Source organism: Coregonus lavaretus (genome assembly GCF_964263955.1).
Source record: "Coregonus lavaretus genome assembly, chromosome: 8".
In the NCBI taxonomy this organism is placed as follows: Eukaryota; Metazoa; Chordata; class Actinopteri; order Salmoniformes; family Salmonidae; genus Coregonus; species Coregonus lavaretus.
Genome location: NC_139995.1, coordinates 6,988,381 through 7,056,798, shown reverse-complemented (window position 1 = coordinate 7,056,798; position 68,418 = coordinate 6,988,381). Strand labels below are relative to the sequence as shown.

The following is a 68,418-nucleotide window of genomic DNA, read 5'->3' as shown; positions in this document are numbered from 1 at the left end:
CTAGGCCATTCCAAAACTTCCAATTTGTTGCTTTTTAGCAATTTTCATGTAGACTTGATTGTGTGTTTTGGATCATTGTCTTGCTGCATGACCCAGCTGCGCTTCAGCTTAATCTCACAGACGGATGGTCTGACATTCTCCTGTAGAATTCTCTGATACAGAGTAGAATTCATGGTTCCTTCTATTAAGGCAAGTCGTCCAGGTCCTGAGGCAGCAAAGCATCCCCAAACCATCACACCACCACCACCATGATTGACCTTTGGTATAATGTTCCTACTGTGGAATGCAGTGTTTGGTTTTCGCCAGGCATAATGGGACCCATCTCGTCCAAAAAGTTGACTCAAGTTTGCCAAAAAGCACCTGGATGATCATCAAGACTCTTGGAAGAACGTTCTATGGACAGATGATTCAAAAGTATAACTTTTTGGATGACATGGTTCCAGTAATGCCTGGCGAAAACCAAACTCTGCATTCCACAGTAAGAACATCATACCAACGGTCAAGCATGGTGGTGGTGGTGTGATGGTTTGGGGATGCTTTGCTGCCTCAGGACATGGACGACTTGCCTTAATAGAAGGAACCATGAATTCTGCTCTGTATCAGAGAATTCTACAGGAGAATGTCAGACCATCCGTCTGTGAGATTAAGCTGAAGCGCAGCTGGGTCATGCAGCAAGACAATGATCCAAAACACACAATCAAGTCTACATGAAAATTGCTAAAAAGCAACAAATTGGAAGTTTTGGAATGGCCTAGTCAAAGTCCAGACCTAATCCCAATTGAGATGTTGTGGGAGGACTTGAAACGAGCAGTTCATGCTTGAAAACCCACACGTCACTGAGTTAAAGCAGTTCTGCATGGAAGAGTGGGCCAAAATTCCTCCACAGCGACGTGAGAGACTGATCAACAACTACAGGAAGCATTTGGTTGGAGTCATTGCAGCTAAAGGTGGCACAACCAGTTATTGAGTGTAAGGGGGCAATTACTTTTTCACACAGGGGAATTGGGTGTTGCATAACTTTGTTTATGAAATAAATATGTAATTGTTGTGTTATTTGTTCACTTATGTTCCCTTTATCTAATATTAGGTTTTGGTTGAAGATCTGATAACATTCAGTATCACAAATATGCAAAAGTAAAGAAAATTACAAAGGGGGCAAATACTTTTTCATAGCACTGTATGTGTGCAATTCGGTAACACTTTATAATAACTCCACGTAATAAAACATTTATATTTTATTAATAAATTGTTAATTCATCATTTATGAATCATTAATTGTAAATGTTAGTAACCTTATTCACACATTTACAGTATAAACAACTTTTAAAGTATTTAATAATGATTCAAAAGTTCATTCATAAGATGTTTAAAATAGGTCCTTATAAAAAATGTCTAATCATTAGTCAATCATTAGTCAAGTAATTGTGTGTAGCCTCATCTAAAGTGTGGGCTATTTATACTAAATACTTTATAAATGTTTTAAGTGACCAGTGTAATTTCTCACAAAAAGATGGACATGCCATTGGTAAACATTCCAGCAGTACCTGATGCTCCTAGAACATAACAATGGTTAAACAATAAGCACACAATACAGAGGATGTTTAAGAAAATATATTGAACATTTTATTCCAAAACAGTCACACTGTTGTAATAGTGTGATGTGTAACTTCAGACATATGCTGAGTAAAATAGCGATTTTAGTCCGAAAACGCTAACATAAACACTCCTTAGAGCAGTGTAATCTCGGTTAACCCAGAACCAAAATATTGCTTAATTTGGTCAGCTACGTGATTAAGTTCAGGGTCCATAAGTGAAATCATAGTTTACCAAATATATATATATATATATATATATATATATATATATATATATATATATATATATATATATATATATATATATATATATATATATATATTTTGGTAATTTAGCAGACGCTCTTATCCAGAGCGACTTACAGTTAGTGAGTTACTTCACACTAGAAGAAGATAAGCTAAACTAAAGCTACCCTTAAGGAAAATATAGTTTACTTAACTGAAGCTACTTTTTATTACACTACATCCTAGCTACTTCGGGAAAAATTCAGTGGAGGTTTCTAAGGGGACGGCTCATAATAATGACTGGAACGGAGTGAACGGAATGGCATCAAACACATGGAATTTTTTGCAAAAAAAAAGTAGTGTGTAGGTCCAGTAGTTAGTGACCCCGCTGCATGGCAAAAAAGGAATTAACTACTGAAAACACTACCTTGATTTGAATTTGGTTAAACTACCACCAAGCTTCTGCAAAATGTAGTTTAATTGCTAGTTGAACAACATGTAGTTCTCTATTTCCCAACACTGGTTGGGAGTTGGCGTCTCCACCTTCGCAAAAGGAAACTCTGTCAAATTGTAGTATCCCGTCCTCCCAGGCTGTTGGCCTGGTGTAGGATCAGAAAGGGTCAAAGTAGTGAAATGGGGTGGTGGGTTTTATTTATTTTATTTTATTTAATAAGTGAAGGGTTAGTTGGCAGGGTAATTGTTTTTTCTTTTCTTTATTTATTTGTTGCTTTTCTATCACAAAGTGTAATAGATTTACACTCCAGTCCAGTTGGTGGCGGTAATGCATTTTTTAAAAACACAGTAGAAGAAGAATAACTTCTATAATAATAATAATATGCCATTTAGCAGACGCTTTTATCCAAAGCGACTTACAGTCATGCGTGCATACATGTTTTTGTGTATGGGTGGTCCCAGGATCGAACCCACTACCCTGCCGTTGCAAGCGCCGTGCTCTACCAGCTGAGCTACAGAGGACCACTACTACTACTCCTCCTCCTCCAGACCAGCCATTATTCTGTTTATGCACAGAATCAGTCCACAAGACATTAATAGCAGTCCATAAACTGCTTACCAGGTAAGGAAACTATCCCATTATGTTTAAAGTTAATACCTTTAAAGGCCCATTAAAGGTGCTGCCAAACAAAGCCATGTGTGAAAATAGTCTGCGGTTAAAAGACTGAAGCACTGGAAGCATTTACATTTTATACATGTAAACATTTCTACCAGCTGTTGTGTGTAGGCTACATCTTCCTGTTTCATGATTAGTTCGCATTCGCGAGGTTCACAACATTACCATGACTATTTTGAGACATTAAGGAGCATAAGGTACGGCTGGATTGTCTACAAATGGCACGTCCATCTTTTTGTGGGAAATTACACTGGTCACTCAAAGCATTTATGAAGTATAAATAGCCCACACTTTAGATGAGGCCATGCAACAAGACTTAATGATTAGTAAATTGTTTATAAGGACCTATATTAAACATGTTATGAATGGAGTAATGATCAATAAATGATGAATAAACGATTTACTATTTACATTATAAATACTTTATTACATCGAGTTATTATAAAGTGCTACGTGCAATTCTCATATCCATAAAACCATACGACCATATCCGTAAAATATCACATTTTGGAGAGAATAGAAAATTCTGGGCATGCGCAGACCCTGTGCATAAAGAAAATACACATAATTGTGATCTATCTGTAGTGCATTCAATATTACATCAATAATGCATTCAGTATTCTACAATTCTGTAATATTTCACCAAAGACCAAACAACAGAAGTTATATCGTCTTCAAGCCTACTCACCTTTATGAGAGTAAGCCAAGCACTGTAGACAGGTTCATGTTTCTCCTCTCACACCCCAGACATAACACCTGAATAACCTCCACCACCTTTTATATTGTAACCATACCTCCTCCCCCCCTCCCCCCCTCCCCCCCTCTTGTTAGTGCTATTGTCTACCAGTGTCCTATTCATCAGGGCATACCGTAGCAAAATGTTTTGCAACGATAAACAAACATTTTTGTTTCCTATTAGACAAGTGCAGGTAGTTCCTCCCTGTTTCAGTCTGTTTTCTTCCGTTTGGTGCCTAATGAAAATGCCCCTGGGTCTGAGATGGTTATGTGACAGGCACAAAACTGAGACTGACCTAGTACATCACAAAGACAGCCATATTCTCTTTTATTATCCCTCCCTGTCCTTCTTAGGGACTATTTGTGATTATTTGTGTTCTGGCATTCATTGTCTGCTGTTAGTGAGGAGGAAAATAGATTCTTTAGGGAGGTGGAACTAAATACGTCTTCTGGGGACAGAAGAGTCTCCAGGCTTGTTGGTTATTGTGTTGTTTGGTTGGATGTATGAGTGTCAGTGAGAGAGAGGAGGGGAAAAGGACAGTGGCATTATTGGATTAATTAATTGGTGTTCTTTATCACGTTTGCACACCCCTAATTTTGATCCAAGATGGAGGTTGAGTTGTCACAAATCTGAAAGAGGTGGAGAGTGACCACAAGAACTATTTGTATTGCCTTCTCAATCTTCCACATCCTGTCTTTTAGTCCCTCCTTCGCTCAATCCATTCCACCCTCTGTATTTTCTTCCTTCTTTTCATCCTTTCTTAGATTGCCTATGATCTGAAAGGTAATGGTCAGGCCCCCTTAGTTGGAATATTGTGCCCCCTCAGTTTTGTATCCCTATTCTGTCCCACAATCTGCCCCCCCCGTCATGCCCAACCGATTTGTTGTGTATGCTTCATTCATGCAACTCCCTTGCACGCATCATACGTACGTCATACACATTTTACCGTTTAGGTTTACTTTCAAAGTTACGTACTATGAACATCCGCGCAGCTGGATGGAATTTAGCTAATGTTAACAGTTAGGTAGGTAGCTGATAGTATGATGGATATTAGAAAGTGGCTTCGCCAGGGCACAACGGCAGCATCGGATCAAAGCGGCGGGGAGGGGGAGAAGCCTGCCATAGAGGCCAAGGCTGCTGGGCCGACGCTAATCACCGAGGCCAAGGCCACCGAGTCCAGCAGCAAATGCACCTGCGTAACCGTCTTGCGGCCTGGTGACATAGGAGGTAACCAACCCAAGGAGGGACCTGCAGCCGCCAAGACCGAACCTAGCAGCAGCACCACCAGTATATTACAAGCGCCGACGCCTCCGTTAGTGTTTGGCGACCTCGGTGATGAGGAGCCAGCGTAGGTTTGTCTGGGGAAATACCCAACCCGCCTGTACTGTGGGAGGAAACTGGCATTTTGTAGCGCGTGGTTCAAAGGCAGAGAGTGACTGGAATATTCCTGCCAGGCAGATGCAGTTTGACGAGTTATAGGAGAAATTCAAGCAAACGGCAAAGAGTAGTGAGTAGTAATCTGAAAGAATATGTGCAAAATTGTCACGCCCTGGCTCTGGGGACACTGTTATGTTGAGCCAGGGTGTGTAGATTCTATGTGTTTGTGTTCTGTGTTGTAGTTCTAGTTGTTTCATTTCTATGTTGGCCAGTGTGGTTCTCAATCAGAGGCAACGAGTGTCAGCTGTTGCTGGTTGTCTCTGATTGGGAACCACATTTAAACAGGCTGTTTTCCCACAGTAGTTGTGGGATCTTGTTCCGTGTTCCTAGTAGGCTGTGTTTGAGCTAAGGACGTCACGTTATCGTTTTGTTGGTGTTATCTTTCAGATTAAATAAATATGTTTGCATTCAACGCTGCGCATTGGTCCTCTGTTCCCGACGATCGTGACAAAAATACAGTTTTTCAGCACTCTGGATGCTGTACTGGGAGAAATGTCAGCAAGATTTAACGAACGAAACAGCCAACTTGTTGAGGCCCTGTGTGCCTTGCACCCAGAGAATGAAACTGAGTTTACTGTCGCACGCCAGTTTCTACAGACTGAAATCGCCCGATCTGAAGAAGAAAAATTGACAACGCAGAGCATTTTGGATAGATACTCTGGGCCTCTAACAGCAGTGTCTACTTTGATGATGGCATTGAAGCTGGGATTAACATTTGGAGCATCCACAGCAATTAGTAAGAACTATTTTTCAACATTGAAAAACGTATTCAGTGAGCACAGACGGCGCATGTTGTACAGGAGGAAAGCGCAGCTGATTCAACTGGCATTTGAGAGGGATTTTACAAGCAAATTCGGTGGGGAGTGGAACTAGAGACTGCTGAGGAGGTTCAACACAGCATCAAGGCGGCTGCAACTCTTTTGAATCTTGGTAAGAACAGGCAGCCTGGCTGGGCTTGTATTATTTTGTTATTTGCTAGCTTTTGGAAATGTGTGGCAAATGTCGGAAATAGGAGTAGACGTGATTTTCTTTATTGGCGTTGCTGCCAGGTCTACTGCTTGATTTCTGTGATTGGATTGGAAATGTTTGGTTTATATTATAATCGGATTGTTTTTAATGTTTTCTATGGTAAAAGAGGTGCTTTGCATTACATTGATGTGGGTGGGCAGACCTTGACAAATGGTTGAGTAACGATGTCGCTATAGTGTTGCCATAAACAACTCGTTGCTATGGAATACTAATTTCTCTGTTATCGTACGCAGCGTAGTACCGCACTCTTGTGGGAAGAGAGCTTGCGTCCAAGCTGCATTATACCGATAAGTCGTGGTAGTGCATTGTACATTATTGTTTGCTTTCCGCAATTGGAAATGCATTGTATTGGCATGGGGAAGTGTTATTACGGTAATTAGCAACTGTTTTGCATTGGATTGATGGGTATTGTGCATGTAGCTGTGTAGCGTTGTCATAACTTGCAATTTCTCGAGCCGGTTATGAATTGTCCATGTTTGTAAAGCGGTGCAGTACAGTAGCCTGTATTCTTGCGGCAAGACAGCCGTGGGTGGCTGCAAATACATTGTGTGTAATTGTACTATCGATTATTATCACATTTACATTTTAGTCATTTAGCAGACGCTCTTATCCAGACCGACTTACAGTTAGTGAATACATATTTTTATTTATTTTTATACTGGCCCCCCGTGGGAATCGAACCCACAACCCTGGCGTTGCAAGCACCATGCTCTATCAACTGAGCTACATCCCTGCCGGCCATTCCCTCCCCTACCCTGGACGACGCTGGGCCAATTGTGCGCCGCCCATGAGTCTCCCGGTCGCGGCCGGCTGCGACAGAGCCTGGATTCGAACCAGGATCTCTAGTGGCACAGTTTGCACTGCGATGCGGCGCCTTAGACCACTGTGCCACTCAGGAGTACATCCATCCTGTGTTATCAGCAAGCGAAAATAGTTGTGCCCCCTTAGTCATTTCTGATGCCCCTTTGCCAAGTTAATCGTAATAGTGTTATGGTTGAAATTGTATACGAACACCACACAAGACACTTAGTCCAGGCAAATATGTGACATTATTTCTCAATTTTCTTTCAAATAAAAGCGTTAAACATTTCTTTCTTTCTTTTATTTTAGGGGGTAGATCAGCTTTAATTTTACAGATAGATTGTAAATTCCATCAATGTAATTGTTTGCATCACTTCCAATCCCCCATATGTTTTTTTTCTCTCACAAATGTATATACAGTGGGGAGAACAAGTATTTGATACACTGCCGACTCTACAAAGCATGTAGAGGTCTGTAATATTTATCATAGGTACACTTCAACTGTGAGAGACGGAATCTAAAACAAAAATCCAGAAAATCACATTGTATGATTTTTAGTGACCTGAAGAGAGCTGGGACCACAGTCTCAAAGAAAACCATTAGTAACACACTACGCCGTCATGGATTAAAATCCTGCAGCGCACGCAAGGTCCCCCTGCTCAAGCCAGCGCATATCCAGGCCCGTCTGAAGTTTGCCAATGACCATCTGGGTGATCCAAATGAGGAATGGGAGAAGGTAATGTGGTCTGATGAGACAAAAATAGAGCTTTTTGGTCTAAACTCCACTCGCCGTGTTTGGAGGAAGAAGAAGGATGAGTACAACCCCAAGAACACCATCCCAACCGTGAAGCATGGAGGTGGAAACATCATTCTTTGGGGATGCTTTTCTGCAAAGGGGACAGGACGACTGCACCGTATTGAGGGGAGGATGGATGGGGCCATGTATCGCGAGATCTTGGCCAACAACCTCCTTCCCTCAGTAAGAGCATTGAAGATGGGTCGTGGCTGGGTCTTCCAGCATGACAATGACCCGAAACACACAGCCAGGGCAACTAAGGAGTGGCTCCGTAAGAAGCATCTCAAGGTCCTAGAGTGGCCTAGCCAGTCTCCAGACCTGAACCCAATAGAAAATCTTTGGAGGGAGCTGAAAGTCCGTATTGCCCAGCGACAGCCCCGAAACCTGAAGGATCTGGAGAAGGTCTGTATGGAGGAGTGGGCCAAAATCCCTGCTGCAGTGTGTGCAAACCTGGTCAAGACCTACAGGAAACGTATGATCTCTGTAATTGCAAACAAAGGTTTCTGTACCAAATATTAAGTTCTGCTTTTCTGATGTATCAAATACTTATGTCATGCAATAAAATGCAAATTAATTACTTAAAAATCATACAATGTGTTTTTCTGGATTTTTGTTTTAGATTCTGTCTCTCACAGTTGAAGTGTACCTATGATAAAAATTACAGATCTCTACATGCGTTGTAAAATCGGCAGTGTATCAAATACTTGTTCTCCCCACTGTGTATATAGCTATTAAAAATATCTATTCAAATATCTTGCATATCTTAAATTTATCATTAGCAATTAATATGCGTAATAATGTCGGCAGTTCATGCGAAGCATTGTTACCTATAACCCGGATTGCTATTGTATTACATTACATTTTTGTCAAGCAATTATTCTTTTAGCAAACAATTATTGTGGTTCATCCTATATTCTCCCTAACATCCTTACCCCTTTGCAACAGATGTGGGATACATACACACACACACACACACACACACACACACACACACATACACACATACTCTTACACACTCAACCCCTTTCCTCCACAATCAACCATAAGCTCAGATGCTCAACGGTTGTTACATCCCAGAGCCCAACTCAAGAAATGACCTGATTTATGAATGCATATACAGTTAAAGCTGTTTGAGAAAGCATGCAAAATTGAGAAAATAGTGACAAACATTTGAGATTTGATTAACCTATGTCAAATCCTAGGTGATGGAGATCAGATCCATCCTCTTCCCCTGAAACACAAACACTCTGGTCCCCCGTTGTAACCATTTTCCAAAGCATCTCTGTGCAGTCAGGCCTTTGATTATTTTGTGCCACCAGGGCCACAATAATATGCCCCCTCTCTGATTGTCAGAGTGTGACCCCCTCCCGATGGGTTACTGCAGCCAGTGTTGCCAGCACTGCCACTACCAGGGGGGGGTACCCCACCGGAATCCCCACCGGCTAGGTACAAGGTCGTCAAGGTTCTCATTAGCAGCTTTGAGAAATTCCTTGTATATTATGCTCTCCCATCAGGGGGCTCTGGCTTTGTAGGACCAACCCTGCCAGGCATGCTCAGAATCTTGAGGGGGCGGTGCTGCTCTAGTAGGACTCTGACCGCATTTATCTTTCTGTTTTGGCTGCATATAGGCAACTTACAGCAGGGCCATAAAACAGATGGGGACTCTTTGGTGTATGGGTCACTCAGGTGGGTGTCTAGGATACAGTGGCCTGCGAAAGTATTTACCCCCCTTAGCATTTTTCCTATTTTGTTGCCTTACAACCTGGAATTAAAACTGTTTTTGGGGGAGTTTGTATCATTTGATTTACACAACATGCCTACCACTGTCACGATCGTTTAACGATGAGACGGACCAAGGCGCAGCGTGATAAGCGTACATTTTATTGAAGTACACAACACACGAACAAAACAACAAAACGAACGATACGTGAAGTCCTGAGGTTACAACAACACAAACCTTTACGGAACAAGATCCCACAACCTAACTGTTGCCAACAGGCTGCCTAAGTATGGTCCACAATCAGAGACAACGAGCTACAGCTGTCTCTGATTGGGAACCACCCTGGCCAACAAAGATCAACACGATCTAGAACAAAAACATAGAAAACTAAACATAGAAAATCCACACCCTGGCTCAACATTTAAGAGTCCCCAGAGCCAGGGCGTGACAGTACCCCCCCCCCCCCCAAAGGCGCGGACTGCGACCGCGCCACACAAACACAACAGGGTAGGGGCCGGGTGGGCATTCTGCCTCGGAGGCGGATCCGGCTCCGGGCGTGACCACCACCTTTTCTCCACCTCCCCGTTGCGCCCCTGGTCTGGTCCCGCTGACTGGAGCTGGACCCGACGACGGTGGACCAAACCTTACCGGCTCCGGACTGGAGCCGCTGGCCGGAGCTGGACTGGACACCGGTGGAGCGGATTGCTCTGGCTCCGGAGTGGATCCGCTGACTGGAGTTGGACCAGACCCCGGTGGAGCGGATTGCTCTGACTCCGGAGTGGAGCAGCTGACCGGTGCCGGACCAGGCGGACCGGGCTGGCGACGCACACCACTGGCTTGGTGCGGGGAGCAGGAACGGGCCGGACCGGGCTGACGCCGCGCACCACTGGCTTGGTGCGGGGAGCAGGAACGGGCCGGACCGGGCTGACGACGCGCACCACTGGCTTGGTGCGGGGAGCAGGAACGGGCCAGACCGGGCTGATGACGCGCACCACTGGCTTGGTGCGGGGGGCAGGAACAGGCCGGACCGGGCTGGCGACGCACACCACTGGCTTGGTGCGAGGGGCAGGAACAGACCGGACCGGGCTGGCGACGCGCACCACAGGCTTGGTGCGAGGGACAGGAACAGGCCGGACCGGGCTGGCGACGCGCACCACTGGCTTGGTGCGAGGGTCAGGAACAGGCCGGACCGGGCTGGCGACGCGCACCACTGGCTTGGTGCGAGGGACAGGAACAGGCCGGGCTGGACTGGGAACACGCACCACTGGCTTGGTGCGGGGAGCAGGAACGGGCCGGGCTGGACTGGGAACACGCACCACTGGCTTGGTGCGGGGAGCCGGAACGGGCCGGGCTGGACTGTGGAGGCGGACTGGAGGTCTGGAGCGGAGAGCTGACACAACCCGTCCTGGCTGAATGCCTATTTCCACACAATATGTGTGAGGCATCAGTACAGGACGTATGGGGCTGTGCACTCGTACTGGCGCTACAGCACGTGGCACTGGCGCAGGATATACGGGACCGAGGAGGCGTACTGGAGGCCACGAGCATTGAGCCGGCACACCCCGTCCTGGCTGCATGCCCATCTTTGCATGACACGTGCGTGGTGCTAGCACAGGACGTACAGGACTGTGCCGGAACACTCGCGGCACAGTACGTGGCTCCGCATAACACGGAGCCTGCCCAGTCACATGCTTCATAGCCTGAGTACGGGGAGTTGGCTCTGCTCTAACTCTAGGCTCCGCCAACCACCCTTTTAGCACCCCCCCAACATTTTCTTGGGGCTGTCTCTCGGGCTTCCTCCTCGGCCGGTACCCTCTGCGTTGCCGCTGCTCCTCTCTGTAGCGCGCCTCCACAGTCTCCTCCCAAGGACGGTGATCCATTCCGGCCTGAATCTCTTCCCAAGTCCAGGATCCCTTCCCGTCCAGGATCTCCTCCCAAGTCCAGGCTGTCTGTTCCTGGACACGCTGCTTAGTCCTCTTTTGGTGGGATCTTCTGTCACGATCGTTTAACGATGAGACGGACCAAGGCGCAGCGTGATAAGCGTACATTTTATTGAAGTACACAACACACGAACAAAACAACAAAACGAACGATACGTGAAGTCCTGAGGTTACAACAACACAAACCTTTACGGAACAAGATCCCACAACCTAACTGGTGCCAACAGGCTGCCTAAGTATGGTCCCCAATCAGAGACAACGAGCTACAGCTGTCTCTGATTGGGAACCACCCTGGCCAACATAGATCAACATGATCTAGAACAAAAACATAGAAAACTAAACATAGAAATTCCACACCCTGGCTCAACATTTAAGAGTCCCCAGAGCCAGGGCGTGACAACCACTTTGAAGATGCAAAATATTTTTTTAGGCCATTCCAATATATTTAAATGTTTCCCCTTAAACCACTCAAGTGTTGCTTTAGCAGTATGCTTAGGGTCATTGACCTGCTGGAAGTTGAACCTCCGTCCCAGTCTCAAATCTCTGGAAGACTGAAACAGGTTTCCTGCAAGAATTTCCTTGAATTTAGCGTCATCCATCATTTCTTCAATTCTGACCAGTTTCCCAGTCCCTGCTGATGAAAAACATCCCCACAGCATGATGCTGCCACCACCATGCTTCACTGTGAGGATGGTGTTCTCGGGGTGATGAGAGGTGTTGGGTTTGCGCCAGACATAGCGTTTTCCTTGATGGCCAAAAAGCTCAATTTTAGTCTCCTCTGACCAGAGCACCTTCTTCCATATGTATGGGGAGTCTCCCACATGGCTTTTGGTGAACACCAAATGTGTTTGCTTATTTTCTTCTTTAAGCAATGGCTTTTTTCTGGCCACTCCTCCATAAAGCCCAGCTCTGTGGAGTGTACGGCTTAAAGTCGTCCTATGGACAGATACTCCAATCTCCGATGTGGAGCTTTGCAGCTCCTTCAGGGTTATCTTTGGTCTCTTTGTTGCCTCTCTGATTAATGCCCTCCTTGCCTGGTCCGTGAGCTTTGGTGGTCGGCCCTCTCTTGGCATGTTTGATGTGGTGCCATATTCTTTCCATTTTTTAATAATGGATTTTATGGTGCTCCGTGGGATGTTCAAAGTTTCTGATATTTTCTTATAACCCAACCCTGATCTGTACTTCTCCACAACTTTGTCCCTGACCTGTTTGGAGAGCTCCTTGGTCTTCATGGTGCCGCCTGCTTGGTTGTGCCCCTTGCTTAGTGGTGTTGCAGACTCTGGGGCCTTTCAGAACAGGTGTATATATACTGAGATCATGTGACACAGATTGCACACAGGTGGACTTTATTTAACTAATTATGTGACTTCTGAAGGTAACTGGTTACACCAGATCTTATTTTGGGGCTTCATAGCAAAGGGGGTGAATACATATGCATGCACAACTTTTCTATTATAATTTTTTTTGAATTTTTTGAAACAAGTAATTTTTTTCATTTCACTTAACCATTTTTGAGTATTTTGTGTATGTCCATTAAATGAAATCCAAATAAAAATCCATTTAAATACAGGTTTAATGCAACAAAATAGGAAAAACACCAAGCGGGATGAATACTTTTGCAAGGCAATCTACTGGTTATTTGACACTTTCCCGGTCTATTTTGGCTATAATCTCATCCAAATCTGTATACCTGGACTTTGATTTAGCTTTTCCAGTATTAGTGAACATATTGTACTTTCAAAATTTGCAGACTACTTTGTGCGTAACGCGATGCGCCACTTTCTTGTTTAGATTTCCAATGGACACTAAACTGCATTGCGCGTGTGCTGAATACACAGGCTTTTCCTCAGACAAAGGACCATAGCATACTCATGTAAAGCCCGGCTCATTGGCTATCTAGCCAGCTATGTTTCAAAACGATAGGTGGTCATTGGACCAAGATACAGTCAATCAAGTGAACACCGCCCTTCTCATCAGCACGTAATGATGTCGTGTCTTCGTGGCAAAAAATGTTTTTGTATCGGATATACCTAATGCAGAATGATGAAGGAAAGGCTGGTTAACCTTCTGGAGTGTCTGAGGAATAAATAGGAACCTACAGTGAGGAAAAAAAGTATTTGATCCCCAGCTGATTTTGTACATTTGCCCACTGACAAAGAAATGATCAGTCTATAATTTTAATGGTAGGTTTATTTGAACAGTGAGAGACAGAATAACAACAACAAAATCCAGAAAATTGCATGTCAAAAATTTTATAAATTGATTTTTACATTTTAATGAGGGAAATAGGTATTTGACCCCCTCTCAATCAGAAAGATTTCTGGCTCCCAGGTGTCTTTTATACAGGTAACGAGGAGCACACTCTTAAAGGGAGTGCTCCTAATCTCAGCTTGTTACCTGTATAAAAGACACCTGTCCACAGAAGCAATCAATCAATCAGATTCCAAACTCTCCACCATGGCCAAGACCAAAGAGCTCTCCAAGGATGTCAGGGACAAGATTGTAGACCTATACAAGGCTGGAATGGGCTACAAGACCATCGCCAAGCAGCTTGGTGAGAAGGTGACAACAGTTGGTGCGATTATTCGCAAATGGAAGAAACACAAAATAACTGTCAATCTCCCTCGGCCTGGGGCTCCATGCAAGATCTCACCTCGTGGAGTTGCAATGATCATGAGAACGGTGAAGAATCCCAGAAGTACATGGGAGGATCTTGTCAATGATCTCAAAGCAGCTGGGACCATAGTCACCAAGAAAACAATGGGTAACACACTACGCCGTGAAGGACTGAAATCCTGCAGCGCCCGCAAGGTCCCCCTGCTCAAGAAAGCACATATACAGGGCCGTCTGAAGTTTGCCAATGAACATCTGAATGATTCAGAGGAGAACTGGGTGAAAGTGTTGTGGTCAGATGAGACCAAAATGGAGCTCTTTGGCATCAACTCAACTCGCCGTGTTTGGAGGAGGAGGAATGCTGCCTATGACCCCAAGAACACCATCCCCACCGTCAAACATGGAGGTGGAAACATTATGCTTTGGGGGTGTTTTTTTGCTAAGGGGACAGGACAACTTCACCGCATCAAAGGGACAATGGACGGGGCCATGTACCGTCAAATCTTGGGTGAGAACCTCCTTCCCTCAGCCAGGGCATTGAAAATGGGTTGTGGATGGGTATTCCAGCATGACAATGACCCAAAACACACGGCCAAGGCAACAAAGGTGTGGCTCAAGAAGAAGCACATTGAGGTCCTGGAGTGGCCTAGCCAGTCTCCAGACCTTAATCCCGTAGAAAATCTGTGGAGGGAGCTGAAGGTTTGAGTTACCAAACGTCAGGCTCGAAATCTTAATGACTTGGAGAAGATCTGCAAAGAGGAGTGGGACAAAATCCCTCCTGAGATGTGTGCAAACCTAGTGGCCAACTACAAGAAACGTCTGACCTCTGTGATTGCCAACAAGGGTTTTGCCACCAAGTACTTGGTCATGTTTTGCAGAGGGGTCAAATACTTATTTCCCTCATTAAAATGCAAATCAATTTATAACATTTTTGACATGCGTTTGTTTGGATTTTTTTGTTGTTATTCTGTCTCTCACTGTTTAAATAAACCTACCATTAAAATGATAGACTGATCATTTCTTTGTCAGTGGGCAAACGTACAAAATCAGCTGGGGATCAAATACTTTTTTCCCTCCCTGTAACTTGACTGGCTGAAACAAGGTTTAGCTGTCAATTTTCACAGATGTATTTCTTTGCAAGTTTAACGAGTGAAAATAGAACATGGATCGTGCATACAACATGGATCGTGTTAGGATATAAAAATGGATTTTATCAAACAAAAATATGCTATATTTTATCTCTGGGACCCTCAGGATGACAAATCTGAGCAAGATCACCGAATGTAAGTACATTCTTGACCTTCAGATGTGAATGTATCAAACCTGTCGCCTTGATAAGTGTTTTGCACTATCCTCAAACAATAGCATGGTCTTTTTTTGGGGACACTGCAGTTAGATTAACAATAATGTAAGCTTTCTGCCCATATAAGACACGTACAGTGGGGAAAAAAAGTATTTAGTCAGCCACCAATTGTGCAAGTTCTCCCACTTAAAAAGATGAGAGAGGCCTGTAATTTTCATCATAGGTACACATCAACTATGACAGACAAATTGAGAATTTTTTTCTCCAGAAAATCACATTGTAGGATTTTTAATGAATTTATATGCAAATTAGGATGGAAAATAAGTATTTGGTCACCTACAAACAAGCAAGATTTCTGGCTCTCACAGACCTGTAACTTCTTCTTTAAGAGGCTCCTCTGTCCTCCACTCGTTACCTGTATTAATGGCACCTGTTTGAACTTGTGTGGCTGGGTCTTTCAGCATGACAATGATCCCAAACACACCGCCCGGGCAACGAAGGAGTGGCTTCATAAGAAGCATTTCAAGGTCCTGTAGTGGCCTAGCCAGTCTCCAGATCTCAACCCCATAGAAAATCTTTGGAGGGAGTTGAAAGTCTGTGTTGCCCAGCGACTTCCCCAAAACATCACTGCTCTAGAGGAGATCTGCATGGAGGAATGGGCCAAAATACCAGAAACGGTGTGTGAAAACCTTGTGAAGACTTACAGAAAACGTTTGACCTGTGTCATTGCCAACAAAGAGTATATAACAAAGTATTGAGAAACTTTTGTTATACCAAATACTTATTTTCCACCATAATTTGCAAATAAATTCATAAAAAATCCTACTATGTGATTTTCTGGATTTTTTTTCTTCTCATTTTGTCTGTCATAGTTGACGTGTACCTATGATGAAAATTACAGGCCTCTCTCATATTTTTAAGTGGGAGAACTTGCACAATTGGTGGCTGACTAAATACTTTTTTCCCCCACTGTATATGTCCCGGAAAATTGGCTGTTGTTTACAACGTTGTTGTAGTCACATTATGCATATTGAGCAACAACTGTCCCGTTCACGGGACACCCATCCAGTAGTAGTTAACGTTCTCTGAACAATTTGAGAACATTACTTTAAATAGAACCATGAGGAAACCTGTAGGATACTTTATGCTGAAGTACTGAAATTCCCACCTAAGAAACTATGGTTCTCAGAATGTTATGTGCTAGCTGGGTATCCTGCACCATTCCCAGAATGTTGTGGGAAGGTTGTATGCAAAATAACCATAGGACAACCACGCTCTCACCAAGCTCTAAGAAACATATGGTTCTCTGAAAGTTATGTGCTAGTTGGGTGTGATGCCAGTCGGACTACAGTTCTGAAGGTAAAGAATGTACTTACATTCAGTGATCTTGCTCTGATTTGTCATCTTGAGAGTCCCAGAGGTAACATATAGCATAGGTACACTACTTGGCCACTGGCCACACTATCCCCTCTTATTCGTATAACAGGAATGAGGACATCTCATCGGACAGAGACTGTCCTCAGGTTTCTAAAGGTTTTGATTTCAGTCACCATGGCCACACTGTCCAGATACAATATAGGATTGAGAGAGACAGAGGGAGAGAGAGAGAGAAGAGAGGCTCTTATATTACCCTGTCTCCACAGCAACACACTGTACTCATCTCAAAGGTCAAATAGGGGGTGCTTATATTTGTTCTGTTTCACTGCATTTAGAAGTGGGTACCCTGTACGAGTGTGAGGTGTGAAATGGAAATGTGTTTTTTGCATATCCCAACTCCCCCTTAGACACCCTCAGAGAGTGGGGTCACTAACATCTATATCTCATGTCCCGTGTCATCAGTGGTATGGACGTTGTCATTAGACCACTGTGTCAGTGGAGGCTGCTGAGGGGAGGACGGCTCATCATAATGGCCGGAGTGGCGTAAATGGAAACCATGTGTTTAATGTATTTGATACCAGTCCACATATTCCGCTCCAGTCATTACCACTAGCCTGTCCTCGCTAATTAAGGTGGCACCAACCTCTTGTGCACTGTGTGTATAGAAAACGTGGACTGTATAAGGTGGTTTTGACATGTTCAGAGTGCCACCATGACAGGTCGATAAGAACGCAGATTAAATGAGGAGATGAAGCAGGAATCCAAATAATGGGATTTATTGCACACAAACACTGCAGCACATGGGGAAAGGTTGCAGGATAATGCTGTGGTTTACTAGGTAAATACAAAAGGGAGATACAAACACATGTTAACATACAAGCATAACTGACAAGTGCAAAAGGGATGAATAACTGAGCTGCATCTTACATGCTGGACTGACAGGAAATTGTTCTAAGTAATTTGGCAGCAGCATATAAACTATGCTCAACATATCTTAATATGAATATACATTTATACATATTCTTCAATAATGAAAGGCACTCAACATAGAAAGGAAAACATAAGTTGACTGCCCCATGCATTCACCATGCATTCATAAGAAAGACTGTAGGGAGAAACTGCTGCTTAAATAGTCAAGGGTGCTAATGAGAAAGGTGGAGACAGGTGAGGTGCAGTGGTGTGTATTCATGTATGCCAACGGAAGCCAGGCTTCCCAATTTTTTTTACAAGACCCCCCCCCCCCCAAAATAATAAAAATAAAAATAAAATAATGTATCTTTAGTCTCTCAATGTTTCATAATCTTCCTTCAATTCGCAAGAGGTTGAATGTATCTCACTGGAGAAATCATCAGAGCGAGTGAAACAGCGCCCCTCTGTCTCTCTACGTGTAGCACATGTATCTGATGCTGTCTGGTCAAAAAGAGTACGATATTGTTGCCACCAATAGCATTGAATGCAAGAGAAGCCTGTGAGCATTTGGCCTCCTTGATAAAACAAATATAAAATAATAGCCAATCAGCGTTGAGCTAAACTGAGTGAGCTCAACTGTGAATGGTCCTGGCGCACCAAAAAAAAGTGTCAAGGGAAGCCAGTTTGGATTTGGCTTCACACCAATCACATCACATCAAACGCCAAATGTCATTGACAGAAACAACGTCAATTGTTGCATCTCGTTGTGTTGTTGTTGTCCTCCGGTGGGTAGCTAGCTTGCTAAAATTGGCCCTTTCCTAAACTAGCTGTGGATTTTGACTTTACTTTATTCTCCGTACTGACCAAGGATTATAATGGTGATTCTGATCCAAACCATAAATTCATACATTGTGTCCCTGGCCTGACAGGATGGAAGTTCAATATGTAGCTACATGTAGTAGGCTAATGTTAACTAGCTGGCTCATCATTGCCCATGAAAGGAAGTGAGGGCTAGCGAGCAAGCATTTTAGCCAGGTAGCCTAGGACAACAAAAACTAAAAGCATGTAGCTACTGTATGACAGAGTCATAGACCGTTTGAGCAACATGAAAGAGAGGATGGCATTGGCGTTTCTCTACAAGTAGGGTGAGTCAACATGTTTTTTCTTCTTATGCACGCACACACACACATAAATCAGTACCATGGACAGCCACATCATATTTAGATGACGTTGATTGGACGAAATAGTTTTTGGTATCTTTTAGTGGTCACTGTGTTAGACTAAGCAGAAGTGATTTGATGATGTTGAAATGTTGACGTTGAAGTGGTGCTGGAATAGTGGAGGCAGCTCCTGTTTTCTTTGTGACTTGCAGTAACTCTCCGGTGTTCTGAATCAATAGTTGTTTAGTAGTCCGAAAATGTCCGAAACATGAACATGCTGTAGGTCATGTAACTGTTTGTTACATGCAATATGCTTTGTGGCCACCGGACAGATGTTGCTCTCCGGTTTTGTGATGAAACACAGGTGTGGTTGAATTCTGCCACTGTGTATTTTTTTTGTCTTTGCCTTAGGCCTATACTGTATATCATAGTGGCAAGGCATATGAACTAACAGGGTATAGAGCAAACAACGCAATTATCACAACACATGTTGTAATATGGCTTTTTTTCCTGGCTTGGCTTCCCCAATGCTTTTACCCATGCACCGCTACTGGTGAGGTGAGGGCAAGGAATGGGCGTGGCCAGAATAGAGGGAAAACGTGGCGTGTTCAGTTCACTTGAACGTTTGCTACATTGCGGGACGGTTTGTACTGAACGACACATTTACCCAAAACGTTCTTGTACGTTCTTGAACAGACTTTGAGGTATGTTTGCTCCCGTTTGGTGGGTGTGGCAAGGTGTGGCTTGAAGCAATGAGTGACGTATTTAAAGGGCAGTGGCCATACTGACAGCGTTCCCCAACCCAAAACCCAACCCCTCCCCATCTTTCAACTGGTTGTTCAGTACAGCGCCGTTTCCATTCAATTTAATGTTCCAGAATGTAAAAACATACTGAACGCAGCCCTGGTTTCTGCCATGAGCCTTTGTGTGTGTGTGTGTGTGTGTGTGTGTATCTCACCCAAAATAATATGGTTCCTCTTTACTGCTTCCCACGGTGAGGTATTTCCTGACCAAGGCCTATCCTACCCTACCTTGTCCTACCCTGTTAGTCACTGGCTGATATACGCCTATGAGAATAAAGTCTCACTGAAATGTGTTTGTTTGTTTGTTTGTTGTGAGTGTGGGTTCATTCAAAGCCATACTCTATGTAGAGTAATTCATACACACTATATTCCCTTTGTAGATATGGTCTAGTTTTCACTCACGCTATGTAGCCCTTTACACTCAAACCCATAAACGGGTTGAAAATTGCAGATTTCGACACTGATAAGCTCCTAAATCGGAACGCAGTGGCTGTACAGTAACATGCTATACATGACGTCAGAGCTCAGGGTCTCTGCTTCACAGCTCTGAATGGGTTTTGACTGACAGATGTTCTGAACTTGAGCACCGCGCGTGACAAGAAGTTGCCCCGATCCCTCCTGCTAATTGAGCAACCTTTGCACATTTTTTGTTGTCGGAGTGAGGGAAATGCTGTAAAGTATGAGGACTCGATGTATTTTGAAAGATGAGACGTTGAGGATTATAATGAAATACCGCTTTGATGTCATACAAGCCAAACACCCCTGAGTCCAAATGTGTACTTCACATTTCCATATCATAAAACTCATGTCATATACAGTGTCAACGGTTATGAACAGTATGGTTGATGTACAGTTACAAGATGACATGGCGCTATTCCCTGGATTGTCCTGAACAGAATGAGCCTATGTTTGTTCTATTATGAAGAACATTTGCCGTGGACCACGCATGACTACATTCTATGCGCACCAAAATTACAATCTGCTTCTCTGAATTGCCTTGTGAAAGCCTAACACTGTAAGATTGTATTTTATCATTTATACTGAACAAAAATATAAACGCAACATGTAAAGTGTTGGTCCCATGTTTCATGAGCTGAAATAAAAGATCCCAGAAATGTTCCATACGCACAAAAACCTTATTTCTCTCCAATTCTTTGCACACATTTGTTTACATCCCTGTTAGTGAGCATTTCTCCTTTGCCAAGAGAATCAATCCACCTGACAGGTGTGACATATCAAGAAGCTGATTAAATAGTGCTGGGGACAATAAAAGGCCACTCTAAAATGTGCAGTTTTGTCACACAACACAATGCCACATATGTCTCAAGGTTTGAGGGAGATGCAATTGGCATGCTGCCGAAATGTCCACCAGAGCTGTTGCCAGAGAACTGAATGTTCATTTGTCTACCATAAGCTGCCTCAAACGTTGTTTTAGAGAATTTGGCAGTACGTCCAACCGTCCTCACAACGGAAGACCACGTGTAACAACGGCAGCTCAAGACCTCCACATCCAGCTTCTTTACCTGCGGGACCATCAAAGACCATCCACCCGGACAGCTGATGAAACTGAGGAGTATTTCTGTCTGTAAAAAAGCCCTTTTTGTGGGGAAAAACTCATTCTGATTGACTGGGCCTGGCTCCCCAGTGGGTGGGCCTGGCTCTCAAGTGGGTGGGCCTATGCCCCTGCCCAGTCATGTGAAATCTATAGATTAGGGCCTAATGAATTAATTTCAATTGACTGATTTCCTTATATGAACTGTAACTCAGTAAAATCGTTGAAATTGTTGCATGTTGCATTTATATTTTTGTTCAGTATAGCTAGTTATGTTGGCAATAGAACAAGCTTTCAAATTATGCCCACCAGACCCAGATTGAGATTTATAACGGACCGTTTTTGGATTGCGTAAACAACAGCAGTAATTATGTAGAGGCGGGGATTCAGGGCTGTGTTCTAAACAAAACAACTACAAGTGTGCTTGCTCTAGTTCCACAACGGCACAGCTAAGGAGAGCTAAAAAACCACCCTATTCTTGAAGACTCATCTTTGAGTCATAAAAGTGCATTGACATTACTTAGGAACTGTGCACACTTTAGAGAGGTGTGTGGCCACTTGGAAACAGAAGTCACACTCAAACCCTTGTCATTTTTCTGTCTTATGTTGCACCTACCACAAATGTCCAAGAATATTATCATGTTACTGAATGTATACACAGTATTTTCTGATTTTGTTATCTACAAATGCAGCGAAAAGTACAGTGAATGTAAAATGCACATCAAATCAAGTGTAATGTTTGCATTCAGTCATGTGAACTGTTATGTCCTCACCTTTAGTCTAATAATTTTCCCATTACCCCCAAACTGTTCCCTTTTAATTGCTACCATGGTTATGCATTTCCATATTTCTTCTGTAAGAAACATTTCAATTTAGCCCTATCCATATAGGCCAATTTCCACGAGCGTAAAGTTAAGCACGAATGTGAGAAGCCAGAAATGTGCCTCAGGAACATTGTTATTCTCCATCACAAGCATTGACATGTATAATATATTCACATGTTTATATACATTGATCACGAGTAGGGCTAGACTGAATCTGCTTCAGTATCCGCTTGCTCATGGCAACACAACATGTTTCCCAGCTAGCACATTTGGTACCTTGGAAGTTGTGGGAACGTTCATTTTTGGTTTCCCATTGGTTCTGGGAAAGAAGCCATACATTTCGAGGACCGGTAAAACTGAACATTTTTTATACATTGTGAGAACGGAAGTGATAATTTTGCCTGTTCTGGGAACGTTCATTTTTAGGTTGCAGTTCAAAACAGTTAAACTAACAGCGTTATTGAAAGTCTTATAGAAACATGTTTTCAGAATGTTATTTAATTATCTTCAAATAACGTATAATTTTTGTTCTCAGAAAGTTAATAAAACCTGGCAGGAAAACTTTCAGGGATCCTTAGTAAAATGTTCTCAGAACCTCCCTGCAACCTAAAAATGTAATTTCCCATTACAGGTGAAATGTTCACTTCTCTTCTCAGAACGTTTAAAAAACGTTCTATTTTACCGGTCAGGAAACGTATGGCTTTGTTCTTTAACCCATAAAAATATACAATCTATTAATTTCATGCACACCATGTGGTCTCCTGTCCTTCACCACATGAGGAGCAGAGGCCATTTTGAGCTAAAAAACTAAACCCTGTCACACTCAACCCCGTAACATGCCAATGGTGGAGGCCTTGATCCATGTGGACTTTTCATAGAACTATGTCTGCAAATACACACTGAAGGTCCAAGCTGTTCACCTTGGGGCCTCCCACCAGCAGGCCACTACATACTGGGGTACTGTATGCTGGCCAACAGGAGCCTATATGCTTCACAACGATCTCCCCCTCTAGGCACAAAGGCCCCCTGCTATATGGAAACACCTTGATCCAGTGCTAGACCACCTTCAGGCCACACATCCACAACATTTAAATTTTAGTCATTTAGCAGACGCTCTTATCCAGAGCGACTTAGTTAGTGAGTGCATACATTTTCATTTTCATTTTCACAAGTGTCTGTATTGCACTTTTTTAGTGATGGCTCTTGCACACAGTATAAGCAGAGGCAACTTCCTGCTTTTCACAACAGAATTACACAAACGTGGATTCAAAGCTGGTACATGGAACTTTTTTGAGTCAAGCCATGTAAAAGGGGCTCCTGATGGTGTGGGAGGAACATTGAAGAGAACGGCGGACAGGTTGGTGGCTAAGGGCCGTGATATCAGTGATGCACAGGAGCTTTACAAAGCCCTCCGTGAGACAAACACGTCAGTGAAGCTGTTCTTTGTGAAGAGTGCCGATGTTGAACGTGCGATGGAGATGATGCCAAGCCCGATAGAAGCGGTGCCCTCCACCATGAGAATACACCAGGTCATCACCCTTGCTCCTGGTGAGCTGATGTCTGGTGATGTCAGCTGCCTTTGTTCAACAAAGAAGGACCTAAACTGTACATGCTTTAACACACAGCACTTCAGTTTCAGGCAGAAGGTCCTGGCTCCTCCAGAACAGCCAGCCAATGAGGAAAATCCACAACCTGTGGACGAAATCCAGGTCTTCTTGGGCAGTGGTGTGTAGTGGAATATGATGATGAGCTTTATCCAGGCATCATCCTCGGCACGGATGAAATGAGTGTACAAGTGAAATGTATGTACCGTGTAGGATCAAACAGATTTTTCTGGCCTTCTCGAGACGACATCCACTGGTATCAGTTTGATGAAGTCCTTGAGATGATTCCACCTCCACAGCGTGTGACATCCCGCCACGTAGAGGTTGAGAGAGATGTGTGGGCCAGACTCTCAGGGAGAAAACCATGAATGAATGAATATTGTGCTCCTGAGAAGAAGGATAGTCATGCTGACACTAGTGCTGTACATCTAGTCATTTAGAAGACGGTCTTATCCAGAGCGACTTACAGTTAGTGAGTCCATACAGTGGGGAAAAAAGTATTTAGTCAGCCACCAATTGTGCAAGTTCTCCCACTTAAAAAGATGAGAGAGGCCTGTAATTTTCATCATAGGTACACGTCAACTATGACAGACAAAATGAGAAAAAAATTTCCAGAAAATCACATTGTAGGATTTTTAATGAATTTATTTGCAAATTATGGTGGAAAATAAGTATTTGGTCAATAACAAAAGTTTCTTAATACTTTGTTATATACCCTTTGTTGGCAATGACACAGCTCAAACGTTTTCTGTAAGTCTTCACAAGGTTTTCACACACTGTTGCTGGTATTTTGGCCCATTCCTCCATGCAGATCTCCTCTAGAGCAGTGATGATTTGGGGCTGTCGCTGGGCAACACGGACTTTCAACTCCCTCCAAAGATATTCTATGGGGTTGAGATCTGGAGACTGGCTAGGCCACTCCAGGACCTTGAAATTCTTCTTACGAAGCCACTCCTTCGTTGCCCGGGTGGTGTGTTTGGGATCATTGTCATGCTGAAAGACCCAGCCACGTTTCATCTTCAATGCCCTTGCTGATGGAAGGAGGTTTTCACTCAAAATCTCACGATACATGGCCCCATTCATTCTTTCCTTTACACGGATCAGTCGTCCTGATCCCTATGCAGAAAAACAGCCCCAAAGCATGATGTTTCCACCCCCATGCTTCACAGTAGGTATGGTGTTCTTTGGATGCAACTCAGCATTCTTTGTCTTCCAAACACGACGAGTTGAGTTTTTACCAAAAAGTTCTATTTTGGTTTCATCTGACCATATGACATTCTCCCAATCCTCTTCTGGATCATCCAAATGCACTCTAGCAAACTTCAGACGGGCCTGGACATGTACTGGCTTAAGCAGGGGGACACGTCTTGCACTGCAGGATTTGAGTCCCTGGCGGCGGAGTGTGTTACTGATGGTAGGCTTTGTTACTTTGGTCCCAGCTCTTTGCAGGTCATTCACTAGGTCCCCCCGTGTGGTTCTGGGATTTTTGCTCACCGTTCTTGTGATCATTTTGACCCCACGGGGTGAAATCTTGCGTGGAGCCCCAGATCGAGGGAGATTATCAGTGGTCTTGTATGTCTTCCATTTCCTAATAATTGCTCCCACAGTTGATTTCTTCAAACCAAGCTGCTTACCTATTGCAGATTCAGTCTTCCCAGCCTGGTGCAGGTCTACAATTTTGTTTCTGGTGTCCTTTGACAGCTCTTTGGTCTTGGCCATAGTGGAGTTTGGAGTGTGACTGTTTGAGGTTGTGGACAGGTGTCTTTTATACTGATAACAAGTTCAAACAGGTGCCATTAATACAGGTAACGAGTGGAGGACAGAGGAGCCTCTTAAAGAAGAAGTTACAGGTCTGTGAGAGCCAGAAATCTTGCTTGTTTGTAGGTGACCAAATACTTATTTTCCACCATAATTTGCAAATAAATTCATTAAAAATCCTACAATGTGATTTTCTGGATTTTTTTTTTCTCAATTTGTCTGTCATAGTTGACGTGTACCTATGATGAAAATTACAGGCCTCTCTCATCTTTTTAAGTGGGAGAACTTGCACAATTGGTGGCTGACTAAATACTTTTTTTCCCCACTGTACATTTATAAAAAAAAAAAAATATCATACTGGCCCCCCGTGGGAAACGAACCCACAACCCTGGCGTTGTAAGCGCCATCCTCTACCAACTGAGCTACACAGGGAAGGTGTGGTGTGCGTTTTTGTGTTTGGAAAAGTGTGGCGTTAAGTGAGTGAGAAAGGAAATGGTTGCGTATCCCAGAACCAATGTGTGTCTGTGAGCAGGGGTGTGAGAGAGAGCTTTCAGTTTTGTGCAGATGAGGGATATACATTTTAAAATAAAGTATACATCTAATTTATATGCAAGGGGCACCACCAAACGGCACCATGAAGACCAAGGAGCTCTCCAAACAGGTCAGGGACAAAGTTGTGGAGAAGTGCAGATCAGGGTTGGGTTATAAAAAATTATCCAAAACTTTGAACATCCCACGGAGCACCATTAAATCCATTTTTAAAAATGGAAAGAATATGGCACCACAACAAACCTGCCAAGAGAGGGCCGCCCACCAAAACTCAGGGACCAGGCAAGGAGGGCATTAATCAGAGAGGCAACAAAGAGCCCAAAGATAACCCTGAAGGAGCTGCAAAGCTCCACATCGGAGATTGGAGTATCTGTCCATAGGACCACTTTAAGCCGTACACTCCACAGAGCTGGGCTTTATGGAGGAGTGGCCAGAAAAAAAGCCATTGTTTAAAGAAAAAAATAAGCAAACACGTTTGGTGTTCACCAATAGCCATGTGGGAGACTCCCCAAACATATGGAAAAAGGTGCTCTGGTCAGATGAGACTAAAATTGAGCTTTTTGGCCATCAAGGAAAACGCTATGTCTGGCGCAAACCCAACACCTCTCATCACCCGAGAACACCATACCCACAGTGAAGCATGGTGGTGGCAGCATCATGCTGTGGGGATGTTTTTCATCAGCAGGGACTGGGAAACTGGTCAGAATTGAAGAAATGATGGATGACGCTAAATACAAGGAAATTCTTGCAGGAAACCTGTTTCAGTCTTCCAGAGATTTGAGACTGGGACGGAGGTTCAACTTCCAGCAGGTCAATGACCCTATGCATACTGCTAAAGCAACACTCGAGTGGTTTAAGGGGAAACATTTAAATGTCTTGGAATGGCCTAGTCAAAGCCCGGACCTCAATCCAATTGAGAATCTGTGGTATGACTTAAAGATTGCTGTACACCAGCGGAACCCATCCAACTTGAAGGAGCTGGAGCAGTTTTGCCTTGAAGAATGGGCAAAAATCGCAGTGGCTAGATGAGCCAAGTTTACAGAGACATACCCCAAGAGACTTGCAGCTGTAATTGCTGCAAAAGGTGGCTCTACAATTTGACATTTGATATGATGTGATTGGTGTGAAGCCAAATCCAAACTGGCTTCCCTTGACTCTTTTTTTTTTGGTGCGCCAGGACCATTCACAGTTGAGCTCACTCAGTTTAGCTCAATGCTAATTGGCTATTATTTTATATTTGTTTTATCAAGGAGGCCAAATGCTCACAGGCTTCTCTTGCATTCAATGCTATTGGTGGCAACAATATCGTACTCTTTTTGACCAGACAGCATCAGATAGATGGGCTACACATACAGAAACAGAGGGGCACTGTTTCGCTCGCTCTGATGATTTCTCCAGTGAGATACATTCAGCCTTTTGCGAATTGAAGGGAAATTATGAAACACAGAGACACTAAAGATACATTATTTTATATGTTTTTTTTTTGGGGGGGGGGTGTTCTTGTAAAAAAATTGGGAAGCCTGGCTTCCGTTGGCATCCATGAACACACACCACTGCACCTCACCTGTCTCCACCTTTCTCATTAGCACCCTTGACTATTTAAGCAGCAGTTTCTCCCTACAGTCTTTTTTTATGAATGCATGGTGAATGCATGGGGCAGTCAACTTATGTTTTCCTTTCCATGTTGTTTGTGACTGACAAGTGAGTGCCTTTCATTATTGAAGAATATGTATAAATGTATATTCATATTAAGATATATTTAGTTGCTGTTAGTTTATATGCTGCTGCCAAATTACTTAGAACAATTTCCTGTCAGTCCAGCATGTAAGATGCAGCTCAGTTATTCATCCCTTTTGCACTTGTCAGTCATGCTTGTATGTTGACATGTGTTTGTATCTCCCTTTTTGTATTTACCTAGTATACCACAGCATTATCCTGCAACCTTTCCCCATGTGCTGCAGTGTTTGTGTGCAATAAAATCCCATTATTTGGATTCCTGCTTCATCTCCTCATTTCATCTGCATTCTTATCGACCTGTCATGGTGGCACTCTGAACATGTCAAAACCACCTTATTCAGTCCACGTTTTCTATACACACAGTGCACAAGAGGTTGGTGCCACCTTAATTGGGGAGGACAGGCTCGTGGTAATGGCTGGAGCGGAATATGTGGACTGGTATCAAATACATCAAACACATGGTTTGCATTTAAGCCGCTCCGGCCATTATGATGAGCCGTCCTCCCCTCAGCAGCCTCCACTGACACAGTGGTCTAATGACAACGTCCATACCACTGATGACACGGGACATGAGATATAGATGTTAGTGACCCCACTCTCTGAGGGTGTCTCAGGGGGAGTTGGGATATGCAAAAAACACATTTCCATTTCACACCTCACACTCGTACAGGGTACCCACTTCTACATGCAGTGAAATAGAACAAATATATGCACCCCCTATTTGACCTTTGAGATGAGTACAGTGTGTTGCTGTGGAGACAGCGTAATATAAGGGCCTCTCTTCTCCCTCTCTCTCCCTCTGTCTCTCTCAATCCTATATTGTATCTGGACAGTGTGGCCGTGGTGACTGAAATCAAAACTTTTAGAAACCTGAGGACAGTCTCTGTCCGATGAGATGTCCTCATTCCTGTTATAGGAATCAGAGGGGATAGTGTGGCCAGTGGCCAAGTAGTGTACCTATGCTATATGTTACCTCTGGGACTCTCAAGATGACAAATCAGAGCAAGATCACTGAATGTAAGTACATTCTTTACCTTCAGAACTGTAGTCCGACTTGCATCACACCCAACTAGCACATAACTTTCTGAGAACCATATGTTTCTTAGAGCTTGGTGAGAGCGTGGTTGTCCTATGGTTATTTTGCATACAACCTTCCCACAACATTCTGGGAATGGTGCAGATTACCCAGCTAGCACATAACATTCTGAGAACCATAGTTTCTTAGGTGGGAATTTCAGTGCTTCAGCATAAAGTTTCCTACAGGTTCACATCTGAAGGTCAAGAATGTACTTACATTCGGTGATCTTGCTCTGATTTGTCATCCTGAGGGTCCCAGAGATAAAATATAGCATATATTTGTTTGATAAAATCCATTTTTATATCCTAACACGATCCATGTTGTATGCACGATCCATGTTGTATTTTCACTCGTTAAACTTGCAAAGAAATACATCTGTGAAAATTGAAAGCTAAACCTTGTTTCAGCCAGTCAAGTTAGGTTCCTATTTATTCCTCAGACACTCCAGAAGGTAACCAGCCTTTCCTTCAACATTCTGCATTAGGTATATCCAATACAAAAATGTTTTTTGCCACAAAGACACGACATCATTACGTGCTGATGAGACGGGCGGTGTTCACTTGATTGACTGTATCTTGGTCCAATGACCACCTATCGTTTTGAAACATAGCTGGCTAGATAGCCAATGAGCCGGGCTTTACATGAGTATGCTATGGTCCTTTGTCTGAGGAAAAGCCTGTGTATTCAGCACACGCGCAACGCAGTTTAGTGTCCATTGGAAATCTAAACAAGGAAGTGGCGCATCGCGTTATGCACAGCTCGATTTAGTAAAAAAGTTATCTGCAAATTTTGAAAGTACAATATGGCTACTAATACTGGAAAAGCTAAATCAAAGTCCAGGTATACAGATTTGGACGAGATTATAGCAGAAATAGACCGGGAAAGTGTCACAGAACCAGTAGATGAGGACTTAGTGAATATACAGTGCCTTGCAAAAGTATTCATCCCCCTTGGCGTTTTTCCTATTTTGTTACATTACAACCTGTAATTTAAATTGATTTTATTTGGATTTCATGTAATGGACATACACAAAATACTCAAAAATGGTGACGTGAAATGAAAAAAATTGCTTGTTTAAAATAATTGTAAAAAATTAATAATAGAAAAGTGGTGCGTGCATATGTATTCACCCCCTTTGCTATGAAGCCCCTAAATAAGATCTGGTGTAACCAATTACCTTCAGAAGTCACATAATTAGTTAAATAAAGTCCACCTGTGTGCAATTTCGACTCCAGCCCAAAGGACAATTTTCCACCGGTGTAATGTCCATTGCTCGTGTTTCGTGGCCCAAGTAGGTCTCTTCTTGTTATTGGTGTACTTTAGTTGTGGTTTCTTTGCAGCAATTCGACCATGAAGGCCTGATTCACTCAGTCCCCTCTGAACAGTTGATGTTGAGATGTGTCTGTTACTTGAACTCTGTGAAGCATTTATTTGGGCTGCAATTTCTGAGGCTGGTAACGCTAATTAACTTATCCTCTGCAGCAGAGGTAACTCTGGTTCTTCCATTTCTGTGGGGGTCCTCATGAGAACCAGTTTCATCATTGCGCTTGATGGTTTTTGCGACTGCACTTTAAGAAACTTTCAAAGTTCTTGAAATGTTCCGTATTGACTGACCTTCATGTCTTAAAGTAATGATGGACTGTCATTTCTCTTTGCTTATTTGAGCTGTTCTTGCCATAATATGGACTTGGTCTTTTACCAAATAGGACTATCTTCTGTATACCCCCCTACCATGTCACAACACAACTGATTGGCTCAAACGCATTAAGAAGGAAATACATTCCAGAAATTAACTTTAAGAAGGCACACCTATTAATTGAAATGCATTCCAGGTGACTACCTTATGAATCTGGTTGAGAGAATGCCAAGAGTGTGCAAAGCTGTCATCAAGGCAAAGCGTGGCTATTTGAAGAATGTCAAATCTCAAATATATTTTGATTTGTTTAACACTTTTTTGGTGACTACATGATTCCATATGTGTTATTTCATAGTTTTGATGTCTTCACTATTATTCTACAATGTAAAAAAATAAAGAAAAAGCCTTGAATGAGTAGGTGTGTCCAAACTTTTGACTGGTAGTGTATATTTTTGTGGTGTGTTCACTTATGACATTAGATCAGTGTTGGCTGCTAACTTGGCCCTTATCTTAAATAGTTAACTTCTGTGTTGGGAGGCATTGGAACAGCATTCTTGTTGCATCTCCTGTTAGTACCTTCTATGTAAGGAAGCTAATTATCCATCGTGTATGACATTCCTGGGAGTGTGTAAAGTTTTATTTTTTATTACCATAGCATTTTCGTATGTTCTCTATAGTTATGTACTTGAAAATGTATCAATTTACCAATTCGGCCACTTGGAGGACACTTGGGTACATTTGGGCAAACTCGTGAGGGACACGTGGGTTACTTCAAACTAAGTGTTATGTAACTCCCTCATTCTTGAAGGTATCAGTCTGAAACTTTGCACATACACTGTTGTCCTCTTGTAGACAACATCTAAATGACCTCCAGCTTCCTATCTGAATATATGGCTTTTCTTTTTCATGTCAAATATGATGCAAGCAACAAAAATAAAAATAGAAAACATATGTTTTATGTTTGTTTTATCTTTTACCAGATCTATTGTGTTATGTTCTCCTACAATTCCAGTGGGTCAGAAGTTTACATACATTAAGTTGACTGTGCCTTTAAACAGCTTGGAAAATTCCAGAAAACGATAGCATGGCTTTAGAAGATTCTGATAGGCTGATTGACCTCATTTGAGTCAATTGGAGGTGTACCTGTAGATGTATTTCAAGGCCTACCTTCAAACTCAGTACCTCTTTGCTTGACATCATGTGAAAATCAAAAGAAATCAGCCAAGACCTCAGAATAAAAACTGTAGACCTCCACAAGTCTGGTTCATCCTTGGGAGTAATTTCCAAACGCCTGAAGGTACCACGTTCATCTGTACAAACAATAGTACGCAAGTATAAACACCATGGGACCACGCAGCCGTCATACCGCTCAGGAAGGAGACGCGTTCTGTCTCCTAGAGATGAACGTACTTTAGTGCAAAAAGTGCAAATCAATCCCAGAACAACAGCAAAGGACCTTGTGAAGATGCTGGAGGAAACAGGTACAAAAGTATCTATATCCACAGTAAAACGAGTCCTATATCGATATAACCTGAAAGGCTGCTCAGCAAGGAAGAAGCCACTGCTCCAAAACCGCCATAAAAAAGCCAGACTATGGTTTGCAACTGCACATGGGGACAAAGATTGTACTTTTTAGAGAAATGTCCTCTGGTCTAATGAAACAAAAATATAACTGTTTGGCCATAATGACCATCGTTATGTTTAGAGGAATAAGGGAGTGACTTGCAAGCCGAAGAACACCATCCCAACCCTGAAGCACGGGGGTGGTAGCGTCATGCTGTGGGGGTGCTTTGCTGCAGGAGGGACTGGTGCACTTCACAAAATAGATGGCATCATGAGGAAGGAAAATTATGTGGATATACTGAAGCAACATCTCAAGACATCAGTCAGGAAGTTAAAGCTTGGTCGCAAATGGGTCTTCCAAATGGACAATGACCCCAAGCATACTTCCAAAGTTGTGGCAAAATTGCTTAAGGACAACAAAGTCAAGGTATTGGAGTGGTCATCACAAAGCCCTATAGAACATTTGTGGGCAGAACTGAAAAAGCGTGTGCGAGCAAGGAGGCCTACAAACCTGACTCAGTTACACCAGCTCTGTCAGGAGGAATGGGCCAGAATTCACCCAACTTATTGTGGGAAGCTTGTGGAAGGCTACCTGAAATGTTTGACCCAAGTTAAACAATTTAAAGGCAATGCTACCAAATACTAATTGAGTGTATGTAAACTTCTAACCCACTGGGAATTTGATTAAAGAAATAAAAGCTGAAATAAATCATTCTCTCTATTATTATTCTGATATTTCACATTCTTAAAATAAAGTGGTGAGACTAACTGACCTAAGACAGGGAATTTTGACTAGTATTAAATGTCAGGAATTGTGAAAAACAGAGTTTAAATGTATTTGGCTAAGGTGTATGTAAACTTCCGACTTCAACTGTTTTCAAAAGAAAAGCACATTTTTTGTCCGTTAAAATAACATAAAATTGATCAGAAATACAGTGTAGACATTGTTAATGTTGTAAATGGCTATTGTAGCTGGAAACGGCTGATTTGTAATGGAATACAGTGGGGGGAAAAAGTATTTAGTCAGCCACCAAGTATTTAGTCAGCCACCAATTGTGCAAGTTCTCCCACTTAAAAAGATGAGAGAGGCCTGTAATTTTTATCATAGGTACACGTCAACTATGACAGACAAAATGAGAAAAAAAATCCAGAAAATCACATTGTAGGATTTTTAATGAATTTATTTGCAAATTATGGTGGAAAATAAGTATTTGATCAATAACAAAAGTTTCTCAATACTTTGTTATATACCCTTTGTTGGCAATGACACAGGTCAAACGTTCTTGTGATCATTTTGACCCCACGGGGTGAGATCTTGCGTGGAGCCCCAGATCGAGGGAGATTATAAGTGGTCTTGTATGTCTTCCATTTCCTAATAATTGCTCCCACAGTTGATTTCTTCAAACCAAGCTGCTTACCTATTGCAGATTCAGTCTTCCCAGCCTGGTGCAGGTCTACAATTTTGTTTCTGGTGTCCTTTGACAGCTCTTTGGTCTTGGCCATAGTGGAGTTTGGAGTGTGACTGTTTGAGGTTGTGGACAGGTGTCTTTTATACTGATAACAAGTTCAAACAGGTGCCATTAATACAGGTAACGAGTGGAGGACAGAGGAGCCTCTTAAAGAAGAAGTTACAGGTCTGTGAGAGCCAGAAATCTTGCTTGTTTGTAGGTGACCAAATACTTATTTTCCACCATAATTTGCAAATAAATTCATAAAAAATCCTACAATGTGATTTTCTGGATTTTTTTTCTCAATTTGTCTGTCATAGTTGACGTGTACCTATGATGAAAATTACAGGCCTCTCTCATCTTTTTAAGTGGGAGAACTTGCACAATTGGTGGCTGACTAAATACTTTTTTTCCCCACTGTACATGGAAAGATCATGTCATAAATGTTGAAACAAAGTGCAAGAAGGTGGTGAATCTTATGCGCTCTGTCTCTAGTTATGAAAGGGGTGCTGACAGACAATTGTTGATGGATATTTATAGAGCTCTGATCAGGACGACAATTGATTACGAGTGTATAGTTTATGGAACAGCGGCGAAGACTTGGCTTCAGAAGCTGGACAGAATCCAGTATATAGCTTTAAGGAAATGTATTGGTGCATTTAAATCAAGATCTGTATGTGCCTTACTAGTGGAGGCAGGTGAGATTTTACATTTGAGTCATTTAGCAGACACTCTTATCCAGAGCGACTGAGTGCATTAAAAAAATGTCATACTGGCCCCCTGTGGGAATCGAACCTACAACCCTGGCGTTGCCAGCGCCATGCTCTACCAACTGAGCTACACAGGACCCAACATGAAATGCCTTTGGATATACAGCATAAACAATTGTCATTAGCTTATTGGGTTAGGTTGAGAAGCTGTGCGGTTGAGCATCCCACTGCTACTGTTCTAGATGACTGTTAGCAATATACTAGTAGACAAGGCATTGGTTTTGGCTGGACAGTTGGAAAGCTTGCTGATGAGAGTGGTTTGAGAGAGTTAGAGGTTGGCCCTTCTGTGATGATAGGGGATGTTCCTCCATGGTTACTCCCAGATCTTGTTGTTGATCATATTATATTATATATTATTATTATATTATTATCTAACCTTGGTAGAGAAATTGAAAGATTGGTCAGAAGTCTGTAATATAGGGAAACTGGTTGACAATTACATTGGTAGAAGTTTTTATGCTTTTTTAACGCTTTTCACAGATGGATCCAAGGACCCAGATAGTGGGCGCACAGGAGCAGGTGTTTATGTTCCTGAATTTGATGTGCAGATATGTAGAACACTAACAGATGAACTGTCAGTATACTCAGTTGAACTGTTGGCGATAATAGTTGCCCTCCAGGTGGTGGAGGACGTAAAACCTGTTAGAATTAAAGTATGCTCAGATTCTCTGTCTGTATTGAATAGTTTAACATCTGGTAAATCTAATAGGAGTGACCTACTATTGGAGGTATTAATGTTATGGAGAATTGAAAGAATGGGTGTAGTAGTGACATTCTGCTGGGTCCCAGCACATTCAGGTGTTTAAGGGAATTAAATTGTAGACCAGTTAGCCAAAAGAGCTTTGAAACGAGATATAATTGATATTAATGTTCCACTGGGTAGAGGTGAGGCCAAATGTAAGATCAGAGCCATTTTGATAGATGTGTGGCAGAAGAGATGGGACTCTGAGTACAAGAGCCAGCATCTACAGTGGGGAGAACAAGTATTTGATACACTGCCGATTTTGCAGGTTTTCCTACTTACAAAGCATGTAGAGGTCTGTAATTTTGATCATAGGGACACTTCAACTGTGAGAGATGAAATCTAAAACAAAAATCCAGAAAATCACATTGTATGATTTTTAAGTAATTAATTTGCATTTTATTGCATGACATAAGTATTTGATCACCTACCAACCAGTAAGAATTCCGTCTCTCACAGACCTGTTAGTTTTTCTTTAAGAAGCCCTCCTGTTCTCCACTCATTACCTGTATTAACTGCACCTGTTTGAAGTCGTTACCTACATAAAAGACACCTGTCCACACACTCAATCAAACAAACTCCAACCTCTCCACAATGGCCAAGACCAGAGAGCTGTGTAAGGACATCAGGGATAAAATTGTAGACCTGCAAAAGGCTGGGAAGGGCTACAGGACAATAGGCAAGCAGCTTGGTGAGAAGGCAACAACTGGTCAGATTAGGAAGGAAGAGGTAGTGTTTGCTCGATTGCGCTTAGGACATTGTACATTGAACTCGTCATTACATTTGGTTGGCAAGCATGTGAATGGTTTGTGTCTGGAGTGTATGGTCGATGAAACGGTTGGGCATGTGTTGTTCTATTGTTGTAAGTATGTTGAAGAGAGGGATAGATTGAAGTGTAGGGTCATTGAAGTTGGAAGGGGTTGGGGGGGTTTGGAAGGGATTTGGGGGATGGGGGAGGGTCTATTAGAAGTTAGTAGGGCTCTTTCCTATTTTCTCAGAAGTACTGAGTTAGGTAGGAGGATTTAGAAATGTTGTAAAAACGTGATTGACCACTCACACCAGCACAATAGGTGGCGGCAAGCTCCTTTAACGTTGGTTTGCGGACCGCCATTATATCATAGAAGAAGAAGAAGTTACCCACATGAGCAAGAGAGGTAAAGAAAACCAGAACAATGTACTTGAAGGTAATCGTCTCTTTTATCAGGGTACATCCATTTTTGGGGTGAAAAGGCATGACAGTAGTTTGCTTATCATGTGAAATATAATGGTACATTTCGGACGAACTCCAGACCAGAAAGGTCGGTTGATTGACGAGTGAGTCGGAAATGGCAGCGAGTAGTGCGGACAAAATGGAGGAAATGGAGAAAAAGCTTTGCTGGAATGCGAACGATATGTGTGTCAGTTCTGATAGTATGGAGCGGGAGGATGAGGGTCAAGGACTGGAATGGTCGGTAGTGGAAAGACATAGGAAGAAGAGAGATCATGATACAGAAAGCAGTGGAGCGTCTAGTAAAGAAAGCATAAAGAGGGCCAATGTAGGAAGCAAGAGTAATAATGTGTCATTTACACACTATCCGACTAACTAATGCCGTAGAGAAAGAGTTAGGTGAAGTCAAATTAGCTCGGTTCATTGGAAATGGTAGATTGTTAATATTTTGTAGTAGCCAGGCTCAGAAAGAGAAGATTCTGAAAATGGAAAAACTAAATGGGAAGAAGATTAAAATCCATTGGTGCTTATGCTAGATTGAGGGGAGTCATCACTGGGTTCCCAATATCTATGTCCATAGACGATATTAAAGAAAATGTGAAGGGAGGAAGAGTGATTTGAGGCCAAAAGGTTGATCAGTAGGAAAGAAGGTAAAGAAGTAAAAGCCTATCAGTGCTGCTGAGGTTTGAGAAAGTTATGCCTGGGAAAGTACAGATAGGATTCCTTAGTTTTATGTCCCATTCCCATTGCTGTGTTTTAAATGCCAAAGAATGGTACATGTAGCTGATCAATGTAAAGGAAAGAAAATATTTGCCAAGTGTGGAGGGGAACATGATTACGCTGAATGTGGGAGCAATGTGAAGGTTAAGTGTTGTAATTGTGGGGGGGAACATAGTGCAGCATTTGGTGGATGATGCCAGGTGCAGATACAGGCTAGAGAGGCTCAGAGATATAGAATTAGTCACGATGTATCGTATGCAGAGGCTGTAAGACAGATTGGTGGAACTACAGTGTGGAATGATGGAGCTTCCATGGCTGCTCCTTTACTAAGTGGACCTAATGTTGGGGCTGGTGGTAGAAGTTGGTAGGGATTTATTTGTTTTTATTTTTTATTTTCATGTTAGTACAGAATTGGACAGATCCTGATTGATCATACATTCCAGCACAGTAGGTGGGGGCATGCACTTAAAGGATTGTTTGCTGACCGCCATGATATAGAAGAAGAAGAAGAAGAAGAAGAACTCCTCCTCCTCCTCCTCCTCCAGCCACTGTTATGTTAGTTATCTGGCCTCTGACATTCATCCTAGCTTTATCAGGCAGCTTTAGATACGAAGGGAAAACTAAGACTGTATATTTTCTAGTTAACCCTCATTGATAGTTTACATAAATGCCATTAGCGTTAGCTAGATAGCTAGCTACATTGAAACTGCTGGGGGAAAGGTAGCTAGCTAACTCTCACCATCATCACTTCGCTCTCTCTCTCCCGCCCGCTACTCTCTCCTCTTCCATCCTATCATCTCTTCCCTCTGCTAAATCCTTCTCCCTCCGATCTCCTGATTCTGCCTCCTCAACCCTCCTCTCCTCCCTTTCTGCATCTTTTGACTCTCTATGTCCCCTTTCCTCCCGGCCGGCTCGGTCCTCCCCTCCTTCTCCGTGGCTTGATGACTCATTGCGAGCTCACAGAACAGGGCTCCGGGCAGCCGAGCAGAAATGGAGGAAAACTAGACTCCCTGCGGACCTGTCATCTTTTCACTCCCTCCTCTCTACATTCTCTTCCTCTGTTTCTGCTGCTAAAGCCACTTTCTACCACTCTAAATTTCAAGCATCTGCCTCTAACCCTAGGAAGCTCTTTGCCACCTTCTCCTCCCTGCTGAATCCTCCTCCCCCTCCCCCCCTCCTCCCTCTCTGTAGATGACTTCGTCATCCATTTTGAAAAGAAGGTTGACGACATCCGATGCTCATTTATTAAGTCAAATGACACCGCTGGTCCTGCTCACACTGCCCTACCCTATGCTTTGACTTCTTTCTCCCCTCTCTCTCCAGATGAAATCTTGCGACTTGTGATGGCCGGCCGCCCAACAACCTGCCCACTTGACCCTATCCCCTCCTCTCTTCTCCAGACCATTTCCGGAGACCTTCTCCCTTACCTTACCTCGCTCATCAACTCATCCTTGACCGCTGGCCATGTCCCTTCTGTCTTCAAGAGAGCGAGAGTTGCACCCCTCCTCAAAAAACCTACACTCGATCCCTCCGATGTCAACAACTACAGACCAGTATCCCTTCTTTCTTTTCTCTCCAAAACTCTTGAGCGTGCCGTCTCTAGCCAACTCTCCTGCTATCTCTCTCAGAATGACCTTCTTGATCCAAACCAGTCACGTTTCAAGACTGGTCATTCAACTGAGACTGCTCTTCTCTGTGTCACGGAGGCTCTCTGCACTGCTAAAGCTAACTCTCTCTCTTCTGCTCTTATCCTTCTAGACCTATCTTCTGCCTTTGACACTGTGAACCATCAGATCCTCCTCTCCACCCTCTCCGAGTTGGGCATCTCCGGCGCTGCTCACTCTTGGATTGCATCCTACCTGACAGGTCGCTCCTACCAGGTGGCATGGCGAGAATCTGTCTCCGCACCACGTACTCTCACCACTGGTGTCCCCCAGGGCTCAGTTCTAGGCCCTCTCCTATTCTTTCTATACACCAAGTCTATACACCTCACATGGTCTCTCCTATCATTGCTACACAGACGACACACAATTAATTTTCTCCTTTCCCCCTTCTGATAACCAGGTGGCGAATCGCATCTCTGCATGTCTGGCAGACATATCAGTGTGGATGTCGGATCACCACCTCAAGCTGAACCTCGGCAAGACAGAGCTGCTCTTCCTCCCGGGGAAGGACTGCCCGCTCCATGATCTTGTCATCACGGTTGACAACTCCATTGTGTCCTCCTCCCAGAGTGCAAAGAACCTTGGCGTGACCCTGGACAACACCCTGTCATTCTCCGCTAACATCAAAGTGGTGACCCGATCCTGCAGGTTCATGCTCTACAACATTCGCAGAGTACGACCCTACCTTACACAGAAAGCGCCACAGGTCCTAATCCAGGCACTTGTCATCTCCCGTCTGGATTACTGCAACTCGCTGTTGGCTGGGCTCTCTGCCTGTGCCATTAAACCCCTACAACTTATCCAGAATGCTGCAGCCCGTCTGGTGTTCAACCTTCCCAAGTTCTCTCATGTCATGCCGCTCCTCCGCACACTCCACTGGCTTCCAGTTGAGGCTTGCATCTACTACAAGACCATGGTGCTTGCCTACCGAGCTGTGAGGGGAACGGCACCTCCTTACCTTCAGGCTCTCATCAGACCCTACACCCAAACGAGGGCACTACGTTCATCCACCAATGGTGGAACAAGCTCCCCCACGACGCCAGGAAAGCGGAGTCACTGACCACCTTCCGGAGACACTTGAAACCCTACCTTTTTAAGGAATACCTGGAATAGTATAAAAGTAATCCTTCTACCCCCCACTCCCCCATCACCCCATAAAGAAAAAAGTTGTTGTCCCACTGGCTATCATAAGTTGAATGCACCAAATTGTAAGTCGCTCTGGATAAGAGCGTCTGCTAAATGACGTAAATGTAAAATGTAAATGTAATAAGAGCGTCTGCTAAATGACGTAAATGTAAAATGTAAATCACTGCAGTGTAGCTAATGTTAGCTAGGTTTGCAGAAAATAAAAACTATAGCTATATTTGCTAGGTATATTTGAAAGACTTGTTACTGACCTTTGAACACTTTGTCAAACTACTTCATTCCACTGCCTTTTTATTAATTAATTGGTGACTGAAAAAGTTGGCAAGAAAAATGCCCCTCCCAATTTCACTGCAAATAGACTAGTAGGCTGTATTGGTTGGGTATCATTTGGCTGATGTGCACATTATGTTTAATTAGCCTAGATAGCCACGTTACTGACTAGGCATATTGTTATTCATGTGTTTGTTATTGCATTTCAGGTGGAGGGAGTAAGATAACTAGAAAGCAGCATCCTGCCAGACCACCACACGACCCTAGAGGTATTAGTACATGCTTATGAATTGGATATTGTATGTGAATTGCCCATTTAGATCAATAATACTAACAAAATGGTTGGATTGTTCAGCAACGTGCAGTAAATGCTAACACGGCTTTGGTGACGAAAGGTACATAATGAATTTGTCATCTCCCTATCGGGCCACTGCATGCAGTGACAATGGCGTGGATGGTGACACACGTCTGCTTCAAGCTGCCTGACTGTATATGGGGGCCTTCAGTGGTACCTTCCCCTTTGATTACAGCAAGAGTCTCCTCATCTCTGTCTCGTAGCCATTTAACATGTACCGTATGTAACAACTCAAATTCATACAAACTGCTACGAACACAGGAACTGACTTATATTCACTTGTCCCTGGCTGTGTAGACTGGCAGCCCAACTCTCATATTTTTTCCACTAATTGGTCTTTAGACCAATCACATCAGATTTTATTTTATTTTTACATCAGATCATTTTCAGAGCTGATCTGATTGGTCAAAATATCAATTAGTGAAAAAAAGACTTGGGCTGCCTGTCTAAACGCAGCTTATTTGTCCTATTATTCAGTATTGCGTGGGATATATATTCTAGTTGGCACACAAATGTATTCAAATGTATGGACATGAGACTTTTTTGAATTGTTGTCTTGATGGAGAAAGTATGCATGTTGTCAGATGTTTAAGTTACCAGAGTAGTTAGTAAAAATAAGAACAGGCTGATAGTTTTTTTTTTTATAACCTACAAAAAAAAGATTTATGCCAAACATTATTGCATTTGGTGGTCATCCCCCAAATGTGACAATATAAAGCCTTGATAGTTGAATCCTTCCTCAGGGAACTGTCTGCTGATAGCTGACAACAGGGTGGCAGGTGTTTTGGCATGGTGCTCTAGAGCTCCATGGTCCGGCAGACTCACCTGGGAATAGGGGGATGACGCGTTAGTTTTTATAAAAGTCTGGGAGACTTAGGGGGAGGAGAGTGCATGAGTTTGAGTGAGGACAGTAAATCTAATCCAACCAGTGGCCCTGGATAATTAAGTAATAATGCCCGAGGGGGTGTGGTATATGGCCAATAAACCATTTATACTAATACATAGAAAGAGACTTTGTTTAACAAGTAATACAAACAAATCTAAAAAGAAAGGGGTCAAAATTATTGGATTCCCTGTTTTCAATACTCCAGCAACCTCCCCTTACGAGGATAGAGTCACTGAGTCTTTTTCTAAAATGTTTTATAAATTGAACACATTGGGAGGGATCTTAGACCATTCCTCCATACAAAATCCTTCCAGACCAGATCCTTGATAGCCTTCATCTGCGCTTATGGACTGCCCTTTTCAATGGGGTTCAAGACCGGAGACTGAGATGGCCATTGCAAAATGTTTATTCTGTGGTCAATTAACCATTTCTTTGTGAATTGCTATGTGTGCTTGGGGTGATTGTGTTGTGAAAGATTCACTTGTGGCCGAGTTTCAGCCTCCTGGCAGAGGCAACCATGTTTTTTTGGCATAAATGTCCTGGTACTTGGTAAAGTTCATGATGCCGTTGACCTTAACAAGAGCCCCAGGACCAGTGGAAGCAAAATAGCCCCATAACATCAAAGATCCATAACATCAAAGGGATTAGGTATTTTCTGCATATGCATTGTTCTTTCGAAGGCCACTTGGATTGGAACCGGTGCTATGGTCATATGACATGAAAATAGAGGTCTTTGGCCACACACACTACTGGTGAATAACGGAAGCCCCTCTCTCGAACGAAAGGACAGGATGTGGAGCAAGTCACATATTTTAAATTCCTGGGGACAATTTTAAACCACAAACCTAACATCCAGGAAAACACTGACCTCATCTTCAAGAAGGCAAGGCAGTGTCTCTTCCTACTTAGGAAGCTTAGGAGTTTTAATGCAAGCTAACACACACTAACAATGGGGTACAGATCCCTGATCCCTAATCTGTTCTCACTTTCAACATATCCACCTGCTATGGGAACCTTTCGGTCAGGAACAGGAGTAAACTGGCACAAGTTGTCATCAGGCCAGCAAAATAGTTGTCAGCCAACCGCCACAACTCCAAGAACTGTACACACAGAACATGACAAAGAAAGCACTCCAGGTCTTCAATGACAACACGCACCCACTGCATGCATCCTTCTAAATGCTGCCATCCAGTCGGAGACTTAAGGTGCCACTCGCATGGAAGAATGGACTAAAGAAATCTGTCATCCCCTCCGCAGTGGCAATCCTAAATAAGACTCTGACGAACTGACATGTAAATGCTCAATGTGTGTGGTGTATGTTTTTTTGACTGTTTTATCCTTTTAATGTAAGCCAGAGCGCCAAAGACTATTTTCCATTCTAATCTAGTTAGCTACCTTGCTTTGAAGTAGCCTACATTTGATTTACATTTTAGATTCTTTAAATGAGGGAATTATTTTATAAAGATATGCAAGTATTTGGTTGTAATGTTGCAATATTTTATATCAAGGGTGGCCAACCATCCTCCTGGAGAGCTACTGGGTGTGCAGGCTTTTGTTCCAGGGCCGCTCGAACACACTACATTGTAAACATCAGCTGCTCAACAGGACCGAGCTGACTCGGGTGTGTTTGACCAGGGCTCGATCAAAAGCATGCTCATCCAGTAGTTCTCCAGATGGAGGGTTGACCACATGTGTTTTATACAGTAGCCTAACTTTGTGGGGGGTTAAGTGCCTTGATCAAGGGCACGACGGCAGGAGATGGTACATGGGGTCAAAGACCAGCAGCCTTTCAGTGTCAATACCACATTTATGCTTACTTTTTCATGTATACATAGAGACACCGTCAATTATTGGTCATGGACATTTTGTGCCAAGTCATGGAAAAGTCATGAAATTCCACCTGTCAAAATATGTATGAACCCTTAACAGTGAATAATCAGAGGTCTCTATAGCATAACATCATTGCATTTTGGTGAACACAGTCTAATGGACCAACTTGGAAAAGACAGCTCCTGCACCTCTTTCATCCCAAGTCAAGCACTTAGAAAAAGTAGAAAACCTACCATATGGTAATAGTGTTTCGGTTAATTTACTCAAGAACAACTTATTCTACATTTTATTCATTTACATGACTGGTTGATTTTTGTTGTTGTTTTTGCCGAAACCTGGGCACAAACATTGATTAAAATTTTAATCTAGAGTTCAATATGTTGGAATTCACTGTACATACTCATCTTTTTAATCTGTAATCTTTTTATTTAGAGAGTGAAATCAAATATTTTAGTTTTGTCTCTATTCCGAATTGGGTGGTGCAAGTTTAAATGTTTCAATGTTATTGAAAGAGAGTATTATCCCACCTTCTGTATATGTACTGAACTGTATTGTACGCTATTTTCATACTTTTCCAGCAGGACTCGGGAGCAGGGTTTTCCCATTTCCATACAGTATAATCAGGTTTTCCTTGTCTGTCAAACTACCAGTTTTTCCCCTGCCGTATGTATAATCACTCTGTTTATGTTTCCATGTTTCCCCTGCAGGTCAGCATCTCATAAAGGGCCGTATATTCCTGTGTAGCTCAGTTGGTAGAGCATGGCGCTTGCAACGCCAGGGTTGTGGGTTCGATTCCCACAGGGGACCAGTATGAAAAAATTTATGCACTCACTAACTGTAAGTCGCTCTGGATAAGAGCGTCTGCTAAATGACTAAAATGTAAAATGTATAGTGGGAGGCTACGCTCCGACCCCCAACTCCATCAAATACATTGTTACTCTACAGACCACCAAGGGATAGCACTTCTGTGGCGGATCTCTAGTACACAAGTACTGGGTGTTCACAGCCACACACTGTAACACAGGGTAAGTCCAGTCGATACTGATGAGACATTGGTGATACAACATGATCATGTTAGCAGCAAAAAAGTAATACATAGTTTAGGTCTGGGCTTCTTTATACAGAGTAATTTGTCTCTTCATAAAGTTATTTAGCATGACTTAACATTGTATATCAATATGCATACAAGCAGATGTCCAAACAGATGTCTTCAAAGCTAGGTGTCTCCAAATCATGATGAGCGTTATGTAACTTGAATGGATGTTGCAGAGTTATGGGCTGTGAGCAAGCATTAGTGTGTGTTACACGGCTAGCTGTCAACATGTCAGACATCAGTGTAGAAAGGATAACAGTTATACTGTCTCTGTTTCACACAAAGAAGCATTGTATCCACTTCTACACATACAGTGGGGGAAAAAAGTATTTAGTCAGCCACCAATTGTGCAAGTTCTCCCACTTAAAAAGATGAGAGAGGCCTGTAATTTTCATCATATGTACACGTCAACTATGACAGACAAATTGAGGGGAAAAAATCCAGAAAATCACATTGTAGGATTTTTTATGAATTTATTAGCAAATTATGGTGGAAAATAAGTATTTGGTCACCTACAAACAAGCAAGATTTCTGGCTCTCACAGACCTGTAACTTCTTCTTTAAGAGGCTCCTCTGTCCTCCACTCGTTACCTGTATTAATGGCACCTGTTTGAACTTGTTATCAGTATAAAAGACAGCTGTCCACAACCTCAAACAGTCACACTCCAAACTCCACTATGGCCAAGACCAAAGAGCTGTCAAAGGACACCAGAAACAAAATTGTAGACCTGCACCAGGCTGGGAAGACTGAATCTGCAATAGGTAAGCAGCTTGGTTTGAAGAAATCAACTGTGGGAGCAATTATTAGGAAATGGAAGACATACAAGACCACTGATAATCTCCCTCGATCTGGGGCTCCACGCAAGATCTCACCCCGTGGGGTCAAAATGATCACAAGAACGGTGAGCAAAAATCCCAGAACCACACGGGGGGACCTAGTGAATGACCTGCAGAGAGCTGGGACCAAAGTAACAAAGCCTACCATCAGTAACACACTATGCCGCCAGGGACTCAAATCCTGCAGTGCCAGACGTGTCCCCCTGCTTAAGCCAGTACATGTCCAGGCCCGTCTGAAGTTTGCTAGAGTGCATTTGGATGATCCAGAAGAGGATTGGGAGAATGTCATATGGTCAGATGAAACCAAAATATAACTTTTTGGTAAAAACTCAACTCGTCGTGTTTGGAGGACAAAGAATGCTGAGTTGCATCCAAAGAACACCATACCCACTGTGAAGCATGGGGGTGGAAACATCATGCTTTGGGGCTGTTTTTCTGCAAAGGGACCAGGACGACTGATCCGTGTAAAGGAAAGAATGAATGGGGCCATGTATCGTGAGATTTTGAGTGAAAACCTCCTTCCATCAGCAAGGGCATTGAAGATGAAACGTGGCTGGGTCTTTCAGCATGACAATGATCCCAAACACACCGCCCGGGCAATGAAGGAGTGGCTTCGTAAGAAGCATTTCAAGGTCCTGGAGTGGCCTAGCCAGTCTCCAGATCTCAACCCCATAGAAAATATTTGGAGGGAGTTGAAAGTCAGTGTTGCCCAGCGACAGCCCCAAAACATCACTGCTCTAGAGGAGATCTGCATGGAGGAATGGGCCAAAATACCAGCAACAGTGTGTGAAAACCTTGTGAAGACTTACAGAAAACGTTTGACCTGTGTCATTGCCAACAAAGGGTATATAACAAAGTATTGAGAAACTTTTGTTATTGACCAAATACTTATTTTCCACCATAATTTGCAAATAAATTCATTAAAAATCCTACAATGTGATTTTCTGGATTTTTTTTCTCATTTTGTCTGTCATAGTTGACGTGTACCTATGATGAAAATGACAGGCCTCTCTCATCTTTTTAAGTGGGAGAACATGCACAATTGGTGGCTGACTAAATACTTTTTTTCCCCACTGTACCTCAGTGCAGCAAAGCAAACGTTGGCGAAATTGAATGCACCTCAGGATTACGTTTCATCCTATTTTTCCTTGGATAGAGCAGATGGGGATATTTTATTAAACAAAGCTCTAATTCCTCTCCCCCTCTTAGGACAGAGCAGATGATGATCGTGGCAGGGGACTACTCGCTGAGTACGTTTGAGGGAACAGAGCAGTACTCCAAACCTCACAGACTCATCCCCCATTCACTGTACAAGAAGACCACCAACAACACATGCTTATTAAGGTAAAGGATACAGCCTTTACCTACCTTTCATATTCATGTTTATATACATAATTGGATACAGCAGTATTATGACATTGGGCCATGTGATAATAATAACTAGACCTTGTATCAGAGTAACTACCTTTGTAGTAAATGTGTAATTACCTTGTAATAACTTAGTAAGTACATGTATGTCAATTCAGTTAAATTCAAGTCAACTCAACAAAACTTAACTCAATTAATTCAACTCCACCCTCTATCCCACTCTATCTCGTTTCTTCTTCCCTGTGCAGCTGAGGGTTCCCATGGCAATGGGTAGCTACTTGTCCCTGACCCCCTTCCCTCGACAGGGTACGGGGTGATGGCAGGGCAGGTGTCGGGGTGGGGGTAACCCTCTCTCGGAGGTCACCCCTACTCTGCAGACGGTCAAACTGCCCATGGTGTCGTCGGCCAGGTGCAACAGCAGCAAGTCGCTCAACGGGAAAATCACCTCCAACATGATCTGTGCCGGCTACAATGCTGGGGGGAAGGACGCATGCAAGGTACAGTGGCTTGCAAAGGTATTCACCCCCCTTGGCATTTTTCCTATTTTGATTTTTTGGGGGGGGGTTGTATCATTTGATTTACACAACATGCCTACCACTTTGAAGATGCAAAATATTTTTTCTTGTGAAACAAACAAGCAATAAGACATAAAAACAGAACTTGAGCATGCATAACTATACTTTGTAGAGCCACCTTTTGCAGCAATTACAGCTGCAAGTCTCTTGGGGTATGTCTCTATAAGCTTGGCACATCTAGCCACTGGGATTGTTGCCCATTATTCAAGGCAAAATTGCTCCAGCTCCTTCAAGTTGGATGGGTTCCGCTGGTGTACAGCAATCTTTAAGTCATACCACAGATTCTCAATTGGATTGAGATCTGGGCTTTGACTAGGCCATTCCAAGACATTTAAATGTTTCCCCTTAAACCACTCAAGTGTTGCTTTAGCAGTATGCTTAGGGTCATTGTCCTGCTGGAAGGTGAACCTCCGTCACAGTCTCAAATCTCTGGAAGACTGAAACAGGTTTCCCTCAAGAATTTATCAGTATTTAGCGCCATCCATCATTCCTTCAATTCTGACCAGTTTCCCAGTCCCTGCCGATGAAAAACATCATGGTGTTCTCGGGGTGATGAGAGGTGTTGGGTTTGCGCCAGACATAGTGTTTTCCTTGATGGCCAAAAAGCTCAGAGTACCTTCTTCCATATGTTTGGGGAGTCTCCCACATGACTTTTGGAGAACACCAAACGTGTTTGCTTATTTTCTTCTTTAAGCAATGGCTTTTTTCTGGCCACTCTTCCGTAAGGCCCAGCTCTGTGGAGTGTACGGCTTAAAGTGGTCCTATGGACAGATACTGTGGAGCTTTGCATCTCCTTCAGGGTTATCTTTGGTCTCTTTGTTGCCTCTCTGATTAATGCCCTCCTTGCCTGGTCCGTGAGTTTTGGTGGGCGGCCCTCTCTTGGCAGGTTTGTTGTGGTGCCATAACAGGTGTATATATACTGAGATCATGTGACAGATCTTGTGACACTTAGATTGCACACGGGTGGACTTTATTGAACTAATTATGTGACGTCTGAAGGTAATTGGTTGCACCAGATCTTATTTAGGGGCTTCATAGAAAAGGGGTGAGTACGCACCACCTTTCCGTTATTTTTTTAATTTTTTGAAACAAGTAATTTTTTCCATTTCACTTCACCAATTTGGACTATTTTGTGTATGTCCATTACATGGAATCCAAATAAAAATCCATTTAAATTACAGGTTGTAATGCAACAAAATAGGAAAAACGTCAAGGGAGATGAATACTTTTGCAAGGCACTGTACTGGACCTGATAGAGCTGACACCATTTTTTATGAGAGAGAACTACAGTAAGTTATTGAACTGGTAGGGGTGCATGGAAGGGGCTAGTAGGGATCGAAATGGAACTTGGCCTATGTATGAGGGGCCTCTGCTGGTGCCTCATCCCTTTACCTCGTGGTTTTCAAACCTCTCCTCAGATGTTTCACAATTTTGTTGTAGCCCTGAACTACACTGAACAAAACTATAAACGCAACATGTAAAGTGTTGGTCCCATGTTTCATGAGCTGGAGAGAGGAGTATTTCTGCTGTAATAAAGCCCTTTTGTGGGGGAAACTCATTCTGATTGGCTGGGCCTGGCTCCCCAGTGCACCCCTGCCAAGTCATGTGAAATCCATAGTTTAGGGCCTAATGAATGTCATTAAATTGATTGATTTCCTTATATGAACTGTAACTCAGTAAACCTTTTACATTTTTGCATGTTGCGTTTATATTTTTGTTCAGTATATCTCACCTAGTCAAGGGCTTGATAAATAGTTGATAAGTTGAATCAGGTATGCTAGCTCTAGAGTAGTTCAAATATACTGAACAAAAATATAAATGCAACATGCAACAATTTCAAAGATTTTACTGAGTTACTGTTCATATCAAGAAATCAACCAATTGAAATAAATGAATTAGGCCCTAATCTATGGATTTCACATTACTGGGAGAACAGATATGCATCAGTTGATCACAGAAACCTTTTTTAAAAAGGTAGGGGCGTGGATCAGAAAACCAGTCAGTATCTGGTATGACCACCATTTGCCTCATGCAGCGCGACACATCTCCTTCGCATAGAGTTGATCAGGCTGTTGATTGTGGCCTGTGGAATGTTGTCCCACTCCTCTTCAATGGCTGTGCGAAGTTGCTGGAAATTGGCGGGAAGTGGAACACGCTGTCATATGCGTCGATCCAGAGCATCCCAAACATGCTCAATGGGTGACATGTCTGGTGAGTATGTGGACCATTGGAGAACTGGGACATTTTCAGCTTCAAAGAATTGTGTACAGATCCTTGCGACATGGGGCCGTGCTTTATCATGCTGAAACATGAGGTGATGGCGGAGGATGAATGGCACAACAATGGGCCTCAGGATCTCATCACGGTATCTCTGTGCATTCAATTTGCCATAGATAAAATGCAATTGTGTTCATTGCCTGTCCATACAATAACCCCACCGCCACCATGGGGCACTCTGTTCACAACGTTGACATCAACAAACCGCTCGCCCACACAACGCCATGCACATGGTCTGCGATTGTGAGGACGGTTGGACATACTGCCAAATTCTCTAAAACAACGTTAGAGAAATGTAAAATTCAATTCTCTGCCAACAGCTCTGGTGGACATTCCTACAGTCAGCATGCCAATTGCACGCTCCCTCAAAACTTAAGACATCTATGGCATTGTGTTGTGTGACAAAACTGCACATTTTAGAGTGCCCTTTTATTGTCCACAGGTGCACCTGTGTAATGATCATGCTGTTCAATCAGCTTCTTGGTATGTCACACCTGTCAGGTGGATAGATAATCTTGGTCCCCGATGAGAGGTTTGAAAACCCCTGCCTTATCCAACTTGATGAAACCAAACAATTACTTTTGAATGTAAAATGTCCTATTTTCTCCAAATTATTACAGTGTATACAATAGTCTGCCTTGAGGTGGCCCCAAAGATGGAGACATGTTTTCATGGAAACTGAGTGAGGGTGTGGTGTACCTTGTGGTTGGTTCTAGGGGCATTCCGGCGGCCCGCTGGTGTGTGAGGGGCGTGTCTATGGCGTGGTATCCTGGGGTAATGGCTGCAGAGACACTAAGTTTCCAGGCGTTTACATGGCAGTGTCAATGAAAATATTCCACATTATTCTTCTCATTGAGAATACGTGTATAATGATTATTATACAAGGTATTGATGCTACTAGATACAACTCAGGCAAGTCCTTGTACAATCATGACTAATTAAATGAGGTAGTGATTATGGTACTTGAGAAAGGCTCCAGTTAGAAGTGCCTGTGTGACTGTATCTATTAATTAATAGATTTTTTGAATGATTGAAATGGCACCTTATGGATTCTTTACTATTTTGTTTTTATTACTTTTAATTATGTATATCGTCATCATTTTAAACAAACAAATAGCCACGTTGAAATTTTTTTTTTATCATTTCACTTTTCAAAATAGTTTTTACTTGCTTGTGATTTAATTAACTGCAGTAGCCTACAGGTATAGTGTAGTCCCAATGGTATCATGGATGGTGGTAGTTTTGTACATATTAAATGTATAAAACCATGAATGAACTACATTAATCATTAATATCACATGTAGCTCAATTGGTAGAGCATGGCGCTTGTAACGCCAGAGTAGTGGGTTCGATCCCCGGGACCACCCATACCTAAAAATGTATGCACGCATGACTGTAAGTCGCTTTGGATAAAAGCGTCTACTAAATGGCATATTATTATTATTATTACTAAGTAATGTACTAACTATTATAATACATTACGTAATGCTATAATTTATAATACATTAATAATCGACTCATACATTAATACTGGGTGTTACACAATATGACCACCATGATACCTACCCTTTCTTCTAGTATAGTAGGCTATAAAACAGACATCAGATACAGTAGCCATCTCTCCAATCTCTGGGCTCTCAGCAGACTCCAGTGGGCCCTAGGGGACTAGGTGTGACAGGGCTGGGCCTCTCCTATGAATAGTTGACGGCATAGTGTGTGTGGTTTCATCACCTCTCTCACTCCATAGGGTCTGTAAAACGATACCTGTGTGTAATAGAGACACAATGAGAGCGGAATAGTACTGGAACTCTGTAGGGAGAAATGATATTCTGTGATTTACTCATGACCACACCTCTCTCTGTCTCTCTCTCTCTCCCTCTCTCTCTCATTCTCTCTGTCTAAATCCTCCCTCTCGCTCTCCATCTCAAGGTTTCATAACTGCGTGCATACATTCAAATCAATTCAAATGTTTCGTAAACAACAGGTGTAGACAAACAATGAAATGCTTACTTATAGGTCCTTTTCCAACAATGCAGATTTAAAATAAAGAATTGAAATAAAATAAAAAATAGAAATAGTGATGAGGAATAAATACACAGTGAATAACAATAAAGAGTAAAAGTAACATGGCTACAGTGGGGGAAAAAAGAATTTAGTCAGCCACCAATTGTGCAAGTTCTCCCACTTAAAAAGATGAGAGAGGCCTGTAATTTTCATCATAGGTACACATCAACTATGACAGACAAATTGAGGAAAAAAATCCAGAAAATCACATTGTAGGATTTTTAATGAATTTATTTGGAAATTATGGTGGAAAATAAGTATTTGGTCACCTACAAACAAGCAAGATTTCTGGCTCTCACAGACCTGTAACTTCTTCTTTGAGAGGCTCCTCTGTCCTCCACTCGTTACCTGTATTAATGGCACCTGTTTGAACTTGTTATCAGTATAAAAGACAGCTGTCCACAACCTCAAACAGTCACACTCCAAACTCCACTATGGCCAAGAACAAAGAGCTGTCAAAGGACACCAGAAACAAAATTGTAGACCTGCACCAGGCTGGGAAGACTGAATCTGCAATAGGTAAGCAGCTTGGTTTGAAGAAATCAACTGTGGGAGCAATTATTAGGAAATGGAAGACATACAAGACCACTGATAATCTCCCTCGATCTGGGGCTCCACGCAAGATCTCACCCCGTGGGGTCAAAATGATCACAAGAACGGTGAACAAAAATCCCAGAACCACACGGGGGGACCTAGTGAATGACCTGCAGTGAGCTGGGACCAAAGTAACAAAGCCTACCATCAGTAACACACTACGCCGCCAGGGACTCAAATCCTGCAGTGCCAGACGTGTCCCCCTGCTTAAGCCAGTACATGTCCAGGCCCGTCTGAAGTTTGCTAGAGTGCATTTGGATGATCCAGAAGAGGATTGGGAGAATGTCATATGGTCAGATGAAACCAAAATATAACTTTTTGGTAAAAACTCAACTCGTCGTGTTTGGAGGACAAAGAATGCTGAGTTGCATCCAAAGAACACCATACCTACTGTGAAGCATGGGGGTGGAAACATCATGCTTTGGGGCTGTTTTTCTGCAAAGGGACCAGGACGACTGATCCGTGTAAAGGAAAGAATGAATGGTGCCATGTATCGTGAGATTTTGAGTGAAAACCTCCTTCCATCAGCAAGGGCATTGAAGATGAAACGTGGCTGGGTCTTTCAGCATGACAATGATCCCAAACACACCGCCCGGGCAACGAAGGAGTAGCTTCGTAAGAAGCATTTCAAGGTCCTGGAGTGGCCTAGCCAGTCTCCAGATCTCAACCCCATAGAAAATCTTTGGAGGGAGTTGAAAGTCCGTGTTGCCCAGCGACAGCCCCAAAACATCACTGCTCTAGAGGAGATCTGCATGGAGGAATGGGCCAAAATACCAGCAACAGTGTGTGAAAACCTTGTGAAGACTTACAGAAAACGTTTGACCTGTGTCATTGCCAACAAAGGGTATATAACAAAGTATTGAGAAACTTTTGTTATTGACCAAATACTTATTTTCCACCATAATTTGCAAATAAATTCATTAAAAATCCTACAATGTGATTTTCTGGATTCTTTTCCCTCATTTTGTCTGTCATGGTTGACGTGTACCTATGATGAAAATTACAGGCCTCTCTCATCTTTTTAAGTGGGAGAACTTGCACAATTGGTGGCTGACTAAATACTTTTTTCCCCCACTGTATGTCATTGTGTGGGACAATGTCAGGTTTCACCATGCAGAGGTGGTTCAAGCATGGTTTCGGGCCCATCCCTGACTCGTGACCCCATACCTGCCCCCATACTCTCCTTTCCTCAACCCTATTGATTAACAAAATTCAGCATGTAAGTGGAAGGTGTCCGATCACCATCCCCATGAGCGCGCCATCCGCCTTCTGGCCATGGATGAGGCATGCGACGACGTCAATGCAGACCAATGTCAAGCTGGGATTCGCCATGCCAAAATGTTTTTCCCGCAGTGCATGAACAATGAGGGCATTCACTGTGATGTGGATGATAATTTATGGCTAAATGCTCAATACAGGCTTGATGCAAATTACTTGTAATGCGTCATTCATTTAATTTTTTCATTTAATTTCTTACATTTGATTACAGACAGTAAACCTATGTTGCAATTATATGTGAAAAATGTTATGTTTTTTTTGCATGAATGATTGTAGAGGATGTCTTCATTGATCACACCTTTGATTACACATTGGATAGATATTATGGAAGTTATAGATTTTCTGTCCATTTTGTTGGGTAATGTAAGTGTATTGTCTAATGTGAAAACTGTTTAATCTACTGTAATTGACAGTGTTGTAGTTTCAGCACTTCTAAGGGCGATTTAAAACATCTGTCTTGCATTGTTTGCTATTGGATTAACTGGTAGTTAAAACGACTAAATTGAAAATATATCATTAAGTTGTGTTTTGGTGATTAACCCAATTTTCTCATTACATTTCACAATAAACTTGTATTTTGAATCAATGGTTGTGTGGTGAGAGATGTTTAATATCCAAATGTATGCACAATGACAGGTATTGAATGAAAGACTGGCTGCGTTACAAGTGTGACCAGTTTGGAGTTTTGTACTAAGAGTTGTGAAAATGTTAATAATAATAATAATAATAATATGCCATTTAGCAGACGCTTTTATCCAAAGCGACTTACAGTCATGCATGCATACATTTTTTTTGTGTATGGGTGGTCCCGGGGATCGAACCCACTACCTTGGCGTTACAAGCGCCGTGCTCAACCAGTATGTTCCACATACTTGTGAAAATAGTACCAAAGAGATAGAAAAATAAAATTATAGACAGTAGCAGCAGTGTATGTGGTGAGTGGGAATGTGTTTTTGAGTGTGTGTTTGTTGCATCAGTATGCATGTATGCGCGTGCTATGTGTGTGTGGGCTTATGTAGTATGTGTGTGTGTTGGGATGTCAGTGTGAGTGTGTGCAGAGAGTTAGTGCAAAAAAGGGTGTTAGTACAGTGCCTTCAAAAAGTATTCATACCCCTTGTAATTTGTCGTAGCCGTTATCACAAAATATATTTTTGCAGCTCTTTAGGTTTCCTTCCACTAGTTACCACAGCCACAAAGTCATTGGCTATATTGTAAAATATCATGAAAACAAAAATGTGCTTTTTATTCTTCATTTAAGGTTAGGTACAGTGCCTTCAGAAAGTGTTCATACCCTTTGACTTATTCTACCGTTTGTTGTGTTACAGCTTGAATTCAAAATGGATATATTTTTTTTTCACCCATCTACACACAATACCCCATAATGACAAAGTGAAAACATGTTTTTAGAAATGTTGGAAAATGTATTGAAAATGAAATACAGAAATATCTCATTCACACCACTGAGTGTTAGAATCAGTTTGTCAGAGATTACAGCTGTGAGTCTTTCTGGGTAAAAGTCTCTAAGAGCTTTGCACACCTGGATTGTAATATTTGCACATTATTCTTTGATGAATTCTTCAAGTTCTGTCAAGTTGGTTGTTGATCATTGCTGGACAGCCATTTTCAAGTCTTGCCATAGTCTTGCCTTATTGCAAACAGGATGCATGTTTTGGAATATTTTTATTCTGTACAGGCTTCCTTCATTTCACTCAGTGATTTAGGTTAGTATTGTGGAGTAACGACAATGTTGTTGATCCATTCTAATTTTATCCTATCACAGTCATTAAACTCTGTAACTGTTTTAAAGTCACCTCAAGGTGAAATCCCTGAGCGGTTTCCTTCCTCTCCGGCAACTGAGTTAGGAAGGATTCCTGTATCTTTGTAGTGACTGGGTGTATCGTTGATACACCATCCAAAGTGTAATTAATAAAATAAATTAAAGATACTTTTGTACCTGTTTCCTCCAGCATCTTCACAAGGTCCTTTGCTGTTGTTCTGGGATTGATTTGCACTTTTCGCACCAAAGTCTCTAGGAGACAGAACGCGTTTCCTTCCTGAGCGGTATGACGGCTGCGTGGTCCCATGGTGTTTATACTTGCGTCCAATTGACTCAAATGATGTCAATTAGCCTATCAGAAGCTTCTAAAGCCATGACATCATTTTCTGGAATTTTCCAAGCTGTTTAAAGGCACAGTCAACTTAGTGTATGTAAACTTCTGACCCACTGGAATTGTGATACAGTGAATTATAAGTGAAATAATCTGTCTGTAAACAATTGTTGGAACAATTACTTGTGTCATGCACAAAGTAGATGTCCTACCCGACTTGCCAAAACTATAGTTTTTTAACAAGAAATGTGTGGAGTGGTTGAAAAACGAGTTTTAATGACTCCAACCAAAGTGTATGTAAACTTCCGACTTCAACTGTACATGGCTGTGCCCCTTGGATCAAAGACCGACCGCCTGTCTGTCTGATCATTTGAAAACACTGCCATGCTCTGGTGAGGTTTCATGCTTGTGTACTAGGTGGGTGTATCCATAACAACACTGCTGTAACACAGGCATTACACAGCATGCCAGCAAAAAAAAAAGCCTGGTCTCATAGACTAGACGTAACATAGTAAATGTAAATACAAGACCTAACTGGGTATGATATGTTACGTTTGGTATGGATACATAAGACAGAAGGTTACTTACGTCAAAAACAAAAGTAGGGTAGTTGGTCGGTGTGGATGGGTGGGCGTATAACGCAAACGTATAGCAACCCAAAGGTTGCGTGTTTGAACTTCACACGGACAACTTTAGCATTTTAGCTAATTAGCAACTTTGCAACTACTTGCTACTTTTTAGCTACTTTTCTACTGCTTAGTATTTTAGCTAACCCTTCCCTTAACCCTTTAACCTAACTCCTAACCTTAAGCCCTAACCCTAACAGTACCGTTAGCCACCTAACCACCTAGCTAACGTTAATCACAAAAAATTGGAATTCGTAACATATACCTTTTGCAAATTCATAACATATCATACGAATTGTAAATTGTAAAATATAAAATATATTAAATGGATGATGGACATCCACAAATTAATACATACCATACGATTGGAGTGTCCCAGATTTACATTTACTATGACACGTCTACTCCTGAGTCCAGGTTGATAGACCATCAGACAATATTGGGCAAAATACAGTGACTAGACCTATACATCAGCTCAACATTAGATTTAAAATCAGCCAAATATCTCTGTAAAAATCTCTGGAGAAAAAGCCTATATTGGACTTAAATGTCCTATTTAAATTTCCAAGATGTGAATCATCCTGCCTTTGTTCTTTAATATGTTGATGAACATGCAATAAAAATGTATGAATCAATATTGAATACAAATATCTCAATATTTAGTCTTCCAGTCGACCATATAGCCTATAATAAAATACTATTCTAGTGTCATTTGGATTCCAGCTAGATCCCAGCTGGCGGATGAAACATCAGTCCGTCAGTCAGTCGGTGGAATCGTCTCTGTTCTGTATCTGCTGTGGGCTGCAGAAGACTGTGGCTGCAGCGTCATCCAGCTCCGCACGCTCAGCTCTGCCTCTCTCTGCCTCTCTCTCTCTCTCTCTCTCTCTCTCTCTCTCTCTCTCTCTCTCTCTCTCTCTCTCTCTCTCTCTCTCTCTCTCTCTCTCTCTCTCTCTCTCTCTCTCTCTCTCGTCGCCCTGGGATCCGTGTTTTGCATCTCTCCCCAATTTGCATTTCTTCTTCACATTTTCCGTGCGACGGTCTAGCAGCTCGAAACCATAGAATAAGGCGTACAACCGCAGCAATATCTACATGCTCCTGGCGTTTCCAAAGCAATACGCACAGCAGAACCCATTGGAAAATTTGAATAATGTTGCCGAAGCTTTCCGAAGGGGGAAATTGAGGAATTTCTTTGGATCAATCCGTTAGTTGCGCACTAGAGGAGACACATGCCTTCGAGGTAAACAGACAGCAGGACTGGACAGCCAGATAGTAGCCTAGGTTATATTGTTGTTGTCCTGCGTTATAAGCGGTTACAAGCTTTTATAACGCCACGGTAGTGGTCCTAAAGTCGAGCAGATCTTCATATTTTTCGATTGTGCGCCTTGGTTGGTTATTGAGACGCAGTTGGAAATGTCTGAAGTACTACAAGACGAAATGAGTAATTATGGAAATGAGGACGATGAGGGACACCTTTCCTTCACCTGTCGCCTACAAGACACCAACAACTTCTTCAGCGGCTCGCAGGGGGGCAAACGCCCGCCCAAACTTGGACAGATAGGCAGAAGCAAACGAGGTAACTATGACGATCAAAGTATTTTCAGTTGTGTTATGGGGATGTGTTATGGGGATGTCTCCATTGTCCATTTACTCAACATTGGATGGGAAATAATGGTAGGCTATCGGCAATTCAATGGGAAGTTTATTCTGATGAATATGGTATGGGATCAATGGTTTTTAAGAAGACGTTTGGATGCGCAGTGCGTGCGTGCTGCTGTCAAATGCCTCTAGGTCCATGTGTAAAACTCAGTTCCACAATGTACTTCACATCAACGGAGTTGACCGGCGACTAGTGTGGCCGGACTGGAGGTTCAGACATCACATAAAATTAAGTTTTTATAAAAAACGATGGATTTCAGCACTCAAAGAATAGCACACATCGTGGATTAGAGTTTTACTTGGCTAAGTGTTGCCATGCTGTTTCACTGAATATTCCAACCCACATGCATGGTGCGATTCTATAGGATTGTAGAATATATTCTGTGTGTCTTATTCTTGTGTGTGTGTGTGTGGGTGGGTGGGTGTTTGTTTGTGTGTGCATGCATGTGTGTGTTGTGCATGACCAATTAAATAAACTTGAAATGTGTTATATACAACTCATCTAAAACATTTGCAAATGAACACACACAGCATCTCTCTCTCTCTCTCTCTCTCTCTCTCTCTCTCTCTCTCTCTCTCTCTCTCTCTCTCTCTCTCTCCTTCCGTGCAGTGCTGTAGCCCAGTGCATGAGTTCCATGCATTCATATCAATTAAAGATTAGATTCTTAGATGTGATAACGTGTCAACCCTCCTCCTCATCATCGTCTCTCTCATGTTCTTCACAGTCGTCGAGGATGAGAGTGGCGTTGACGAGGCGCAGAAAAACGGGACAGAGAAAACACAGACGGAGGCTTAAACACACCACCCCCGGCCGCCCAAAAGACATTGATTCTAATTTTCTATTCGAAATTAACAGTTTTAATCCAAAGACACTGTATATAAGCACTTTTATCCCATGTGGCAGCAAGCACTTCCAGACCCTCTCCCCGTCCTCACGATGGTGATCTCCTGGGACTTATACTGGCAGGATGGGGAAGCAGCCAAGACAGAGATGAAGACAGAGACAGACACAGAGATAGAGACAGAGACGGTAATGGATACAGAGGCCCAGGTGAATGGTGTCATGCCAGGGTTTACGCCCATAGAGCTTGTCTAAAACAAGGATGACCAACCTTCCACCTAGAGAGCTACTGGGTGAGCAGCAGGGTTTTGCTAAAGCCCTACACATTTTACACTAGTCAATTATTGGTCGTAGAAAACTCCTAAGCAGGCGACCAACAAGTGTAGCAGTCTAAAAACTGTATTTTCACGGTCCTGGGTAGCAGCTAATTCATAGCATTAGGTGTGTTAGAGTAGGGATGGATCAAAACCCTGCCGGAGGGGATAGCTCTCAAGGAGGAGGGTCTAAACCATGTGACCAGGAGAGGATGTGGATCAAGGAGGAAGAGGAGTTGAGGAAGAGGAGAAGGAGGAAGATGAGAAGGAGGAAGAGGAGAGGAGGAAGATAAGGTTCCAGCGGTAGAAGGAGACAATGCTGTCGAACAGGCGCAGAAATCAGGGAACAAACTATAGACATGATCTAATAAACTAAAGCACACACACACTCTTATATCAATCAAACCATATGATATTACATTACCATTCTTTCTGCTCTTGATTCTTCTAAAGACAAGTGCAAACAAATAAATCATATAAATAACTTGTAAATAACAAATGGTACAGATGTAGGATCTTAATTTGATCACCCTGTTGCAGTAAAACTTGTAGTGTATTTGAGGTTTAAAAGGGCATCTGAAGTTAGTAATTTCCACTTTGAAATTTCACACTTGATTTTCCCTAATGAAAAATCTGTCAACCCCTACAAGTCTCCATTCATTATAATCCACATAAGAATTAACATTTCCTGTTGCTGCAGGATTATTTTCCTGCTGTAGCAAACTGGCTCAAATTAAGATCCTACATCTGTAGCCCCACGTTCTGTTAGCCTGTGTGCCAGTCGATTTCTGCTCTCTTGTCAACTCCTTGTGGAATTCTCATGTTTGGCGTGACAATGAGTCGTGATGTGGACCTGGCAAGACAGCACGAACAGATCTGAGACCAGGCTAACGTTTTGTTGCACAGCTGAGAATAGAAGCAGTGAAATGGTTTGTTGTAATCTAACGTAATGTGTCTGTATAAAGAGACCTTATTTATTGACCCTTTGGATAAGTCTTTTGCAGTGCTCAAGGCCTGACTGAGGGAGAGTTTTGTATGTAGAGAATTACGATGGCAGAATTAATTAAAGTGATTTTTCCTTTTTTTTACTTCTTATAAATGTTGATATCGCCTGATCAGTTTTTGTTACCATCCTTTGCAGCTATAGAGTAATTTATACACATTATACAGTACTGTACATCACTTGTCTGTAAGGGGCCAAGAGGCCTAAAGTTTGGATTGTTAAATATAACTGTACACACTCCCTATTGATAAACTATTTCTATTGCATTGCGCATTGTCCTGTGTGCCAAATATCATGAGGGATAACCAGACAACTTTGTTGTTTATGTTGTGCTTTCTATACGTTTAATTGTAACAATTTTGTTATTCTTCTGTTGTTGCTGTTGTTCAGGGCTCTTTCTTACCACTGAATTACCAACTGATGCATGGCAGAAATTGAATCATGCATGGCAACGTTCTGAAGATGATCTATTGTATTCTAGAACACCTCAAATACTGCTTTGAATGACTATCCTCCAGAACAGTCTTAACATTACGTATGCTGTACTGTACTGTACTGTACTATGATCTCACTGATTTGTACAGTAGCCTAATATCTTGTAATAAAGATTCTGAAGAAGTTAATTAAGAAGTTTACAGTGTTTATTGTGATGGATGTTGGATAATTCTATGTTGCCGCCCAAATGGTGCTGTGTCAGAGGCGTCATGCCCATAGGGGGCACAAAGGTACGTGCCCCCTCAGATGTTTTTTTCTTCTTTCAGATGTTAAATGAATGACTAAACTTAATTTTTAAGCCCACGTTTTATCATAATTATTTATAAAAAGTCTGCGGTATTTTGTGGAGGGGGCACACAGACTTTGATTGATAGCCTGAAATTGTCACGACTTCCACGAAGGCTGCCTCCCCTCCTTGTTTGGGCAGGCTTCGGCGTTCGTCGTCACCGGCTTACTAACCACTGCCGCTGCCATTATCATCACTCCACTTGTCTTGTCTTGTTAATCACACACACCTGGTTCTCATCCCCTCATTAGTCTGTGTATAAGTGTTCCCTCTGCTCCCTTGTCTGTGTGGGTGATTGTTCCATGTGAGAGTAGAGTAGCTCGGTTGAGCTACTCTCTTATTGTATTGCCGGGGTAGAGTTATTTTCCCCAATGCTTGTATATCGTTTGGAGTATTTCCGTACCGTGATTGCCAGGGTAGAGAGTTTCCCCTGTGCCCATCCAGCACAACTGTGACGGAAAGGAATAAACTCTATATTCGGTGATTTACCCTCTTGCGCCTGACTCCTTCTATCACACTCATCACAGAAATGTATTATATTCTCCCTAGTAAGTGGTTCCTTCCAAGGTGCACCACAGAGAAAAGGTATGCTAGGCAGGACACTAGATACAGGTGCATGCAGACAGTATCGTCAGTGGAGGAGGAGAGAGATTGTAGTAGAGTGACATACAGCGTTTGATTTGAGCTGCCGATGATGGGCATGTTTGCAAATTAATTTCATCAAGCTATGTAGCCTATTGATTCCTTCTTGATGAATAAAATCATAAAAAATGTTTCATTGTTTCTCCGTAATACTATCCACCTAGCAACCTCATAACTAGCTACAAAGCCATTTCAGGCTATCAAACAAGTTAGAGTAGCTTGTCTAACTAGACTTTAGAAAAGCAAGCAATTACTGAGGGAGGTGGTCAAGCGGGGAGAAAAAGTCTGTAGGCAGGCAGGAAGCGTGGTCTCATCAAGATGTCTCGCTGTCAAAATGAAGCACCCACTTGGATGATGCTATGTCAGTAACATGGCGCCATAAAGCACACCACATTTCAATAATAATTAAAGAGCAGCCTTATAACTTGATTCTCCCTATGATCCTCATCATTGCACACCTCTGCCGGCTTGCTTTCGGCTTCTCACCCTCCTCAACCTCCGGACACTGGTTGGCATTCGAATCAAAACAGCTAGCCAGCTAACGTTAGCTAGCTAGCCAAACAAACAAAATGACTTGCCAGCTTCAATCTTTAACGCTGTGGTGGATTCTAATGATATGAATTAGCTATATTAATTGTTCATTCTTAAAAGAAAAAAAATATTGTAGGTAAAAAATTACATAGAAATTAATTCATTACAAACATATTTACAAATGTATGATGTGTGTTATGATCCCATGTAGTGTGTTGTAATTTGGATGTAATATCCTAGGCATGTTAGTGCAGTAGCCTATATTGAAATGTGGTATTTACAACAGTCAGAATGACACCCTCATTCAAATGAAAATTGAACAGGTAAAAAGGCATGCTTAGATAACCTATGCAGAACAATTTACTTTTTTGTTCTCTTATTTTTTTTTTTTACATAGAATTAGGCATAATGATTATGGCACTAGATTGCAAGAAAAAGCTGTTTCAGGTGTTTGCTAAATGCTAAATTCTCCAACTTCCTCCATCCTCACGTACTTCGTGCTACCTCTAAAATAATGGATGCATGACGCCCCTGTGTTGCTTTATTGGTAAGTTTAGGCCTGTGTATTTGCTGACAAAACACCAGAAATAGAATGTATTCAAGTCAAACTTTTGGAGGCCAGTTTCACAGATACAGATAACGCCTAGCCCTGGGCTAAAATGGCTTTTCAGAATGTTGTTTAATCCAGGACTAGTCTTAATATCTGTCCTGGAAACTGGCCCTAGAGGAATGGAAACACTACAAAATAAGTTCTGCTTATGTGGACTCCCATTTGACAGTCAAGGTCGAGTCAGCACTCATTTTTTTTCCCTGTGAGAAAGCAGATTCCTGTTTCTGGGAAAACTCAAATAAGGAATGAAACTGGAATTACAGGAACTGGGTGACCAAGAAAATAATGCTCACTAATGGAAATAATGGAGTCAGTCACAGTTTTACTTCAAAACTGTTTTCAATAAGCTTAACTTAAAGAATCAAGACACTAGATGAATGAAGAGACTAGTGTCTCTTGACTCCTCAAGTTAAGCTTTGTTATGTTATGTCTTAATTTTCTCAGCCCAGTCATCGGATTGGTCATTGATAGTATCAGTGTCTCTCCCTTCCTTCACGAACAACCCCTGCTGCTGTGGTATCCAAATCTCAGTTTCTCTTTACTCAAGACTTCCTCCTCCTCTTAACTCAGGTTGGTGTAATGTAAACAGTGTGACTGCTGGGGCACTGAGGTATGGTGCATCGTCATGAGACGTGACATTTCCAGCGCTGCTCTGGTGACTAAATGATTCATGTTCTGTGACCAGGCAGGCTCCATCTCTGTCAGTGAATCAACAGTCCGAGCTGATCTGAACTGAGATACAGTAGCAAGGAATAAACACGGAACACACACACACACAGTGTAAACACACTCTGCAGGCTGCCCTGACACACCATCAGGGTTTTCCCACCCACCACCACAGCCCCGGCGCCAGGCCAGTGAAGGAGCGGTTTTGGGTACAGCCTGAGGGAGAGTGAAAACCACAGGGTGAAAAACCACACTGTCCTTCTTCGTCATCGGGTTAGTATGTAAATGGACGTGGTGTGATGCAGTGTGATCCTGTGTGTATGTGGCATGCAAATGACCCAGGAAATATGACCCAGCAAATTTCCCAGGATAGATTTGCATCTGTTTCTGGTGTTTATATTTGTACAGTTGAAGTCGGAAGTTACACTTAGGTTGGAGTCATTAAAACTAGTTTTTCAACCACTCCACAAATGTCTTGTTAACAAACTATAGTTTTGGCAAGTCGGTTAGGACATCTACTTTGTGCATGACACAAGTAATTTTTCCAACAATTCTTTACAGACAGATTATTTCACTTATAATTCCCTGTATCACAATTCCAGTGGGTCAGAAGTTTACATACACTATGTTGACTGTGCCTTTAAACCGCTTGGAAAATTCCAGAAAATGATGTCATGGCTTTAGAAGCTTCTGATAGGCTAATTGACATCATTTGAGTCAATTGGAGGTGCACCTGTGGATGTATTTCAAGGCCTTCCTTACTCAGTGCCTCTTTGCTTGATACATCATAGGAAAATCAAAAGAAATCAGCCAAGACCTCAGAAAAAGAATTGTAGACCTCCACAAGTCTGGTTAATCCTTGGGAGAAATTTCCAAACGCCTGAAGGTACCACGTTCATCTGTACAAACAATAGTACGCAAGTATAAACACCATGGGACCACACAGCCGTCATACCGCTCAGGAAGGAGACACGTTCTGTCTCCTAGAGATTAACGTACTTTGGTGTGAAAAGTGCAAATCAATCCCAGAACAACAGCAAAGGATCTTGTGAAGATGCTGGAGGAAACAGGTACAAAAGTATTTATATCCATAGTAAAACGAGTCCTATATCGACATACAGTGGGGAAAAAAAGTATTTAGTCAGCCACCAATTGTGCAAGTTCTCCCACTTAAAAAGATGAGAGAGGCCTGTAATTTTCATCATAGGTACACGCCAACTATGACAGACAAATTGAGATTTTTTTTCTCCAGAAAATCACATTGTAGGATTTTTAATGAATTTATTTGCAAATTATGGTGGAAAATAAGTATTTGGTCACCTACAAACAAGCAAGATTTCTGGCTCCCACAGACCTGTAACTTCTTCTTTAAGAGGCTCCTCTGTCCTCCACTCGTTACCTGTATTAATGGCACCTGTTTGAACTTGTTATCAGTATAAAAGACACCTGTCCACAACCTCAAACAGTCACACTCCAAACTCCACTATGGCCAAGACCAAAGAGCTGTCAAAGGACACCAGAAACAAAATTGTAGACCTGCACCAGGCTGGGAAGACTGAATCTGCAATAGGTAAGCAGCTTGGTTTGAAGAAATCAACTGTGGGAGCAATTATTAGGAAATGGAAGACATACAAGACCACTGATAATCTCCCTCGATCTGGGGCTCCACGCAAGATCTCACCCCGTGGGGTCAAAATGATCACAAGAACGGTGAGCAAAAATCCCAGAACCACACGGGGGGACCTAGTGAATGACCTGCAGAGAGCTGGGACCAAAGTAACAAAGCCTACCATCAGTAACACACTACGCCGCCAGGGACTCAAATCCTGCAGTGCCAGACGTGTCCCCCTGCTTAAGCCAGTACATGTCCAGGCCCATCTGAAGTTTGCTAGAGTGCATTTGGATGATCCAGAAGAGGATTGGGAGAATGTCATATGGTCAGATGAAACCAAAATATAACTTTTTGGTCAAAACTAAACTCGTCGTGTTTGGAGGACAAAGAATGCTGAGTTGCATCCAAAGAACACCATACCTACTGTGAAGCATGGGGGTGGAAACATCATGCTTTGGGGCTGTTTTTCTGCAAAGGGACCAGGACGACTGATCCGTGTAAAGGAAAAAATGAATGGGGCCATGTATTGTGAAATTTTGAGTGAAAACCTCCTTCCATCAGCAAGGGCGTGGAAGATGAAACGTGGCTGGGTCTTTCAGCATGACAATGATCCCAAACACACCGCCCGGGCAACGAAGGAGTGGCTTCGTAAGAAGCATTTCAAGGTCCTGGAGTGGCCTAGCCAGTCTCCAGATCTCAACCCCATAGAAAATCTTTGGAGGGAGTTGAAAGTCCGTGTTGCCCAGCGACAGCCCCAAAACATCACTACTCTAGAGGAGATCTGCATGGAGGAATGGGCCAAAATACCAGCAACAGTGTGTGAAAACCTTGTGAAGACTTACAGAAAACGTTTGACCTGTGTCATTGCCAACAAAGGGTATATAACAAAGTATTGAGAAACTTTTGTTATTGACCAAATACTTGTTTTCCATCTTAATTTGCAAATAAATTCATTAAAAAAAAATTATTTTGTCTGTCATAGTTGACGAGTACCTATGATGAAAATTACAGGCCTCTCTCATCTTTTTAAGTGGGAGAACTTGCACAATTGGTGGCTGACTAAATACTTTTTTTCCCCACTGTAACCTGAAAGGCCGCTCAGCAAGGAAGACGCCACTGCTCCTAAACCGCCATAAAAAAGCCAGACTACGGTTTGCAACAGCACATGGGGACAAATATTGTACTTTTTGGAGAAATGTCCTCTGGTCTGATGAAACAAAAATAGAACTGGTTGGCCATAATGACCATCGTAATGTTTGGAGGAAAAAGGGGGACACTTGCAAGCCGAAGAACACCATCCCAACCGTGAAGCACGGGGGTGGCAGCATCATGCTGTGGGGGTGCTTTGCTGCAGGAGGGACTGGTGCACTTCACAAAATAGATGGCATCATGAGGAAGGAAAATGATGTGGATATATTGAAGCAACATCTCAAGACATCAGTCAGGAAGTTAAAGCTTGGTCGCAAATAGGTCTTCCAAATGGACAATGACCCCAAGCATACTTCCAAAGTTGTGGCAAAATGGCTTAAGGACAATAAAGTCAAGGTATTGGAGTGGTCATCACAAAGCCCTGACCTCAATCCTATATAACATTTGTGGGCAGAACTGAAAAAGCGTGTGCGAGCAAGGAGGCCTACAAACCTGACTCAGTTACACCAGCTCTGTCAGGAGAAATGGGCCAAAATTCACCCAACTTATTGTGGGAAGCTTGTGGAAGGCTACCCGAAACGTTTGACCCAAGTTAAACAATTTAAAGGCAATGCTACCAAATACTAATTGAGTGTATGTGAACTTCTGACCCACTGGGAATGTGATGAAAGAAATAAAAGCTGAAATAAATCATTCTCTCTACTATTATTCTGAAATGTCACATTCTTAAAATAAAGTGGTGATCCTAACTGACCTAAGACAGGGAATTTTTACTAGGATTAAATGTATTTGGCTAAGGTGTATGTAAACTTCTGACTTCAACTGTATGTTCAGGTTGGAGTCCTCTGTCGTATAGTCAGGTATCGTGTCAGTGCTGAGAGTACACCATGCGACCACTGATGAGCAGGGAGATGGGGAATAATATTGTGGAAAACAGGATCTAGTGCCTAAAGAGTACCAGGAATGTTATGTCTCATTCTCTATATTCGAGAATGTCAGTAACCACATTTCCATCCAGTTTCTATGCGAGTAAAGTCATATAGTATTTAAAAAAATCACGACAGCTATGATGGAAATAGGAAGTTTCGTTGTAATTTTTTAAATGTCGACAGATAATTTGTTCGTTCGACATGGGATCTTTTTGTGGTGGTAAAATGAATTATGCAGGAAATGGCAGTGGAAACGCCTTAAATATTGATATAATAACCATCATATCGAAGTAAATTTGGATTCACACAATGATATGGTGTATGGTCCTCCCATTACGACTCAGGAAAATGGTTTTGATGAACTTCAGAGGGTGGTGAAAGTGCACGGTGATGAGCTTGATGCTGCTTTCCTATAAATATCGAGGGTGTTATTCTGGTGACATGATGATGGATGCTTGACTGTCGTTTGACAAATAAAACTATTCTAGCTCTTATCCATAATAATCTCATCACCCATCTACCCCCACTGTATCTGCGAGCTGTTGGCTAGAGCACAGGTGTCAAGCCCAGAGTAGGCACATTTGCTATTCAACAAAACAGTTTTTGACAAAACTATCGGTAGAGTTGAAAATGCAATGGAAACACATTGAACTTTTGATTTTTATTCGGTACATGAAGTACATTTTGTGTGCACGACTTCATCACGCACTGCTATTTTATCCACAATAGGTGGAAACATGCACTATATATACAAAAGTACGTGGACACCCCTTCAAATTAGTGGATTCAGCTATTTCAGCCACACCCGTTGCTGACAGGTGTATAAAATCGAGAACACTGCCATGCAATCTCCATATACAAACATTGGCAGTAGAATGGCCTTAATGAAGAGCTCAGTAACTTTCAACGTGGCACTGTCATAGGATGCCACCTTTCCAATGGTCTGGGGCTGTTTTTCATGGTTCGGGCTAGGTCCCTTAGTTCCAGTGAAGGGAAATCTTAACGCTACAGCATACAATTACATTCTAGATGATTCTGTGCTTCCAACTTTGTGGCAACCATTTGGGGAAGGCCCTTTCCTGTTTCAGCATGACAATGCCCCCGTGCACAAAGCGAGGTCCATACAGAAATGGTTTGTCGAGATCGGTGTGGAAGAACTTGACTGGCCTGCACAGAGCCCTGACCTCAACCCCATCGAACACCTTTGGGATGAATTGGAACGCAGACTGCGAGCCTAATCGCCCAACATCAGTGCCGGACCTCACTAATGCTCTTGTGGCTGAATGGAAGCAAGTCCCCGCACCAATGTTCCAACATCTAGTGGAAAGCCTTCCCAGAAGCGTTGAGGCTGTTTTGGCAGCAAAGGGGGGACCACCTCCATATTAATGCCCATGATTTTGGAATGAGATGTTCGACGAGCAGGTGTCCACATACTTTTGGTCATGTAGTGTACCACTGGTGGGAAAATGCACATATTTTCTTTATGTGGATTCTAGAATATTAGCATGAATATCTTTTGCCAATTGGATGGAAACCTAGCTACTGTTGGAAATTGTTTTTCTGTTGTGTTTTAATCACAGTAGCCAGTCAGTTTTTTAAAACTTTTTTGTAGTATATGAAAATAGATTCCTGGGTTTGTGTTCAGGGTTTTTACATGTTTCGGTCACAGGTAGATTCCAAAATAGATTTGAGCTTATGACCTGATACCTGTTTTGAAATCTATATGCTACCAACTTCAGTCACAGCAGGAAGTGAAGATGACATGACTCAACATTGACTTTGATCCACGACTTCATCTTTTTCCCCATGTTTCCTTCTTTCTCCGGTAGCCTACTGCACCGGCTCCCAATCTGAAACCAAAGACCCAGCACACGTTTCTGCCTCATGCCTGACGCCCCCTCCTCCTCCTCACGCCTTTATTGTAGCAGATGAAACTGAACAATCTCATTAGA

General features: G+C 42.5%; 1 protein-coding gene and 1 pseudogene across 2 annotated transcripts; both read left to right on the top strand.

The window, feature by feature from the left end:
- Window positions 1–23,421: 23,421 nt before the first annotated feature.
- Window positions 23,422–52,879, top strand: LOC311133094 (trypsin-3-like; annotated as a pseudogene). Its single transcript has 7 exons — window positions 23,422–23,497; window positions 43,620–43,664; window positions 43,805–43,937; window positions 46,052–46,186; window positions 46,459–46,707; window positions 49,779–49,926; window positions 52,824–52,879. The product of its transcript is annotated as a trypsin-3-like (transcript).
- A 4,263-nt stretch (window positions 52,880–57,142) lies between these two features.
- LOC311133654 (calcium/calmodulin-dependent protein kinase II inhibitor 2-like) lies at window positions 57,143–58,184 on the top strand (the record flags this gene model as incomplete). The annotated part of the gene is made up of 2 exons (XM_084167185.1): window positions 57,143–57,305; window positions 58,114–58,184. 2 exons carry the CDS (start codon window positions 57,143–57,145, stop codon window positions 58,182–58,184), a joined length of 234 nt encoding a protein of 77 aa, XP_084023311.1.
- Between the last annotated feature and the right edge of the window lie 10,234 nt (window positions 58,185–68,418).